We start from the raw sequence: 72,089 nt of genomic DNA, 5'->3' as shown, positions 1-72,089 counted from the left end.
TTAGGTGGCACATCTACTTTATTACAGCGAATCTTCTGGAAAAGACAATGCCGAATGCTGGAAGCTATGCATTGACGTATATTTACGTAACACCTCCACATTGATTGGACCTGCTAAGCAATGCGTGGAAAAGTATGAGGCCGACTATAGAAAAGATATCAGTCAGTTAGAGCTTTTTATGAAACCTGTTTCGTCGGTTAAAATACATTACTCCTACAGCTGAGTATAAGCGTGTCGTTAAAACCTTTGACCCGCCAACTCCAGCACCGACAGACACTTACACGGAATGTGTGCAAGCCCAGTATAACGAAGCGGATCCATATTTGGTGGCGCAAAGTTTCGGATTCTCGACGGCACCAATAGATTCCTCGCTGGATATTACGAACGTCGTGGATTTCGTACGACAGCATGTACTTTGCGTGTGAGAGACATTGCGAAAGCCTGCAACTTTCTCCCATGTATTGGGATTATAATTGCCATTCATTTTGCTAATTTAGGATATGTGATTATTCGCCGCTTCCGCTCGGAGAAAATCGACCAGAGTCCAAAAACAATATACTGATCGGCGAGACCGAGTTGACTGACGGATCTGTTGTGTATAACACGACCTGGCCATTCGGGCTGGAAGCGTTGATACGAAAAGACGCAAGACTGAGATATGCAATCAATTTCTGTAACAAAGAGTTCGAAGGCACTTTCAGAAAAGGCAAGACAATTCAACAAAACCATCCTATTTTTGAATTTCACGAGCACTCTTCCATCGATACTTATAACACTAACACAAAAGCTTATGCGGATTAATTAATGAAACGTTGGCAATAATTCAAAGTACCTGGGCATATCGTGCGTGCTTGCGTGCATTGTGACCTAAACCGTTAATTAGCAAATCTTGAGATATGTCACTATGCAATTATATTGTCTGGAAAGAGCGTGCAGACGGACGCCAGAAATTTTAATAATCCAACTTTTGTTCTCATCAGATTGCGGTTCAGATAAGCCAAAATGCATTGCCTCAGCGATTCCCGGTTGCGTTTTCATCTGATGTATGTTATACGCTTGAGTGGGTGTTCTATGCATAAAATAGCTAATAGAATGGCGTGATATCTATATCGGAATCTACCGATTCGTTGCAACGCAAGCCTCATCAAGTTTCATACGCAATCGTCATAATATATATAAACCGGAATACGTTCACGTATAAGAAACACTTTTGCGAAATACTTTCAACTATTTTTGCAATTATTGAAAATCACGGTATCGCATTACCAAAAATTGCCTCGAACTATTATAGATATTCACAAGTTTCCATTGCGGGTCGCCCTACAATGACAAAACATTGTTTCTACTTGAATTATGCTTTGTATATTGTAAGGGCGCCAGTTTGTATAATTTATATTCTATACTTATGAAAACATTTGTACTGGCACTTTGTGCATACTGACTGATACTCCCGAAGATGTCTTATCTCATTACTGACTATAACGCAACACTTTTAGACCCACCGCCAAATCTTGGGTGGACAGCGTGGTATGAATGGGGAGTTTGCAACGCCGTGTGTGGTTTGCCCGGATCTCAAATTCGTCAAAGAGAGTGCCTCGACAACACGCGGCGGAATTGTCTGGGGTCGAAAACTGAATCCAGAGTAAGAGCTCCCGGTAGCCTACGGAACCCGCGTTGATCAATAATTTCACTTGTTATCGGATAATTTCTTAGGCTTGTTTCAATCGCGATTGCGCATATTGGTCGCAATGGGGCGAATACACTCCTTGCATATCAACTTGCGATTTGTCTGAGCAATATTCATTTCGGTTTTGCGTCAACGGCAAGTACGGAGATGTCGGGTGCCAAGGAGAGCGAAGACGTCGAATGAGTTGCGCTGTGTCGTCATGTCCAGGTTAGTCCATAGCGAAGAGGTGGTCAAAGTAGTCATACTTTTGTACTCAAGTAGAAGTAGAAGTAACGAAGAGATTCTCTGCTCAAGTACCAGTGAATAATAACAATAGATAATTTAGAACAGTGGTTTTTAACCGTGCCTCCAGCGCTCCCCAAGGGGCGCTGGCGATTTTGAAGACGGGCGGAAACGCCCAGGGGGCGATATGGGGGCGCTGGGATCAAGGGGGCGATATGGGGGGCGCTGGCGAAAAATGGCTTCGCAGTAGATGATTTAGTAGATCGGACATATCCTTAATGAGTATTCAGAGCAAATTACCATTCCGAAAAACATGCCAAATCTCGAAATTTCTGGTCGCGCTACGCGACTATGTTTACTGCATATGTTTTCATAAATGTAGTGGGTTATTATAATTCATGTAAAATGAATTGCGCGTACTTTTAGATCGTCAATTTCCCGTTAAAACACTGCCGTCACGCTTGCTAGGGTTATTTTCAACAAAATGTTTCGAACTAGATATTATATCCTGCAGCGCAAAGCGTGTGTAAATCGAAGTAGGTCGAGGCACTGTATATCACTTTTGACGGCGATAGCCGCTTGTACATGGATATATGTGGATGTATGCATATCATTCTCAGTTGACTTACTTCGTCATACAAACCACCAAAACAAAATCCAATACCATTAATTTCCCCGTATTGCCAATCACAGAGATGTGAATTCGAGATGGTTCGAACCACAGGGTATGGGACCGTACCCGATTGTTGGTATAACAACCTTGATTTGACCCTGAATATACCACATACAATTATTATATGGTTTATTATAGTCGAGTGGTCCTCGAGCGCGAAAAGCGCGAAATATTTCCCGAAAAGACCGACTGGGCTTTGACCTACTACCTGGACCGAAACTGCTTCAACCCAAACCCCCAATCGGATGGGGGGTCAGCTCGAAGGGTGCCCTAAATTATTTCGGTGAATGAACATAACTTACACATCATGTATTGACGACTCCCCCACGAAAAAATATGCATAATTATAGAAAAAAAGAAATAGGTATTTAGGGGTCGGCCATTACCACGCCACGATGCACGAAGACATACGCTCGAATATGTTTAATTAGTAATTACGTGGCCTTCATTTTCCAAGGAAACAGCTTACTCAGCGCTACTGATAATCTGATTACGTGGGCTGATAGGATAAAAAGTTTATTGCGACATATATAAGCCATTAACAACAATTCATTCATGCATTATAGAAAATTTTGGCGCCTAGGGCGAAGCCCTCAGAAATTTAGTTTATCACGCTATGGTTGAGCAAGATAATTGTGTTTTAGGGGGGGCTGACGAAGTGCTGTTACGGCCCTCCCTCTTACCCATTGTCTTTATTACAGTCCTTACAATATGGGGGGCGCTAGAGACCGATAATTTTTGAAAGGGGTGCTGGAGGAAAGAAGGTTAAGCACCGCTGATTTAGAACATTGCATTGATTGCTGACAATTACAACAGGTGTCAACCGAAAGTATTCGAGTATATTTCAATATGAACAAATTATTCAATGGTATACTAATGTTCTGTACCTCCACTATCCCCCTGAAGTACGAGTAAAAGTATATACTTCTAGGCCACTGTAAACTGCGAACAGTTAAGTAGAAGAAGTCTAACATCACAACCACTTTAGCAGAGTTTGGAAGTAGTCAAAATCTACTGGAGTACTTCGAATAAGTATAGATACCGCGTTACTGATCTCCTTGTCTAACGTGACTTTTAACCACCGACAACCAGTATACCGTAATTGATATTTACAATTTCATGGTCCATAGTGCCGTGGAGCGTTTGGTCATCATGCTCGGCGTCGTGCGGCGAGGGAGCTCAATATCGTTCCGGAGGAGCGTCCGTGATGAAAGTTAAAACAGAATCGAGAAGATGTAAAATAAAAGACTGCCCGCAGCAATGGTCCCAGTGGTCGCCGTGGGGCCCTTGCTCTAAAACGTGCGGAGTAAAAGGTTATCGCAGTCGTCTAAGGGTGTGCGAAAGCAAAGTCCCGTGTACTGGAAACGCGCGCGAGAGAGCACATTGCGGTGCTCATTTACCGCCGTGCCAAGACACGTGGGGTTCGTGGACCTCCTGGTCAACCTGCAATTACCAGATGCGAACCAGGATATGTTACGGAGGAGATAGGTGCGTGGGTGAGAATGATGAGTACCAACCGTGTTCAAGGAATATAACAACGGTACCGCACACTGCACGTCGACAATATTATCAATGGTCAAATTGGTCTCAGTGGTCACAGTGCGATAGGTCCTGCGGGAAAGGAAGGAGATCGCGTTCAAGGTAAATAACACTTGACAAATTTCGCAGTTTGAACGTATCCGACATTGATCCAGATCTGCAACGCCAATAGGTTGCGGGTTAGAGTCCGACCGAGGTATAGTCCAGAATACCATTTAAATTGTTGGAGGTTTGTGTAGGCTCCTCCTCGCCAAATGATCCGCGTAAGCGGTGTCTTAAAAAAGACTGTTGACCTTGGGTCATAATAAAGAATATCGGCCTGGTGTAAATGACCATTGTAGTCGAAAAACACCATGAATACCACAGACAACAACAACGACAACATTGACTTTGATTCAGGTTATGCGGAGGATCTCCATCGATTTCCACAAATCTCTGCGTTGGCAACAATCTTCAATACCTGCAGTGCATCGCGAAGCCGTGTCATTCTTCAGGTGCGCGTAGGGGCCGACGACAGCGAAAGTATAGTTAAATATGAGCCCAGACTGGGAAATAGGTATGACAGCTTCCAGCGGCCTAAATATCCGCCTGATGTCCCTGAAGTAATCGCTTGAGTTTGCATTCAGCTTGCAGAAACACGATCTACTCTACAAGCTGAGCTGTCGGATGATTGGTGTTTCGTTAATTAATGGTGTTACAGAAGATCGGTAAAACGATTTCCTATCAAAAACAGCTTATGTTCTATTTATAGTACATACTCCTTCGAAATCGGGTGTCTATGTACTATTGTAGCATCAAAGCTCATTGTAGTATCAAATCTGATTATAAACCGCAAACTCTACTGGCAGGTTCAACAGCGTGCGCAAATCATTATATCGTCGACAAGACATGTCACAGGAATCGTATCAACTGTTTGGGAGAGATCGGAAAGCGATTTTGCAAGAAATCGTGCGGGCTCTGTTAAGAGTCACGTGGCGACCGTGTGACCTGCCGTGCCAAGGCGATCACGCCGGAAAAGATCAATCACCATGACGCCCTGTCATTATCACATCATCCATGAGTCGGGTTCTCGGAAATCATGGACCGCACCGAAAATAGACGTTGAGTCATGCCCGATTTCACCGATCAAAGATGCAACGGCATGAATGCCTGTGAAATGATATCCCAAGTATTAGAAACTAATTGAACGTCTCTCGTCCGACGATATTTCTCACATTGTTTCCTATTTTCTCGCGCTCTATTACTATATTAGTTCATTTTCGAAGACAATGCTTACTATTGTGGAGTGAAACCTCTTCATGGTGACGACAACATTACTTAGACCCTGTGGAATGCGCACCTCCAATAGGATTCTTCGTTCCTAACACCTATTACTGTTAATTCCCGCCTATTTATTTCCCCGAATCAAAGTGAGACGGTGTTTTCAGGTGCGCTAGATTCGACATGAATTCCAGCTATTTCAACATCTGCTATAATTGTGTTGAAGCGATAATATCCTGAAATTAACGTTATAATATAGCATTATATGATGGGGTCTCATCGCCACATCAATGTCGAAAATATACATATTTGAGCAACGTGCTGTCATATATGTTTGACAATACCAATGAGAAAAATTGAGAATATATATTCATGTATAAAAATCAATGTAGTGATCTAGGATACAATGATTTCCGGAGACTATTACTGTCACACACCTGTCAAATAGCTATTGACCGGTGAAATACGAGTCTGAACTCTGACTTATAAAGTGCAGGTCAGTACTCTGCGTAGTAACAACCTGGCGACCGGTCAATGTGTCATAGAAGGTACACAACACGTTATCTTTCTCATTTAGTGTGCACTCGTCATGGTTAGTTCATAAACGACACTATAGCTATCGTATCAGAGTTGTTTGTTGTACTGATAGGAGGAAGAGCATTGTTAGCCTTCTGCTGGATGCGCCACCCGATTGTCATTCCCCTGGCTACGACTACGTTCTAGCAGATCTAACCTGTGCAATGTGCATTATATAAAAGGAATTTGGGCTGACTTACCAACCATTTAACTCAAATAACTCACTGATTACCACCACATAGAAATCGCCTTCGCTTACATTAATTTTGAAAAATATTGAAAATAACACGTCATAGAAATAGGCCTATAGACATCGAAGCAAATTAGAATTACAACATGGTGCAAATAGAAAAGAAAATGCATTGAAATGAATGAAATGAGGAGGTGACTTCACGAACACGCCCCGCAGGTTTTGGGACAAGCGAATGCCATATACCCGCTATTGCAATTGCCTTTCAACAACTGGCAATAATCCCGCATGCTCGGACCATCTTCACACACGGTGTATGATTCTGCGTACACAAAATAATTGGTCAGGACTTACACAATATGGACGGCGATTCGCGCTAACTCACCGACAGTCGGACAGTCTGAACCAACGCACAGCTCTTCTTGCTTGCTTTCACCTTCGCATGTTCCTTTCACGCAAGTTCTAGATCACAAAGAATACCCAAACGTCACGGCAAATCAATGCTATTAAAAGATCTATACTTTACCTTGTTTTAGTTATAGAGCCCAGCCCGCAGGTTACTGAACACTGACCGGAATATTTCCATTCTGACCACAATCCGCAGTCTCCAACGTTGCACCCTGCGCTTTCCTGCGTTACTTCGTCGCCGCAGAATTCTCCCGTGCAGTTTCTGGTCCTACTTTTCGTTCCGTTTCCGCAAGACACCGCGCATTCACTCCATTCCGACCACTCGGACATAACGTTCGGGCATGGTTCCGTGTTGCATTCTTCGGTAACGAACGGTTGATCGGCACTGCATTCGTTCTCGATGCACGCGCGCTGTCGCAGACCGCCGCCACACGACGCCGAACACAGCGGTTCCGATCCTCTCGCAAAACAGCTCCTACGGCCACATTCTCTAGCCTCTCGCAGGGGCTCTCCGAAGAATTGACACCATCGGCGCACTAAGCAATTACGTTGTCGTTCGTGCCATCCGCCACCGCATGAAGCAGAACAGCGACCCCAAGAAGACCATTCGCTGTACACTAAAAACGTGCTGTGTAAATGTCATGCTATATTGACCGAAAACATTAATATTTTACGAACCTTGCTTACGAATCTCACCGCAACACGTGGCGGCGCAAACATTGGCGAACTCTTGTCTCAGGCAATTTCTGACGTTGGTGCGGCAGTATACAGAAGGCCAATTATCGTTATACGACGAGCACTTATCTGTTGCGCAAGTCAAAGTCATATAAAAGGGAAGTGATCGTAGAAGCGTTGGCGTGTGAGTCCTTACCGTTTACGCGACAATTGCCGCCGCTGCACAGTCTCCGCTCTCGGTCCGATCCTTGGCATCGTCTTTGACTGCATTGCCTGTTACATTATTTTAACATAACGGTATTTATGGTTGCATTTAAAACAAAAATCAATTTAAAACAAACAAGTTTAAAACAAGGTCCTAATTTTAAACATGTTTTTTATTGTTTTTTTGAGCCATGACGTCACGAATATTCAATTGTGACGTCATAGTGGATTGACATTGACAATTGAAAATATAGGGTAAATATAGCTCCTTTGACGAAATATCTTTACTATTAATGTTGAACCGACTATTTTGAAGGTTCCAACCCTCGCGTATCGATATACGTCGGCTATATCGGGTGGTAATTGTCCGTAGGCTCATACAACATGTTTTTGGAAAGTATTTACACAATTATGACATAGTTTTACAACTTGAAAAAATAAAAAATAAATTTTAAATGCCTTTGTTTAAAACACTGTTCAAAATAGGTTTTAAACAAAGTGTTTTAAAACACCGTTTGTTTTGAATGCAACCCTAACGGTATTGCATGTAGTTGCTATCTCATAATCTCCTTTAAATTTTATGCATTGAGGTTTTGTCTTCTCACATGAATTCAGAAGTAAACGTCTTTATTGTGAGCTAATAATGTATCCCATCAGAGGCAGAAAATATTTAGATCCCACATATTTGTTTAGAATGGGGTGAATATGTCATGCTGAAAGTGAGTGTATCTTTTCTGGGAGATGCGTACAAATGGAATCACCAAAGATATAAAAATTATGTATAGTGCTTGGGATATATAGGACTCCATATGCATTCGTCCAGTGTTTACACGCGAGGATTTCAGGGGCAAATCGTATTACGATGATTAATTGCAAAAGTCTAGCAAACCTTTCTCTTGTCTGCAATCCATTGCCACAATTTGTATCGCACTGACTCCAAGGGCCCCAGTCACTCCATTCTTGTGTTCGGCATTTGATCTTATCGCACGGTTCTCTTTCGACCGAAGAACCTTCGCATCTCGAGTCATCGCCACCGTCACATTGCCGTCTTCTCGATCGTTCGCCTCGGCCGCAGGTTACGCTGCATGCGGACCAATCCGACCATTCGGACCAGAATAAGGGGCAAACACCAGAATGACAGGTCCTTTCTTTCGTTTTTTCTTGAAGTGAAAATCGCGAGCACTTTCTGGATCTCTGCTGCGTTCCGTCGCCGCATGATGCGCTGCAGTCTGACCAAGGCGACCATTCGCTACAATCTGAACCGAAATATGCAAAGGATTAAGGTTTAAGGGCAAGTTTTCTCAAGGAAAGTGTTTGGTATGGAGTGCCACAAGTCTCTGGAGAGTGATGATTTATTTATGATGAGATCACGCGGCTATGATAGTGAAAGTCTTTCGCGACGATAGACCGCTTTCTGTTTTCATCATTTCATTAAAACAAAGAATGATGAAATTGTCTTTGAACTGCACGTGATATTGTTGGATTTACAATATATGCTAGATAAGCAACTATTGCGAAATTTATATATATATTTACTTATTTATGCTTATGCTGTTCTCATCTTGCAATATCACCTTCGCAATCCTTTTCATTGCATATTTTGGTCCTGGTAGAATTCCCACGGCACCCACTCGCTTTGGAATTTCTAAATATACATCTCCTTTCGCTCGACCTAACTCCCGCACCGCAGGAAACAGAGCAACTCGACCACGAACTCCAGTTACTCCAATCAGGACAGTTTCCTTCCAAAACAAACAATCTCTTCCTCAATCCAGGTAGAGGTACTGGCTTTATAACATTCGGGACTTACGTTTTCGACAGTTTTGCGCTCTCTGCACTCTGCCTCGGCATCCAGCCTGACCCGATTCCCCATTCGCACACGCCCTAGTCGATACCCTTTTTCCTCGGCCGCAAGTTACGCTGCACGGCCCCCACTGCGACCACCTACTCCATTTCGGACAAGGACGGGTATTACACTTCTGAAAGCAAAAGGAAAGCCTCTAACTGATATTCAAAATTTGACATAAAGTTGAATATTCCTGCTATACCTCTTCATCCTTGTCCTTTCCTCGGCAAGGTTTTCCTGAATCTCTGACTTTACATGACCGAAAACGTCGCCTGGTTCCGTTCCCGCAAGTGGAGCTGCACTGGCTCCATTCTCCCCATTCTGAATTCTTAGTTTCTTCTGCAACATTAAGGACTGAACGTTAACCGCAGGATACATGCAGATACTTGCATTCTATACTCGCGATTGACATTATCGCGTTGTACCATACCTGCTCTACTCATCACCCTTACATGAGGTTAACTACACTGAATATGGCTATTAACACTGTCACCAAGCGAATTGATACTTTGTCAAATCAGTTCCTGTCAATTAAGAACACCCGTGCACGTGCATAATATGAACATATCGGATAGGCATGTCGTAAGAAATATGGTATGTTGCGCTGAACAATCACAAAATGATACACAAGAATGCTACGTACAAGTTCTAGTAGGCGGGTTCGGAGCCACACACCTGAATATTGAACAAGCTGCAGGCCGTCTGGCGCTACGCATATATTGCCGAGGAATAACATCATAAGTAATATAATCGATTTAGCATGTGTATGGACCAGTGGAAAGATTCAATTCAATTTTACGATCTCTAAACGGAGGGCAAAGATTGCACCAGACATTCAACACATACCCGAATTATTGCCGGATTACGCCTCAAGAATCACATTTCATTGCTTAGTAACAACTAAACTCATTTCAATAGCTTGTCGTAAATAGATGGGAAGGTAAATCCGACCCGTTGGTTGAGATGTTATATCATTTCGTGATATTTAGCGAATGAATAATATCACTTTGCCGTGATTCATTTGACCAATTACGACGTAGTTGGAATTTGACAATCTCTATCGCAGAATTTTTCCAGGGTTCCGAATTCAATAATTGCATTTGATACGTGATATCGGAATACCAATCGCATAAAACTGGCATAAAAACCACTCGATGTTATGCGCTCAATCCAATTAAACGAGCTCACCATTAATTGCAGTAATACTCGATATTGCGAGCAAATGCACGGGATTACAGCTCAATCGCCAATAACACACACATGTAGTTATACACTCACCGGTCTTGCAAGAACGCCGTCGACATATTCTGGTAGACTTGCTGTCTCCCAAACAACCAATTGTACCCCGCTTAGCACCTCTGCAGGTACGTGTGCGATGCGATGTACCATTTCCGCAAGAAACGGAACAAGCACTCCATGATCCCCAAGAATTCCAAACGCCAACTGAAGAACGGCGGGACATATAAATATAATTAAAAGAGAAGACGATGTGTAATCGGCGGGAATTAAACATGCGACGTATTGATATAGGTGTTATACTTGGTGGGATTTTTGATAGTGTTAGGTGTTATACATCCCCTCCCCCCCCTTCGCATAACACTTTGTTGACCACACGACTTAGGTACGGTTGTGACGCAGAGTAACTGTGAGCTCTGATGCCCGGATATAGCTGCATAACTTACATCGTCTTTGAGGTTTACATGACGGCTCAATCGCAGATCGAAGGCCGGCCAATCCCATTGTCTCCCTCATCCATACTTCATAATCGGACGATTTTGTAAAATTAGACTTTAATTCGTTTCGAAACGCGCAGCTCTGCCCTTCTGTTGTTCGCAATCCCGCCACGTACCACTCGCACGATGAACATCTTTGACATACCAAGGGTCCACCTGTTGATCCTAAAAATCAACATTTCGCAGTCGATAAATATATAGTTGATATATATTGTATAAGGGACGAAGATTTTTGGCTTAGCATAGGCTACTTTCAGTGGACAATTGCGTGTGTGTTCTTTTCGAAATTGCAAAATATATCTTTGCGGCTGATTCAAAATGACAAATGTCACTAAAATTAGCAGATTTTTGGAAAATATATCCAGTTGACGAGGTAAAGGGTCTACTTACTCATGTTGTTACGTTAATTTCTCTAATAGTTGTGATGCAAACCCACTCGAAAACTATATAAGTTGTAAAAAGTTTATTAGTTTTGCTTCAAAAACCTTTAAGTAGTGCAAGTGGAAGTAGTATAAAAACAAATATGCTTGAGCAAGTACTGTACTAGAGTTCTCCGAAAATGGAGTTACTGACCACATCTGAACTTGGCAGTCCAAACCGGAATACTGTTTCTAAAACACTTTTTGGATTCAAATTCACATAAAATGACTCTTTCGCTATATCTCTGATACATTGGCGGCTTTGTCTGACCTTGGCAATCTCCCACTGATCCAGGCGTTTTGTGGGAAATGCATATTCCGTTATCCATATCTCCACAATCTTTCGGTGCGGAAATGTACACTGTCTCCTCATGAAGAGTTCGTCGCGAGTCACGGAACTTGCTGACTGTGGTAATTTTCGCATTGATTATGGTAATAATTTTATATTGTATTGGAAATACGGGTAGGGGCATCCGTCCATGATTGCAGAGTAGCCCTATTAAGACGCCGAGGAGCAGGTTGGATAATTGTCCCGTGGCTTAGGTCGTGGATAGGCCTACAGTTTGACCAAACCTATATTCGACGTTGATCGAAATGAATGTCGAAGTACGTCAGGTGTATATAATTTTGGTTGCTCCACATCGAAAATAGGTGAAGCCAGTGGCTCCCCAGCAGTTCTCGAGTTTTTGCTTCAGGAGTTTGTCACAAGGGCCCTACTACAAAGGCTGCAAGCCGAACGACAGTGGATAGTGTAGAATAGTTAGGATTTCCCAAACCCTAAATAGTTATTTTCTTACAACACCACGATACACTTTATCTGTGATAGGATAATAAAGTATGCAATACAAAATGAGTTGGCCATTGCTTGTATACCGTGTCAAATTTTAATGAACGTGTACCTGGTGATTTGGCATAACCTAACGCCCAACATCTTTTATCGATATTTGGCTCCTCTCCGTGTGGCAAGCAATTAGGTCGCACGAAGTTGGTGAGCTCCACGTCTCTATTGAGCTTGATTAGAGCAACGTTGTGACGATAACCTTCACGTTGATAATTTGGGTGGATGTGTATCTGAAACGCAAGAAACACCACATCGTTCCAACGAAGCGTGATTACAGTGGTATATATCATAATCATTAATGTACTCTCGTTACCAGTCGAGTTTTGTTGCATTTGGAGTTTGGACACAGTAAACGTAATTATGGCGTAATAATTGTGGTTGGCGGGATCACGGCTGTACGTCATCTCATGTCACCGAAGTGCAACTCTGCTATAATCTGCATCTGCTACTGGTGACTAAGGCGAGTGGTGATCAAGCTGGATAATAGGGTAAGCTTGCACAATCAATCATCGTTTGGGAAAGTGGTGTAGCTTACTTAGATATAAGGTATCGAATATGAGGATAGGCATATGAGTCTCATGGAAACTTCGACACAGCGAGAATTACAAGATTACAATTCAACAGCATTTCCAATTTCCATTATAATTGACTCTGAAGCGATTGAAGAAACTTGAATTTCATGACTGACTCAAGTTCATAGGGTGTGATCTCATGACGTTTAATTTTGCGCTATATGAACTTAGCTATAATGTGATTATACCCTTTTTGGTCGTGACCGCGTAGCCGTCAGTGTATTGCATGCACGCGTAACCGTTTTTAGGCTCGTCCAGTCAAGCCTACCTCTCCAACTTCCCGATAATTCCTGTCTGACTATCTCCGACATTCAATCAATATACAGTACGCTGGTAACCTGTTCAGTGTTCACAGTACGAGCTATTGTCATTGACGAAGTGGGCTAACGCATAGGCTAAAATGTCATGACAGTAAACCCTAGTGAGTCTACAGATTTTATTATAGTGATTAATACATTACCGCTTCAGCATTCCGCTCTTGAAAGTTCTCGTTGAGTGAATGGTGCAGATCGTCTGCTGCGATCCCGAACAAAAGCGTCACATCATCTGTTCTCGCCCCTCTGTTGACAAATGCGTAGGTTAGTACCAATCATGCATTGCTTTATGTCGTGTCGCGGTTTCTTACCTAACACAATGAGCAGCTACTAAAACCCAGGAACTATCGACCAATACCCCTGCGCAGTCTTTATGTGACGATTCAACTACAATTAGAGTCTGAAAGTGTTTTTAGGTATATGTGTTATGGTGTACAAATGAATGCGTCGTTGTCTTGGTCTCACCATCCACGGCCATCTGGTGATTATAGCCTTTTTTCCTCTGGCTTCTGGGCCACCGTTTTCAGAATTAATGCCGCAGGAACCGCCTGGAAATTATTAATTTGCGGTAAATCATTCTGTTCGTATCCAGAACTGTTAAGGACCGCGATGGAAACTTTCTAAATAGATCGGTATCATCGTTACGGGTGGGAATTTAGTTCATTTTACACATGAACACTGAACAGTCATTACAACTTTTCTTATCACGGTGTAATAATCACATGATTACGCTACGCCCAACAACCCAAACTCCATACTTGGGAAGAATGCACCCAAAGCAGCAGTAAATCCACGTTTATTATACGCTGGTAGATGAAAACAGTTGGACAGAAGTTTATTTCAAAAATATGAGAAATAATCCGATGGAATGGTGTCCAGCAATACGACCATTATAGGTCACGAAGTCAGCTTGTACCCTTATATTCTCATATATAGGCCTGTATGCAATGATATGGGCTGTGCAGTAGAGAATTGATGGGTTCGGTCCATACTAGAAGGTACAACTGGTTGTGCATAGTAAATATAGGCCTCGCAAAATAAGGATTGTAATGCACCTTTAGATACTTCACAGCATTCTGTGTCTTTGTAGTATTCTAGTTGATTCGATCCACATTTTCCCTCGCAACGATACGATCCCTCCGTATTGATGCAATTTTCTCCGGGACAAGGCGATTCAGTTTCGCACTCATCTTTATCTACAATGCAATAATGATTGAAAGCGTTTTAACAAACGCGGCTGTAAGCAGGGTGGTAGGATTCAATCTTTTTGTTGGCCGGTTCTGTTCCGAATTTATGCGCAAGAGCGTGAATGCCACGCCTTTCGTAATGGTTTGAGAAATAATTTACCGAAACGGTAAGCCATGTTGCGGGGGCAAATTTGATTCATAAATTGTGTAATTATAATATACGGTCCGTGGACATATGAGCATGCGACATTACAGCATGCGACGCTTCGGCATGCGACAATTTGACATGCGACACATGAGCATGTGGGTTAAATTACGGGTTAGGGCTAGGTTAGGTTAGGTTTATGGTTGGGTTAGGGTTAGGGCTTAGGTTAGGTTAGGCTAGGTTAGGTTAGGTTAGGCTATGTTTCGGGTTAGGGTAAGTTTTTGGGTTATACAGTCACATGCTGAAGTGACGCATGCTGATGTGTTACATGCTGAACTGTCGTTTTCCATTGTGTCGCATGCTCATATGTCGGGCAACCATAATATACCAAAGGACATCGTAAAATGTCATTAGTAGATTACCATTACACGACTCAGATTATTTCAATCATTTATGGAGTGGAAAGGAATATATATTTATAGGTACTGGATTAATTTTCCAAAGGCCACCATTTTGAGACAGCACTTTGACTTTAAAAATCTGGCAAATTTGCTCATAATCCATATTGTTTTTATGAAAATAGGCTAAATTAAGATGGTGACGAATATTATTCTAAATCAATATCAACAGTGTACTGTAGTATACTAAAAATAACCCACTACACTCTTGGTATGCCCATACCCACTATAATTACATGGCATAGCTTACGCCGTACATGGCATACGCTGCTGGCGCACGCCCACAATATTTACCGGGCATCCCTGACATTTCGTTGGGCATGTATCAGCACAACCTTGCCGGCAGTTGTGCGGATTGAATAAATTATCACTATATTCGCATAATGCACTGATACTTATTTGAACCATTTAACGGCTCGTTAGATGGATAATTGCACAATAGGGGTCATCAAAAATGAGTTTTTTCTCAAACGGTACTGGCTACTTGATAAAATTGTTAGGTTACCTAATTTAAGCCTACACACCAAATTTGGTTCAATTCCAACCAGTAGCCGCATTGCTACAGGAAAAGATGGTTTCTATTATATAAAAATAAATAACAAAAAGTTTGAAAATTTTCTGTTCGCCCTATGAAAGTGTTAGGTTGTCCATAGAAACGATGTTCACCAAATTTGGTTCAATTCCAACCAGTGGAAACGGAGATTTTGCCGTCGAAAAATTTGGATTATGAATAAAATAGTGTTTACGGTGACCAATTCTTTAGTTATTTATTATAATGGTGCCCACCGTAAATACTATTTTATTTAAATCCAAATTTTTCGACGGCAATAACTCCGCTTCCACTGGTTGGAATTGAATCGAATTTGGTGAACATCGTTTCTATAGACAACCCAACACTTTCATGGGGTGAACAGAAAATTTTCAAATTTTTGGTTATTTGCTCTTATATAATAAATAGAAACTTTCTTCTCCTGTAGCAATGCGGCTACTGGTTGGAATTGAACCCAATTTGGCGTGCAGGCTTAAATTAGGTAACCTAACAATTTTATCAAATAGCCAGTACGATTTTTAAAAAAAGTCAATTTTGAAGACCCCTATGCACAACCACACATCATTAATCACTCAGGCGAAGCGACACGAGAGTATTAAACAGGACACTTACAAATTGACTGCTCTGCGCCTATGACGCTCAGCTATGGTTAGACATCTCAGATGGTTTGCCTGCTCTTTCCAAACGCGTTTATCTCATATTTATATAATTACATTTCATTCGTATTAAATGTAATTCATACCTCGACACGTCCTCCCGTCTTCCAGCAGCTCATACCCAACTCTACAGATACACCTGTGGGCATCGCCCTCCGAGGAGAAGCAAATGTGGTCACAATTCAAAGATCTACAATCTGTGCAAGATAAGGAAACGGATTGGAAAAATGTCATTTGCGCCTGCGTGAAAGTCATCGGATCGGGAGTAACGATAATGGAACTGATTTAAAACTGCCGAATCCGACTCTAAATTATCATCATAGCCAAAATGAGTAAGATCTGCGATAGGTCCTACCCGATACAGTCGAACTTTAAAACGAGTTTGCCTCGAAAGTGAATTATTTTCGTAAGGCAGTAAAGCTTGAGAGCAGTTGTATCAAGTAGGTGAGATGTAAATACCAGTTGAATTCTCAGTAGAACAAATCTCGCACGTCTTGCGACAGTTCTTCATCATGAATGGCAGACTGCAATGCATTTTCTGAGTGCCACACCATGTCATTTCGGGGTTATCCATGCATGGCTCATCGTCTTGGCCAAAAGAACAACCAACGAGTAGAAAAGTAACGATGCTGTAAATGTAATCGAAGGTAGATAGGTGTTATTCTGCAGAAGGTGCGTAATTAGGAACTTACGTTTGAAGTGAGGATTTATTGAGTATCCTCATCGTCAATCCTTATGTGGTAATAATGATTTATTGTAGTTTATTGACCTATTAGTCGGTAAAATACCTGATATCGTGAAATAATTCATAAATCTCGGTAATTCAACAAGAACACACATCATTAAAACTGCACACCGACATTAACTATCTGCCTACGACACCCGTCTCTGCGAACATCCATATTACCACGCTTGCGGTCTAAGTCTTCATAAAATATACTCTCTTCCTGTCCTTTAAGCATGATCAGATTAATCTTTCAATTACTTCAATTACTACAATTATTCCAAACCTACGTCAGTTTGTTAAAACTGAGCGTCGAAACCTCATAAACTTTATTGGATCATATAGTCATCATTTTGTAGTATTCGGTTTCGGTTTCTCCATTGCTGTATCAGAAAGCCGCGTCTCTACTCCTTACCGAAGTATGTGAAAGCGTCTACCTATCGTGTCTGTCAACGGAGTCTTATGTCAATACATCCGGTTATTTAACAATTTACCGTCCGATAGGATTAGGTCGACGGTAGTCTCACAATTCTGATTCCTGCTATGAACTACTTGTCCTCTATCCACTGAATATGGGTTGAGTTTCATCATGTTCTATGATCGTGATTACGCGATAAATATAGCGATACGGGACTTTTGGTTCGTGTTAAGGGACTCGCATCCTTTATACAGACTCATCGCCGTAAATTTCTATAACCTGCGTGAGATGCCTCGGGCACATGAATTTACGAAGAGTCATTGATCACATTTATTTCCTCTATTACGTAATTTACCCCTCAATAGGCTTTGGTGTTGAATTGTAAACATTGTGTGCAGTGCGCTTTGGTGTACTTTTATATTATCGCAGTCGATATTCTTTGATTATCTGTTGGTGATACCCGCCGCTTGTTACATGGCCGACGATATAAGTATTTTGTAAACTATTGTAAACTTTAAAGGTGCAATAAGCATAATATGGACAATGATTTCGTTAGCTACCCAATCGCAGAACGAATCGTAAAACGTACAGTTGCTATCTGCTTTTACATTCGGGTTGGTACAACATATCCTGTTGTCAAGAGAGTAACACACATGCTATACCGCTTACCTACCAACCTTCTTCTGATAATTATAGTTATCTTACGAGCGTTTCTTATGGATTTGCATAGTTTGCAAACATCCTGTTGTACTTACGAGATTTAATCTGGGAATGAAAAGACCAACACGTTGGATCAGCGCATTCGTTATTTCAAAATCAATAGGTCTAGTTGGAAAGACTTGGTCCTCTTACGTCGACGGATGTGGCTCATGTCATACTTTAGAAATCGTTTGCACGAGTCGTGGGGAGTTCTTCATGTTGGAATGTCTTGCTGGAAATATTCACGATAAACATGCGTTACGTCAAGTTGTGATGTTTCAACATTTGTCGCATCATCGTTTGTCATGAGATTCCACGCGATCGCTAGGTGCTGTAGCTATAGCTGGTAGAGTGGCGGAAATCGAACTGTTTTCGTATCATGGGATGAATGTTTCAAGTTTCTACTCATACCGATTTGAAACTCTAGTGATGTTCGTCATTTGCTGGTGGTTTCAAATTCTCCATTCATGCCTCATTTGGACGCGCGCGCAAATCCCATTCATATCAGAGCACCTTTCGCGCCGTTCTAGTTCATCTATCCGCATTCCACGCAAAGGCGATTTATAGCACTTCAATCAATCAATCAACTTGAATCTTCACAGTCCACACACTATCACGCGTTTATTGAAGATGTGATAAGTTTCATTTGAAACACAATTAAAGATGGTTTGTGATTTCCTTTCGACGGATATGATGTGGAAGTTAAAACAAATATCACGCTGGCACGCAACTAAAGTTCATTTGTAATTATAGCTAATTAGACTACGAGATGTTTCCATCGACATAAGTAATCGAAAGAGATTATCTCTCATTTGCCGGATTGCGCAAATAAATGGATATACGGACTATGTTTCTCGAAATAGTTTATGTGTCTTTATAAGATGACTCCTGACGCGTCTCTTAGGTTTACTGTACTGGTACTGTGAAGCATAACGAAGTTGCGTTCTCAGTTGTAAAGCCATCCTTACTTTTTACGCACAATTAAAATTACAGTGACTATCGCCATCGATACGTTCGTATACCCTCATACGTTCGGACTACCCGTGTGCGATTAGCTCAGAAGACGCTCAATTCTCAACAATGCCCTATGTTAAGGATTCGCCAATGTGGTATTAACTAGGGCTGGGCAAAATCGAGTACCTGAGTGATTTGATTCTGAATCATGTAATATGCTTCGAGTCGAGTCGAGTAATCGAGTATCACCCATTATAACGTCATATCAGAATGTGAAACGTCAAAGTTCAAATATGTACCTTTTATGCCACCAAAAAGCATGTAAGGCCTGTTATCCATCTCATAAATATTACTTTGGTATTTTTCCGACCATACCGATTTAATTCCACTTGGTGACAATGTTGTGGGACAATCATGACTTCGGAAATGTGTTATGTGCAGTAATCTTCGTAGCTTTGTACAATATGTTACGATACCGCCGATCAAGGTTTCAAGGCTTCAACAGTGAAAATTAGTATTGGAACTATAATTCTCGTTGATAAATTAGCTTTCAGTGGCGAGAAGCGTATAATTTCAGTACTCGAAAAAATCGTATTTTACTACTCGACTCGAATCATTAAAAGTAATACTCGATTCAGAATCGAGTACTCGAATCATTATGCCCAGCCCTAGTATTAACATGGTTGTTAGGATTGTTTTTAGTAGTACTAGGATATTAACATGAATACAGTAACGGTAGCAGTCTATGGTATAGTAAATATTCTCAGGGCATTGGATATGCGGGTTGACGGAATTATCCATGTGTCATCCGTCTGATTATCGTGCGGTGCGTTATACGTATAGCGTCATCCTAGTCAGTCAGTGGTGGGCAACCTTTAGCATACATGGAGCGGTCCGCGGACATATGAATAGGGTTGCATTTAAGACAAATGGTGTTTTATAACATTCAGTTTAAAAAAATGACGTAAAAATTGTTTAACGGTATAAACGTGTCTTTGAGAGGTAAAGACAATGCCGTCTTCAGGTTTAGGGGCTCTTACCCCTTTTTTCAAAATCCTCAAATTTGAGTTGCTGTCGCGCCGGAGACCAATATCAATCGCGAATTGGATGTACCCAACTCGAAATCTTGGATTGTACGATACGTTGATTGATCAAAGAGAACGGAAGACATGGCGACGTCCATATAACGACGCAGTTTTCAAATACACATTGCCTTCCTGATCTACGGCGCGAAATGAACTGCCGTGGACGTTGCATTCACAATTTCAAACTCGAATTACAAACAGCGTCATAGCTATCCACGTTCTTGATTGGTAGCATCGGCGATAAACATTATCTGTTACTACCGAATACTTTGAGGATTGAGAAGACGACCAGTATTTAGATTTTCGGAATCGTTACAGCTGCATTCGATTAACATCAGTTAAACTAAATTCTAAGCTATTTACGATGACTAGCGTTACCAATGGCGAAGCTTGACCCGCCTGTGCCTTACCTTTCGTTTCGCGCTTTATTTTCGGACAATAAATATGCAAATTGTGTGATTTTGGGAGAAAAATGTTCAAAATCTTGTCCTTCATGAACTAAACATCGATAGGAAATACCAATAGTAATTGAACGTTTCACAATTTTCGTTCACTCATCTTGACGACAGGTGAGGTGACTGCCTCACTTGTCTCTCCTGAACCGACGTCACCGATGTAGCACAGCTTAAAGTGGGTATGAATATATACTGCTGTAGTGACCATGTTTGGCTCCACCTACGCATGTGATCATGGATTCTCGCATTTAAAGGAGCATAACGACGAACCTACGTTCTCGTAACTCAGATTTCAAGCTCCAGCTTGAATAAGGCAACCAGCATGATTAGTACGAGTTTTTACAGAGAAAATGTGGCGCACACGACGAATCCCATGTAGATAGTTCGAAATTTCAATTGTGACGTAACAATTGATTGACATGTATGCTCTTAGGGAGTTAAAATGGAAAAAATAGGGCCAATATGGCTCTTTAGATAAAAAAGGTTCCCGACCCCTTTAGTTATTGCTAGCCTTTACAATGCAAATGGAAGAGCCGTATTCACCATTGCTAACCCGGAAGTGATTGTGACCTGCGCTGGCGTATTTAATTATTAAGGTAATTGTTGAACACAATGATTTATCATATAGTGATGACCAGGCATCCAATGATGCGGGTGAAACGTTTGTAAACTCGATTCAAGAGTTCGACTGCAAAGTTCTAACCTTGTAGTGCCACCTCCGCCTAAATTTACAAGACTTGCGTAAACTAGGATTGCCATACGTCCGGAATTTCCCGGACATGTCCGGAATTTCACTGGAAAAACTGCGTCCGCGAGGAAATACGAAAATATGCTTAAATGTCCGGAATTTTGAAGACTTGAAGTAGTTTCAAATTTTTTTCGTAAATTAACATAAACATTATTAATTTTAAGCAGATTTATATAATTTGAAATTGTTCTTCGCGCTTCGCGCGATTCAGTCCGACGGATAATGATAATAATGGGGGCCACGCACCGTCCTCGCAAAAAATTCAATCAAATATAAATATAAATAACCATTATTTACTGAAATAAGTCTAATCGTAATAACAAATATCTGATAATGGTTTATTCCTGGAGTTGGTTAAGGCTGTTTGGATGCTTTAGGTCAGTGGTCGGGAGCCTTTTTCGACCAAGAGCCATATTAGCCAAATATTTTCAATTTCAACTCCCAAAGAGCCATATATGTCAATCAACTGTTACGGCACAATTAAACATCCGTGACGTATTGGTAGCACTAATATATGGGATTCGTAGTGTTTGCCATATTTTTCTGCCCACATGCGTAGGTGGAGCCAAACATGGTCATGGTCACTACAGCAGTGACGTAGGGTTATGGGAGGCAAGTGAGGCAGTGCCTCAGATGTCGTCAGGGATGAGTGAAGGAAATTTGTGAACCCTTCAATGGTTATTACTATTAGTATCTTCTATCGATGTTCATGAATGACTAGATTCTGAACATTTTTATTTCCAAAATCACGGAATTTTTACATATTAATATAAATAAAATAAAGCACGAAAGGAGAGGTAAGACTCAGATTAGGCACAGGCGGGTCAGGCCTCACCTGTGACAGCGCAACTAATCGTAAATAGCCTAAAATTTATAATCACTGATATCAATCAAATGTAATTGTCGCGCTGATACTGAAAATCTAAGTATTAATGGACTTACAAAATATTCGACGTAACGTAACGTAACGTTGCGTCACACACTTACATTTTACGGCGGTGCTAAAAAGCTAATAACCAACCAAGAAAAAGTATAGGTAAAGCGCTGTTTTTAATTTGAATTTGAATTTGTAATTGTGAATGTCACTTCAGAGGCATTTTATTTATCGGTGTAGATCAGGAACTAAGGAAGACAATTTTGTATTTGAAAACTGCATTGTCCTACAAGTGTCGCCATGTCTGCTATTCTCTTTCCTCAATCAAGGTATCGTTCAATCCAAGATTGCTAGGCGAGCGATGGTTGGTAGATCGAATTAGCGAGTGGTGTTAGTTAGGGCGGTGAGTGCCTCCAAACCCGCATACAACCCCCACTGTCTTGACCTCTCAAAGACATGTTTGTGCTGCCATAAGAATAATTATTCTCGCCGCCATGAAAATATACTAACAAGTTGCTGCAATATTGATCAATTAAGTACATAATTAAAAATTTCTCAAAGAGCCATATCTTATACCCAAAAGAGCCATAGGTTCCCGACCACTGCTTTAGGTTGTTCTAAACCTGGCGGTCGTTTGCCTTTATTCTGGGGATCGCGACGATGTTGGATGTTATCAGCTTCCAAAATAGGCCGTGAGTAAGTCTGGGCAAACTGAACTTTTACTGTAATCATCAAGCTATCCATTTGAGCTGATCCACCGAACATTTTCAAATTAGAAATGAGGTCGCGACCAAAAACGGTTTGAAACCACCGCATGTGCAACCTGCCAGTGCATTTTGTAGTAGTATATGGAAGAACCGATATTATTGACAGAATTCATTCACAAAATGTGATAACCAGATGCATATAGTAAGCCCCCAAGAAGTTGCATCGATTACCCTATGGTGAGCCCAAGATCAGTGCTTTTCTGAGGCGGAAGGGGACTGAAAATGCTGTTTCGGACCTGGTTACAACACACAATCAGATAATTGAATAGTATATTCATATTAAAATGAACCCGAATATTTTCGGCTGACACTCGTCAGGGGTAATCGTCAGCAACTAGTAGAGAATTCGAAAGAACAGCGTATATCAACAATCGTAACACAAAATATGACGTCACCAGCACGAAATGTCGAATACGAGAGCGTTCAATGTACTATTTTTAGATGATACACGAACTCTTTTTGTTGACACAGCCTTGGCTGGTGTATTTTGATAAAAGTCGACTCCAAGGCGCACAAATGAAAGTGTGAGCGACCCTTTCCGAGTAGGCGAAATCTGTCGTCTGGATAATTTTTCGCACAGGCGGGATTATCCAACAAGTGTTTGCCAGATAACCGTGCCGATCTAACAGTATAGCAGGGCTGTCAAGTACACGACCGGCGGACCGGATAAGGTCCACCAGACGACCGCGTCCGACCCGCGAAGAAATTTGTTGCCCAATTCAGAACCTATGTTCCACTCCATTCCTGTATAGTGTATACGAATAATAGGCGAAGCTAGTGTGACGTCATATTGACTGACAATGTATTCACACCCATTGTAAAACCCGCTAGTGGGCGCTAAAGAGTATCCGGAATTTAAGCCACAAAAATATAGTAACCCTGCCGTAAACCATAAGGAAAGATACACATATTATTAGTACGTGAAAGAATGAATCAATTTATAATCAGGTTAAATTTCTCTAGCAAAATATCGAAGCGCATGTGCAATTATTAAAGAGCCGCAATCAAAGGCGCAAAGAGCCGCATGCGACTCGCGAGCCCCAGTTTGCCCAGCCCTGCTATATAGCGCAAAGCTTGCCAATCTTTTTCGGAACGGTTCACACTTATAGTATTCACTCAAAACTCAAACACCGCACTCCACGCAATGCACTGAACCTGTAGTAATACTAATCGTAATAAAGATGAGCAAGTTTAGAGTAGGCTATGTTAAACTGTTTAAGCTCTGCTTGTTGAATAAAATCTGATCGAATAACTGCATAGGTATCCCAAGTTGGACTCTTCATTGGTAAGCGGCTGCGTAATCTACTTATAAAATAAAATAACTTCCAAGCTGGGTAGACTTGAGATCAACGTTGCACCGTATATTTGTACATTCGGTCAACCAGGGACTGAACGATAAACCTATCTATTTATGGTGATAGCTCTTTATAGGCCTTTCGTAATGCGGTCTCTGGCACTACCCATTAACGTGGTATATCTTGCGATGTACGATACACCCACTTAAAATGCCCCTGTGCGTTGATGACGTCCACTCACACCGTGATACCTCTTATCACTTTGGTGTTTTAACTCAAGAAATCACTCAATCGTTTCTACGCATCTATTTGCATCATATCCTAAACATTGGAAAGTCTGCTGTTAAATCACATCTTGACTGAATTTCATGAGGCCTTCGTCGACAGTATGTATTCGGAAAAAAGAGAGATTCAATGAAAATGTACGAAAAAATATTATTTGTACAGAGTTAGCTCTAGATGTAAGGTAGCACAAACAGATACTAACATAGACCGCATGACACCAGGCAGCTCTGTAAAACGCTGGGATCGCCGCAATATCCTGCTGCTGCAGCCTCTTGGCATCGAGGTGATTCATCCCGGCAATGTGCTGGACCTGTACACCGTAAATATGTTATTTAATCGTATTACCTGGCTTAAGTTTACTAAAGATATGTCGAACCCAGATGCTCAACCGATTGAATTTGGCTAATATTAATAATTCATTGAAGATGATTAGGAACAGTCTATGGCAGGGGTGTCAAACATACGGCCCGCGGGCCGCATCCGGCCCGCCAGACGATTTCATCCGGCCCGCGAAGCAATTCTGAGTAGATTGAATTTTCTTATATAGATTTTCAAGCAAATTTGTGACAAATGTTGAGATATTTTGCAGGAAATACTTCCATATTTATAATGCCCATTACCCGACTACAGCGCTGTGGTTTCACTCTAGTTACCACTATAGTAACAAGTCGGTGAAATCAACATCCAATGTCAAGAAGGCAAAATGTGCACACTAAGTTCGTAGTTTTATTCAAATATGGACCAAAAAGATAGTTCTTCAACAGAAGCGAAAACGCCAATGCGGAACCGTTATAGACAGGCAAAATATAATAGTGGCACAAAATATAATTGAAAGATTTATGGTCGCACTGCTGTGTCAATTTCGACCCAATATATCCCCAGACATCAGAGAAACCGGACTCGTGGTTTAATAATAATAAACCAAACTCTAACGTCCGCGTTTCCTATTAAATATCTTGTATTCCTCGCAAGCCATATGCAGGGCCAACGCCAGACTACGACTAAATCAAAGGGAGCACAGAATGTGGCTACTAATCTTCGTTAACGCCACTGTTTCAGCAGTTCTTAACTGTATTCAACTGGCAATCATCGTATTTTAGCCAATCACATTGTTCGCGAATAGAGGTTATGCGACTTGCTACTCCTAATTTAAAAACCGATCCGCATATTATCTATATATGCTTTTAACGTATTCAAGTGAAAAGCAAGAGCACAAGGTAACATTTTGGAATCAGTTAACTGATCCGACCCGCGAGCGATTTGAAAGCTTGAATCCGGCCCGCGACGCAATTTGAGTTTGACACCCCTGGTCTATGGTAACGGATATAACCAATATCTGAATCGGTATTCATTTGGTAGGGGACGTAATGATGTCTGATAGTGGCTGACTGCATCGTGAATTTAAATTGACGTGTTGATATCTGATCCGGAAACGGTTTCGGGACGAGCGCGGCACTGGCCCCCTTTAATGAACCGAAGTGGGTCCTCGTCTATCGAGCAAGTTGTGGGCAACAGGACACTGGTAACTTAAAACAAATTTCTCCTTCGCGACAGGCGTCACCGGATCAGCAGGCATAAGGTTAAGACAGGGGTGGCCAACCTTTTCGGCCCACAGGCCACATGCGATTTACGAACCGTTGCGCGGGCCACTTGAATATTGATGACCGGTTTAAGTCGTCAGATAGAAGCGAACCGGATTAGGTAACGGTGAAACAAGACTTATATTACTACGCATCCAAATAGATTACCGTCATGTCATGAAAACCCAGGGTGCAGGGATGCCGTGGCCGCGTAGAGCGCGAAATTTTTCATAGTTATTGAATGAATTCGGTCAATAATAATGTTACTTGGATATATTGCGAGTCTCTTCCTCTATATACCTCTGGGCTCATTTGACAAGGGCGGGATTATTCGACGCTTGGATATCAATATCGAAGATATCGGTGTACATGCGTCTATCAGTTCTGACGCGAAGTCGCGATTATAGTTCGACTCTATACTGTAAATTGGGGGTATTTTAAATTTTGAATTTTATGGAGGGGGCTCCAATACTAAAAGCAAGACTTCGAGTGGCAATACATCGCGCGAAGTGCTAAGAAAAATATCAAGTCAAATAAGTCTACCATGAAATATTCTACTCTATGGCCAAATGGTCATATACAAAAATCTACGAAAAATGCGGCTGGCCCCTGGCTAGGCAAATGCGCCGGAACTGATATTTTAGTCATCAACATCCCAACTTTTGCGGTCAGACTAATTAAACTTTGGTTGGCGTTGTTAGTTCACAATAAATTACCTGGGTAATATATATTTTTTGATATTATAGCTAATTTCGAGAATAACCCCGCATACCACTCAAAATCTTATCGTGGGCGACATGTGTGCCGCAGCTTCCCGCGTGCCACTTGTTGGCCACCCCTTGGTTAAGGGGTCAACGTTATAGTTGTTGTAACGCGGTGGTTATCAACCTTTTTGTCTTGGCGGACCCCTTTTGGACGGTTAAGGACTCCCGCGGACCCAAGGGCGTAGCCAGAAAAAATATTTGAGGGGGGCGAAAAATTCGATAACGTAAAAGACCCCCTCCTTAAAGATAAGGAAAAAATAGGTAAAAAACGATGGTTTTGGGCATTTATTGGATGATTAACACAATATCTGAGGCGATCGTTTTACATATATTTTACTCACAGACATGAAGTAATGTGATAATATGATGATTGCGGAAAACTTGGGCGTCAACACTTTCGCGCGAGGCGCGAAAATTTTTCATTGTTCATGAATTATATTGGTTCATTATATTGTTACTTGCATACTGCAAATACGTTTTCATTATCAGATTTACTGGTAGGGCTGATAGAAGTGGTGTCATCGAACATTCAGGGCACTTAATTATACATCCTGAACTATATGTTCATACCACAAGGCAAGACTATTTCGAGTTTCTAGAAGGTGAGCGCCGGACGGGACAGTTGGTATTTATTGCTGTTACTTCATGACTTGCGAAAAAATCTGTCACCACTCAAGCGATCGCGCACACGCAAAGCCAGAATTATTTTTTTTTCGGGGGGGGGGGGGCAAATTTTTTATGAGTTTAGGGTCCTTCTTTTTCAGGTTTTTGAAAATGTCCTCCGGGGACGCCTAAATGTCCTCCTTTCTGGCAATAAGTCCTCCTTTACAGCTTTTACAGCTAAGATAATGTATAGATTCGAGTGAAAATGGCCATAAATAACGCTAAATACGAAATTCGTGGTTCGATCGAAAACGACTACCTTTTTTTTAGTCATCTTACCAAATTTCTCAGCAGAAATAGCGAAATTGACTGATTTCAATTTTGATCAACTAACTTTTCTGAGTTGATAAAAGAGTCCATTTTTCCAGATTCCAAAATATAATAACCCTAGTTTAAGGGAGCAACCCTGTGGGAACACCTCGCAGAACCGTACATCCTGTCGTGGGCAATTTCATCACTACCCTTTATACATACGAACGAGTCTTAGACGCACAGGCGCACACACACACACCCTATGGAAAGTTCCAGTTGCCAACTATGGCTTGTATTAGGCGATCGTTTCACGGACGAGCCCAAATCGCTGACATTAAGTGATGAACAATCAGTGTGAATTTCGGGCCTAGTCGCACGGAGCGTGAAATTTTTTTTATAAATGAAAGAATTTGATCAATGATATTGTTGCGTTTATATGAGCAAGTGGTGTCCATTCTTATTAATTACTTCGTTGAAGCGCGGTTATTTAGTAACCTCTGGTAAAGATTGACGCTACTTTAAAGATAGAAATCGCTGAGACATACCAGACCAAATTAAAAAAAACTCCTATGATCAGACTCGTGCGACTTCAAATTAGCACTTTTTAACGGGAGGTGGCGATATTTTCCTGTGCCAGTCGCATTTATGTCGGAAGGGGCTGAGTACATTAGGCGCCAGCCATTTAAGTACCTGAAAATCTATATCGAAGGCTTCGGAAAACATGCGTCGGTTTTATGGCCGTCAATCATTCTGGGAGCGCACTTTGCGGATGACTCGCATGTTGTCTACTTTATATGTCTTCCTGTGTCGCGGAACGGAAATTGCCGGAACTAACAGTCCCCAACCCCCAAACTGAACTGACACCCCTAGACTCAATCCACCCAACGACTTCGGGCTACTCTAGTGTATCTACTGGTACTGTTGTATTCTCATAATTGAGAATGCAGCTAAATTCAATAACGGGTATTTCCGGAAGAAATTTTTTTCAGGATACCGATAATAAAACACAAGACTTGTATGGACACTAGATCGCGCGAAGCGCGAAGAAAAATTTTAGGTTGCATTCATCTGCCCCAAAATTCTGTAATATCTATTGATTTTACGAAAATTTTCCAAACATTTTTTTTGGGGTGACCGCTCCTTTCGCCCCCCTGGCTCCGCCAATGCGCGGACCCCCGAAGTTTTAGTTCAAATTTACTTCAATTACACTGCGCTGCGTTAATTTTAAGGTCGCTAAAGTATTGACGGTTCTTAGTGTACTTTTTGATGCTGAATCCAAAACTGTTATCCGTTTTCTTCAATCAGGTCAAGATTTTTGGCAAATTGCCTCTGAATGTCCGAAAACTGCGGCTTTCAGGGTTATGCGATTGAGATTTGTGACGTCATAAAAAGGATTTAGCAATGATGCTATGATGAAAAGTTTAGAAAATATTTCAATTATGACGAAGACCATTCCCTGTAGCAGTGGTTCTCAAAGTGGAGGGCGCAAAATCGCTGTTCACTGAATTTTTTTCGCGCTTCGCGCGATTTACCTCCAGCCCATGGTATATCTATTGTATATCGTCTATTGTCCGAATTTAATATTTGAGAATTCTCTCCTCAATAGCAATAGCCTTCAATGCCATCAAACTATCCGTTGAGATTGCCAGCGATCTGATTTCTCTCTTTAATATTTCGTAATATCACGAGAAAGGGGTGCGAGATTGTATTGATCGTAGGAATATCAGTATCAGTTTCAGTATCAGTTTAATTTATCATAGGTTCCGCACAACGCTTACTTTGTTAAGCTATTTTGAATACTTCGTTTCCATTTCACACTTCACACATTGACGTTGGCAAGGATTTCGCATTCAGAACACATTTGTGATGTTAAAAGTGTTTACGTGTCTACAGTGTAACATATCAATATATACCTTCTTCTGTTAGGTTGAGCGCCATTGAACAAAATTATGCTTGGTTGGTTGTAAGTGCCTTTATTTAAACTGTGTTATTATATTTTAGTAGTATCTAAAACGGCTGTCATGGCAAATACCTTAAATTCAAATAAAAATACCATCTTGCAAAAATTTACAACATGCATAACCAATTAAGCTACCGCAGAACCTAATTTATTTTTGTACATGTACAATAATGACCAAAGCTAGCATAATTGAATATGTGATGAAGAAAAAACTTGACCTGATTGAAAAAAACTGTTTGCATTTTTGAGTTCAGCGCAAAAAATTGATTCGAAAACAGTTAAAACGTATTTGACCTTTGAGAAATACTTTTCAAACGGAGCACAGTGTTATCGTTCAATCGTCACCCGTCTTGTGCAACTGTAGGCTATAGTGATAAAGAGAAACAAACTGACTTTTCTCGAAAATAACATCATACTATTTATGTGGAAATTGGGTTGACTTTTATCATTTCAAAGCGAATTCTGCAACTGCATTTCTTGAAATACGTGGTCGTGTCTTGAAAATCCGCGCCTTCGATTTGATATGAACGAGTGCCGAAAATCCATTTCCACAAAGATAAGTGGTGGCGAATGTAATAATAACGTGTTACGCTTCCGACGACACAATCGGGTATAATCGCAAAAAATACGACAAACAACACATAACTAGTCGAGTCATTGAGTGTAACAGAAATTTGACACTTTGTTAAATACGCATTCATAAATTCATGTCATTTTTCGTTAGTTCCGTGTCGCAGCCTGCAACAATGTAACATACGATCAATATGATTCGATCGACTTGACTGATACGCGTCATCTGTCGCTATTTTCGTTGTTACAATTACCATCCATATCTCCAATCGAACTCAAGTCTATTTATAACTCATGCTATTGGCTGGCGCGATATACAAGTGTGGTGACGGCATGAAAATCTATTTCAATGTAATAACTTGGAGCAATTCTCACCACAACAATCAGGATGGCAAATTCGAGAAATCCAGTCTCTGTATATTCTGCATGCTCCAACCTTAACTCGCTCTACGCAGAGCTCGTCGCATTGACCTATGTATTTAACATGTCGTAGTTGACGTGCGAATGACGAATTTGATAACGTAAATGCGCTTACTTGGGCAAATTTCAGTGGAGCATTCTTGCGTTTCTTGGTTGTCTCCAACGCATTTAGCATCCTCATTAAGAAATACGTTGCACGTTCTGTATAATGACATATGGATAGATAAAACGCAAATTGTCTGTATTTCATTTATCCAGGCATAGCCTACATTTCGTAATCAAATTATCCGGGATTCACCATAATACTTTAATTCCCCATTGTAAAAATCCCGCGATATGGTTTCATAATATCCTTTCGGTGTTATTAGTTATGTTCTGTCACAGATATTTTGAGCACTTAACTTTTCGATTCTACACAGTTTCGGTACCTACATAGATTATTTTTCGATGACTGTTCAAATCGTGATTTTCGAACCAGTTAAAGCCAACTAAAATCTCATGACCAGGCCGTGTTATTTTTGGCATTTCGGGAACCAGATTCCAAAACTGCCAAAAAAATTCAAAAGCCAAAAAAATAAGGCTTTTTGAAAATATAGATTTTTACAAACGTTTTAGATAGAAATTTCATCAAGTATTGAAATGAGTCTACATGAAGTGACAAAACGAGTGTGTATTACTAAATTCCTAAATTGAGGTCCGCTAACGGCGTGATTCCTTCTGAAGGCCACGGTCTACCGTCCAAGGGATCTGTGTTGTAGGAATGAAAATATCGGGTGTATAGCTCAACGACGAGGTATTTTCTGTTGTCACAGCTTTGTGACCTCATGTAGCCGACACGCGCGACCCATGCTGCATTTAGCCGAATACGTATATATAATTCCATTTACTTTCAACTTGTTAATGAAAATGTCAGCATACGGTGCACTGATAAACTGTGTCCCGTTGGACAATAGGGATATATATAGTTTCATCAATGAACAGTTGAACATACCCACTTATACAGTGCAAAGTGCCTCCGGCGTCAAAAAGCGTACCATACACAGGCTTGCAAATATTCGGCCCTTTAGTGTTTTTTTTTGTTAGCCCATTGGATATTTTTTCATATTATATTGAATATTGAAGCCACTCGTGATTTCGGAACATCAGTTGGCGAGTGATGGTCTGAGATTAAAATGTGTCAGCAGTGATTTTGAATTGTTATCATAAGTGGTATTGTGATCTGTGTGAATGCAGGAAATTATGCACGCAAATCGAATCGACTATTCGGATTCGATATTGCGCAGAAGCAGTCGGTCGTTTTTTGAATTTGGTGAATTGAATCTCCAACACCGTTGTCAATCCGGTTTTTATTGTCGCTGTTTGATGACACAAAGTGTATACTGCACGTTTTGTGACTTTCGTTTGGTATGAAGTATTAAACTATACAGTGCTTCACTTCGTTAATTCGAGTATACAAATACAAATTCCTGGCGATGCCTAAACTGCCAAAAATAAAATCTGACAAATGCCAAAAATTGGCTATTTTCGGCACATGGCAAAAATAACACGGCCTGGCCATGACTGATATATCTCACGGTTTATGGTCTACAGCAGTAAGCATAGCCGGACTGTACTCTCCAAGAGAAAACGTAGCACCAGTGGTGACCCTACGATTGGGGGGGGGGCTGGGCGAGACATCCGGGGGGCCCTATAAGTATGTAATCGAAGTTTCTGGGGGCCTCCGCCCCCCCAGACCCCCCTAAAAAGCCTACCAATTTAACAGGCATGCAGAGACTTCATGATTGTCGTGATATGAGACTTTAATAACAATATTCTTGATTTCCACGTCTATTCGCTACAACCCGTGAAATAAACGCTACAACCAAAGAGGGGGGCCCTTCGACCAGGGGGCCCCGGGCTTCCGCCCACCTCGGCCACCCCAAAAGCCACCACTGCGTAGCACATACCTGTTTCTAGATCTTTCCCCTTTACCGCATGTCTTCGAACATGCGGACCAGTCAGACCAATCGGACCATGTTGGGCAGCGTGTGATTTGACATGCCTCTGTCTGTTTCGGAACTCCAGCACAACTCTCTCCATTCTGGCATGATCTCGTCCTTACACGATTTCCGTTTCCACAGGTAGCGTCACATTGTGACCATTCAGTCCAAACAGACCACGTTTCGCATGACTTTTCGTTGCATATTTCGAAACCCTCTTTGTCTCCGACGCACCCGGGACCATTCAGGCAAGTTCTTTCCCGTTTAGTCAGTCCACCGCCGCACGTAACCAAGCACGGTGACCATTCGGTCCACATTGACCATGTAGGACACTCTTTATACAGACATTCTTTTGTCTGTTCCTTTTCCCCTCTGCATTCATCTCCATGCTCGCAGTATCTTTGCCGCTTTTTGTTAGCGTCGCCGCACGAGCGGTCGCACTCGGACCATTGCGTCCACGGCGACCACTTCGAACAGGGTTTCAACATGCATTCCTTACTCTGTTGTGATTTTCCGGGACAATCTATCCCGTCGTCGCAATTTCTACTTCTGACAGCTCTCCCCGAATCGCACGTTGCGTCACACGGTGACCATTGTGACCAGCTCGACCATTCTCCAATGCATGCGTTCATGCTGCATTCCCGCTCTTGGTTTCCTACGCCTTCTGAACATCTTAGTCCACGTTCGCACGATCTTGATCTCGTTTGTACTCCACCGCCGCAGGACTTTGTACATTGACTCCATGAATCCCATTCAGACCATCTCCCAGTGCACTCCACGAGATTGCAACTCTTAGTTTCCCTTCTTAACGATCCAAAGTCGTCCGGTCTACATGTTCCTTTCCGGCACGATCGTTGCCTTTCTTGCATTCCAGGTCCACATGACGTTGAGCACTCTGTCCAGTCACTCCAGTCGGTAAACGTACCTAAAAGCAATGGTTACGATTTCGAGGTGTTTCTCGTAAATCTTCTCGTTGTAACTTACATGGCTGTGTGTTACATTTCCGTGATCGTTCAGCCTTTCCTTTACAGTCCACAGCAGATACACCCCCATCGCACTCTCTCTTAGATATCTGTATGCCTCCACCACACACTTCATTACACTCGGTCCACCTGGACCAGTTATCCCACTTTGAACACGGATCTGAAATATATACAGCCTAATTTTAATCTCTGATTGATAGATGAAACCTCTTTGGTATACCTTCATTGCAGTTCTCAGTGACGCTCCGCGGCCCGCCACACACGCCATTGATTTCGTTTTCACAAGACCGACTTCGACTTCTTGTGCCCCCTCCACAGCTTCGAGAACACGCTGTCCAACGTGACCACCGACCCCATTGTGGGCACGTCTGCTCATTACAGACCTGTACATTTTAGACAGAGCTGAATACCGAGAACTGTGATTAATGCAATGTATTTTATGTATTCACACGACTATCCGTTGTAATTTGTCTGCATCTGATGGCGTCACATTTCCTTGCCCTCGTTTGCTGTCCCCCGCCGCACGTTTCCGAGCAATCCGACCATTCAGACCACGGGCCTACTCCACATGGCTGCGTGTTGCAGGATTGGCTGTCGAACCAATTTCCAAGACAGCCTGGAAGTCCTACCGCGCTTCTATCGGAGCACACTCTAATTCGAGTTTTGGTGCCTCCACCGCAAGATGTATCGCAATTTGTCCAGTCACCCCATGGGGACCACTCTGAATGAATCACTCATCCTTAGATATATAGCCATATATTTATAAGTCTCGCGGCTACTCACGAACTGGCCTGCAAGAACCTTTTTTCGCCTTTACTTCTTTTGTCCTTAACGCAATCCAGTTTTCGTAATATGCGACCTCTGTATACACTCCAGGCCTACTATTTGATGAACCGCATTTCGACCCAAATGAAGTGATACCAGCCAGATACCAATCACAGCTATCACATCGCTGACACACCAATGGCCCTCCACTGTCACCTTGAACATTAGAAAGCGAATTTGAATGTCTTAGTACAGGGGAAGGCAACCTTTTTGCTATTCAAGGCCGCATTTCGATTATTTATTTATAGAGTACGGCCGCATTCCAGGGCATAGTCGTACTAAACTAGACGGACGCCAAATGTTAAACCAGCGGTTCTCAACCGGTGGTCCGCGGACCCCTGGGGGTCCGCGAAGCATTTTCAGGGGGTCCGCGAAGCCTCGAAATATTTATTAACCTAATTTGTATTTTTTTTAAATTCGGCAAATCACGAGGCAGTTTCGGTTCATTACTAGTAAAACTCCAGTGCCCAGATCAACGGAATAGTCATTTGAGATCAAATATCCTACAGTGCAGAATCATTTTAATTGCTAAATTGCCAATAACCTACTGATACAAACATTTTGCTGTTTAGAGATGTTTTGGTGGGGATTGGGAAAGAATATTGGATGAGTAAGGTCAATCACGGTGACTTTCAAATGTTTACAAAAATCCATTTTCTCCTGTGATATACACAGCCACTACTTCCATAATAACTTCATGATAAGCTGCTAGATGGCCAGGCGTGACGTTATATCCTCATTAAATGAATTTGTTTGTCAATTTTGGTGCCATGTTTGTTGCGATCATGCCCCGAATGTGTCGTCGGAAGCGTTAAGCGTTATAATTGCATTCTACACCACTACCACAACTCGTCCATATCAAAGCTAAGGGGCGGATTTTCAAGACACGACCACTTATTTCAAAAAATGCAGTTGCAGAATAAGCTTTGAAATAATAGTCAACCCAATTTCTACGTGAATAGTATGATCATATGATCTTATTCTCAAGAAGACTCATTTTGTTGCTGTTCATCACCAAGCCTACAGTTATCATTTGCACGAGACAGTTGACGATTGCACGATATTTGAGCTAGATTTGATCTAAAACGTCGTGGGGGTCCGCGGGGGTCCGTCACGGTCCGAAAGGGGTCCGCGAAGACAAAAAGGTTGAGAACCACTGTGTTAAACTGTCCATGCTCATTTTCTGTGAACCCCGGACTAACCTACTTTTCATATCTGATAACTATACGCACCGAAATTGCGAGTGTTCAATGTTCATGTTATGAATAGTGACCGTGATCCGCTATATGATCTCGCGAAGCGCGAAAAATTTTTCAGCTTCACGAATGCATTTCGTCATTAATATCTGTAGTTTCACATATTACTGTCACATATTTATCCTTTCTCTGCCCATTCAATCAGATTCACCGGTATAGAGTTGATTGATGGAGTGTTTTCGGAAATTTTCGGCAACTTATAAATGATGGTGCATCTTCGGGTGGGCCAATCGTTGTCACTTTGTTGCATGCTGTTATTTCTTGACCTCCAATCAGGATTGTCGGTATTGTGAAAAAGATATTGGAATCTACCAAACGTGCCAGAAACAAATTTAATTTTATGAGGAGCACACGATTCCAAGTTGGTATTTCTACATGGGAGAAAATTCTAAGATAATTATAAATCTATCAAAAATTCAGGAGTCAATTCGTAAATTCAATTTGCATGTCGACGGCCGTCAACACATACTAATTGAATCACGTATCTACCGCCGCACAAATATCCTTCTACGGCCGCCGGTTGCCCACCCCGCCTTAGTATCTCAGTCTGCAGATGCCGACCTCTTGGCGCGGTGGAAAATGCTATATGGGTTCGTAAGTGACACAACGATGTAAAGTTCTTCTTGCGGTCTTGACTATAATTTAGCTTTTCTTAGAAAATATAACGTTACGGTAAAGATCCCATCACTCTTCTACAAAAAAAGGAATGATAAAAAATCAGTATGAATTTGAATGTCAAGAATTAGGGATATGGACATAATTTGATCATTTGTTTGGACACTTATGACGGGTGTAGATCGATCGCTATCGATTGTCACAATAATACAATAGGCAGAGGCAATTTGTAATTTTTGACACGGTGACACTCATTTACCCAAGCATGTATCTTTTCCTATTTTATCGCCTCCTGCGCACATCATAGATCTCGTGTTAACTTTGTTCGGCGAGCCTTTGTACGCTTCTCTGCATGCCGTGATGTCAGTTATTGGCAGGTCAACATGCTGGAGCTCTTCAGACGGATTAAACACACCCGGTCCTGCGAAGCGTTTTGAAATTTATAAAGTCAAATTAAAATAATAAGAAGGAGGAGCTGACCTGTTACTCCGAAGCCCGTTGCGAAACAGCGAGTACCGACTTTGGGCATTTCTCCATTTGGAAGACATACTGGTCTAACGAACTCACTTTCTTTTATCGGGCGATCAAGCTTTGCGACAGCGATGTCGTGCAGAGGAAATTTAAACTTGCTATGCTTAAAGACCTTAATAAAATTATTTTGATTTAAATTGCAATAAAATTATATTGATTTAAATTGCGCTAACACTGTGGACTGGACATGTTATGCTCGACTGCGTACCTGGAGATGGCTCTTGGTGACATGGATTCCCGCAACTAAACGCTAATCTTGCATCTCGACATAATGACACACGCTTCTCACCTGAATAATTTGCCGCTCCTGACTTGTATGGCTATCCAGTCGGTTCCGATCAACTACGCCAAATAGCACTTCGATGCCGTTTACGCGCCTTCCATTTCTAATTGACCTATGCGATACAGGGAAATGATTTTTAAACACAAGTTTTCCCTAAATCAAAATAACCAACCTGAAACATTGTGCTGCGGTGACAATCCAATTATCGCTTATTAGAGCTGCACCACACAATTGATCTTTCATGATGATCATTGCCTGTATAGGAATAAGAAAACGCATGGTATGACTAACCGGCCCCTGTTATGAATGGAGTACATTGAGTATGTCGCATTCTAAGAAAGATATTTGTGACATGTGGTATAATGTCATATCCTCGCGCATTCAATCCTCCTTCGTAATTTTACATCGTAGGTAGTGATTGCTGTTTCACTTTTTAAAAAATATTTTTACCAGGTTGGTGACATATAGAAGGAAACATTTTTCATCCACAGCATCTCGATTTGTGTTAGTAATATAATCCATGCACTTTAATGCAGATCGTGCACTTGAGTCTTAACCGTAAGATTACTGCCAACACCACGAAACGAACAAGAACCTACATGCCAAGGCCACATCCCAGCTGAAGCACTCTCTCCGTGGGAAATTCGCAGTGCCCGTGAGTTTCTGTTTTGATTATTTTGTCCGCACTTTCCTAGTAGATGCAGAAACACGCAGTTATTCGATTGGAACGATACCATTCTTCGAGAAAATCATTATTATTTACCTTTCGACATTTTGCAGCATTCGGCGGGATAGGAATAAGATCTTACATAATTTTTGTGGTGATATACTTTGCATTTGTCGGCTTTACATTCAAAACTGCCTACATGATTCTGACAAACGTCCTCTTGCCCACAGATATGCGGGCTTTCCGCGCATTCATTGATATCTAAATCAACATCTGTTAATTAGGGAAATATTCCGTTACAAACCATGGTATTAGTAGAACCTGAACAGCTTACGCCGTCTTCGTCAAGTTTGTATCCTTTGTTGCACGTACATGCGTACTCTTTCCCGTCGTCATACAAAGTACAATTCTGCTGGCAGTCTTGGCATACTGGGATTTTTCAAACAAATTGCCATTAAAAATACCATCGACTTGTAGGAAATCTTTCGTTGAACCTTACTCGAAGGCAAACATGCGTCGCAAGTTAGCGGACATAATTTCTTTGTTTCTTCGCTATCGCACACTCCCACGACTGTTGCACAAAAAGCTTGTTCTTCGGGACATGGTCCTGCTGGTGTGGCTGTATTCATATCGTAATAACTGTCAAGCCTTATTTCTTAGACCAGTATATTTACCTGCAGTTATCCTGTGGGCCCCTAATAGGAAAATCCCTAATACTGCTCCTGTGATCGCAAGACGTATGTTCATCTCTTCTCTTTACTAATACGAAAAATTACAATCCCTTTGTCATTTGCGTTAGACAATTTCTGATGTCTTTCTTGTTTAATGAAATAGAATACGTGCAATTGGTATGGAGCTGCGTTTAATTTCTACTAGAACCTCTCCGATTCTTCAGGTGAACTCGAACCCTGTATCATATAGTGCCCCGGGTGATCGGTGGTCGAAACTAACGTTAGACTAGCCTGCTGATTGCATGTTATCAACCAAAATTCGCGTCATATCGCTTCAAAAATAAATCGCATTAGCTTCGGCTTCTATTTCATGATCGTCATCTCATATCAAGTGTATATATTTATATTGCTTTAAATGAACACACTTGTTGGTATGTCGATGGTCTGTCGCGCGGTTTACCTGTGGTTTCGCGTAATTTCGACTGGGTAATTTCGGTGTTGGGTTGAATGCGGAAAGTATCGGTTTCATAGTCAACTGTGTGACTCACAGAGGATATGAGATTGGTCAAACCTAATGAACAATTACCACCAACACGACATTTTGCCTAATTCGTCAGAAAATGACTTACTGCTATTACATCGAGTATTATATTACATAATGTGCGTCGTGCAATGTCATGATGATTTGGCCTACCTGAGAATAATAACAAAGCGTCAACTCAAATCAAATCACATGAATTACTCAAACTAGTATACATCAGCTTGATGCACTAGCAGATATCACTGGGTGCAAAAGACCTATTGCGGGGGCAGGCGTAAGAAAGAATGTCATTGTGGAACTCGATAAAGAGGTTGCCCTTCACTTATTGTTAACGTCATCGGAACTAAATAAGTGGTGGTTTCTTCCTATTCTCGAAAAATAAACAATACCTATATTCGGAGATTATATGCAATAATATAATTTTGATGATATTTTACATCGGCAGGAGATTTCCGTCAAGTAATGCCACGCATTAGAGAACAGATTACTTCGGTATGAACCATTTCACCTTCGGTCAACACCTTGGTCGACACTTTATTTCAACGATATGATATAGGTTTGGGGGATTAAAAACGGCATATGATGTTTGTTAATAATAATAACTTTGCTGCGATAAGCCTCGGTAAATTTATATTCATTACTGATAAGTAGGGCAAGTTTTTGTTGCAGTAAAATCGCGAGAAAAGTTGCACTTAAATTTGACAGAAGTTGCAGTAAAAAGTTGCATTTATAATTTTTGTTGAATAAACTGGGTAGGAGATACTCAAAAGGTTCCGTTGTATAACCTAGTTCCTGCAGAGCCGTCAAAATTTGTTACTTTGCCATTTCACGGACATTCTGGTGAGACAGCCCATGGCCTACTAGTTTTTAGTAGGCCATGGAAAGCCCAAAATAATATTTTTCCCGGTACACACCAAGAAAATTACGCGATGCGGGAATAATTTTCTCCAACAAAGCCAAGCAGCATAGCGATAACCACCTCCCCCTAAAAAGTCGAATAACCCACCCCAAACCCCCTAGGTAAGCAAACTTGACCTAAGGCGTTGCAGAAAAGCTCACTCTTGGCTACTTCAACAAAATCCATAACAGCCTGATTAAGGTGACCCAGTGAAAATGTAATTTTCGGCGGTCTCGCCTGGGCGTTCGTAAAATGGGAAACTATCTCAAATTTAAATGGCAGAATTAATAAAGCGATCTATTTACATACTGTTCGGACACGGTCGTGCTTAGCAGCGGTAGTTGAACTCCTTGCTTGCAAGCCATTGTGTCATGGACAACGCAGTGAGATGCAGCTAACCCATCATATAGCTCTTTGTTATGCAAATCAAAGAGAATAGAACCATACTAAAAATAATTTATAGCATGTTTTTAAATCACTCCTTTACGTTTTGACGCAACATTTGGTAAAAGTTGCAGTAAAAATTGGTATGAAAAATAGAAAAAAGTTGCACTATATAATCCCTCCAAGCTGTGTAAAAGAACATCAAAGTACATAGATTCTGAGTATCTAGGAAACTGTCGGAAGCTGTAAAAAAAAATTGCAAAAGTTGCAAAAACTTGCCCTACTGATAAGCTATTTGAGTCATCTGATTCACCCCGTGTATAAACCTGAACTATACAACAAAATCGGTTATTGGACTTGTTATCCAACTAAATCAGTGGTTCTTAACCTTTTTCCTCCAGCGCCCCCTTTCAAAACTTTCCGTCCTCTAGCCCCCCCCCCCATATTTTAAGGACTGAGGGTAAGAGGTAGGGCCGTAACAGCACTTCGTCAGCCCCCTAAAAACGTTGGTCTTGGGCCCCGATAGGGTGATAAACCAAACTTCTGTGGGTATCGCCCCCAAGACCCTTGCGTCGCGTGATTTCGATGTTGAGCAAAGTTTATGTGGCTTGGTCGCCTAGGCGCGAAAGTTTTCTATAATTGATGAATGAATCGCTTAAGAATACTGGTAATTGCATATGTATATATCGCTATAATTATTTATCATCTCAGCCTGCGTAATAAAATTTACCGGCAGCGCTGATTGAGATGTTGTCTTGGAAAATGTAGGGCACGTAATTAATAATTAAACATATTCGCGCGGGCCAGTTGGAACAATTACTTCGTTGCATGTTGTTATTTCGTGACCACCTATCCGCTATATGGTCAAAAGATATTGAAATCGCATAAACGTACTAAATTAAAATAAGCACACGATTCAAAATTGGTATTTCTTCACTGGCAAATATTTTTTCTCTGATGGATGTTATTTGTCCTGTGGGGTTCAGATTGTCTCGACATGATAACTCGGCACGCGCCATTTAGGCCCCAAAGCACAATTAGACATATTTATATGGAAATGAGGGAAATCCTTTTCAGCTAAGGTTTTCTCACTGACGATGTTTTGGCACTCTTCTCAGAGTCCCATATGGGCCGAAACTTCATATGTCTTCGTGCATCGTGGCGTGGTAATGGCCGACGCCGAAATGCCTATTTCTATTTTCGATAAATAATGCGTATTTTGTCGTGGGGAAAGGGTACCAATAACCAAAAATTTGGCAACGGTAATTCGCGCGCAGCGCGAAAAAAAGTAAAAACTTGTATAAATCGCCAAAAAATGATGTGTAATTCTTGAGAAAACATATGTAGCATACATCGTCGAAAAAATTCGAGATTTGACATGTTTTGTCGAATGTTAATTTGCTTTGAAATTTTTTTTACTATACTACACCATCTACTGCGAAGACATTTTGTTTCAGCGCCCCCCACACCTCCCCCCTGAACCCAGCGTCCCCCATATCGCCCCCTGAGCATTTCCGCCCCTCAAAATCCAAATCGCCCCTTGGGGGGCGCTGGAGGCAAGGTTAAGAACCACTGAACTAAATTGAAGCATTTGACTCAAAAATGTTCACTTTAAAACGACATTGTCCAAATTTATGTGTTACCATGTTCACTCTGTCTCGATATTTTCGTCGGAGCAAATCTAGACCGAAATCTTGTGTGATAGTTCGTTATCGATTATGAGGTGCGAATGTCAGACATCTCTCCAAAACATAAAAAAATGTAACTGTGCAGTGTGCAGTCTCAGATATTTGTTATACACAGCTTGTCCTCATTCGACGACGCCTGGCACGTACTGTCATTAAGAAACCATCACTGCACATCGCGAAGTTGAAATCCCATGACACCATGACTCGCAGATTCCGAAATCATATTATTATCGTAATCTTGTTCTTATACCGCATCTGCATGTTTGCGAAAAGGCAGGCCAATGCATTATGCACGTTTGCGAATTGCTATCACTTCGGTATTGGCTCGTCTGAACACTGAACAGGCATCATATCCAAGTCAGACGTAATTTCAACCGTTCACCGCCTCCGTCGATATGTCCTATTCGTTCCACTACGACGTTTTGTGAGAATTCACCTCAAGGTGGCGTGGAGTAGGCTTATGTCTTCCCGCTACAAAATAACCGGAACGCCACGCGGTTGCACTCTTTCACCCTCCCTCCCTCCCTCTCTCTCTGTCTATCAAACCGACGCCAAAATATACTTCATTGTTTGTAGGAATTGAACCATAATGATTCGTTCACTAGTTCATTTAACCGAATTCGGCAGAAATCTGCACCGCATTTCTAGAATTCATGTTCATCTCGTTACATCAATTGATAATATATTTGGACTATAACTGCTGCGTGCTCTCTCCCTGCATGATGAACATGAAATAAGAGTATTTTAGGACAGATATATCCAACTTTTTCCAACAATTTTTCTTCGCACTCCGCGCGATTTTGGGATGGTATTTTTTTACTAAGTTTTGATGTGCGTAACCCCTCCCGAAAACTACAGCATACGTTACTGAATTGAATCTGTCTGTATTCGAAATTACGAGAAAACGATGGAATTATAGGAACGCTTTCGGATTATTGGATGCATTAGTCTGTGGTCGTGCAACCGGCGAAGTATCACTATTAGGCACCTGCCCTTCGGCGCCAACCACCTCCGCGCCAGAACACAACGGGGCGTAGATTACAATCTTACCCCTGTGATACAAATGCAATTCACAGAGGAAAATATTGCACCTCGTGAAAGGAGACATGCGTCTCACCGAAGGAGTTTTACGTTTAGTTGGGTCTGTTTGATTTGGGCTACGCTCTAGAACTATATTTGTTGACAGCGTCATTTGAAAACTCACCCAAGACTCGTGGTTCAGTACTTAATTCAAAGTTTAAGATCTTAAAGATAGGACTACCTTAAAATGTTGTCACAAATTCCTGTTTTCACTAAATTGCGAAATTCCGGAATCATTAGACGGGAATAATGTGCTTTTTGATTTTTCACAATTTTTTAAATTAAATAAAAGATATAACCGCTCCCTAAAATGTCCACTGTACTTTCAAAATATTAGTTCTGGCTACGAATATGGTCAAATGTGAATCCTGTTATTGGCCTCTCTGCGTGGGTTTTGTAATACCGTCCCTTACGAAAAAATGACCATTTTACAGGTAATTCAAAATTCTGTTAGTACGCTTACAGGTAATTCAAAATTCTGCTAGTACGCTATGTGTTAAGCTTCTACTATTCCTGAACAGCATATAAACACTGACGTTGTCGTGTGAGTGGGAAAAATTTACCCCTCGCTTAACGAAGATTTACCTATATACGCTACTTTGTGACCGTCATACATGCTAGTTTTTGAAAATCAAGATTTTCCTGTCGTAATGCCTGACCAATCATATATATATAGCATAGGCGTGTATAGATAAATGTTTGTAATGACTGCGTGCTCTTATAAAATAGTTACAAAAGACTGAAACAGTGCATATCACATGGTGAAAATCTAGTAGGTAAGACACACAATATGACGAGTAAACAAATAATATTGTCGATTAGGAAATGTATATCCCCCTGGTCACTATATCTATTACAATCACGATAAACTCATAAACTATATCAGACTAAATTGCGAGCATACGAATTGCAGTAAGTTAGAAGTACATCTTTTTATGCACAGTATCCGCACTTTCGTAGACAATTCCTTGCGAAATTCTGCTCCACGCAGCTGCTGATATCATATAAATCGCACTGAGCAAATTTGTTCTGACAGTATCTGGGTGCTGAAAGAATTGAATTGAGTGAATTGATGCAATGAGAGATGCAATTGAAAACATTTGTGTATATATTCTATAATATTGCTTACTGCAACATCCAGTCCCGCAAAATCCGGCTAGCCAGTCTTTGTATTGTGGGGAGCAGTATCCGGACTCTACGTAAGTAATGCAAACATCCGAGCATGATGACGCTTCTGCACATGAAAAGTCTTTGAATGAATTGATGATAATGCATTCATGAAGTTTGGTATGCTTATAGCTGCGTTATCAATTGAGAAATGCGAATGGCAGGCCTGTACATCTATTATGTTAACAACAGCGGAACAGTATACCTTCACAGACGTTCGTGTTACAAAGCTGCGCCCCATTTGCCGATCCCTGACACATACCAGCATTAAGGAAACCGTCTCCGCATATCCTGAAATTAGGATATGATAACGTTGACCCCCTAGCGAAATATTCCGAAGTTCTGTTCGTACCGTGATCTTGTTCTCGAACCGCCTCCACATGTTTGCGAACAATCGGACCATTCAGACCACTCGGACCACATTATGCATGTTTGCGAATTGCAAACTTCGGTCTCCGTCAAATCGCCTGAGCAGTCATCACCTCCAACACACGAACGAAATCTCGATCGTTCACCGCCACCGCACGATTTGTCGCATTCACTCCACGGCGACCATTGTGTGACTTGCCCGCATGCTTGTGTTGAGCAGGTTTGTATCTTTATGGCTTCGCCGATGCACGATAGACCGAACGCCGCGCCGTTGCACTCCCTCGTTGCTGTGCTGGTCCCTCCGCCACATGTTTTGGAACAGGGTGACCACTCACTCCACGGGCCGAATTCCGTGCACGTAGGATCTATCAAATCGACATCGAAATATATTAATCTGTTTGGGGCACTTAGGTCCGTTTGCTAACAGACATACCTAGAACGCATTTTTCTTCTTGTCTTGCAGAACCCTCGCATCCCAAATCTCCGACGTTCCCACCAACGCATGATCGTGTTCTCATTCTGTCGTCTTGGCCGCACAAGCTTGGGCAAGGCGTCCAGCTGGTCCATGTCGACCAATTCACACATGTTTTCGTGTTACATTCCTGTGTAAAGTTATACATGTCAAGTGGGACGGATCACACTCGCAATAACTGATCGTTAAACTTACTCGTCGCTGAGTGCGAGTCTTTAAAGCTGGACCCATACAGCTTCTGGTGCGCGTCTGCTGACCTCCCCCGCACGTCAAGGAGCAGTCAGACCATTCAGTCCATTTTCGTTGATTTTGTAAAGTGCAAACTCTATTTTCAGTATCTTCTCCCTCGCATCCGGGAATCCCCGGTATCCCATTTAGACACTGTCGGCTTCTCGTTTGAGTACCGCTGCATGCTCCGGAGCAATCACTCCACTGACCCCATTCTCCCCATGCTAAAATTACAAGATTCCAATATAATTTGAGAAACGAATATAAGTGTGATGAAACTTACTAGTAGCCTCGCAAGCCTGTTTTGTAACATCGACTGACGCGATTTTTGATGCTATCCAATTTTCAAAGTATTCCACCCTCGTGTAAACTCCGTAAGCCCCTGGCAGGGCGCACCCTCTTCCATAAGACGTGACACCGGCCAGAAACCAGTCACAGCTGTTGCATCTCTGGCACACGAGTGGTCCACCGCTGTCACCTGTAACGAAATCGAGATCCATGTTGATTATAGCAAACATAAAACAATCGTCATGAATATCACCGTTAAAGCCGGTATATTAAATTACCTTGACATGCATCTATTCCTCCCTCTTCATATCCTGCACAGATCATGGTTGTGGGATCCATTTTATGCTGGAAATCCTTATAGGCTAATCGGCATATCTCGTCATCAACGATAGATACATTAGCTTGTTGCACCACCTTCGGTAAACGCGTCACTGTTGCATCTGTATTTAGAATTGTGTTCATGAGCTGGAAATTTGGTCATGAAAGTATAGGCTATATACACTCAATGCACAAGTTTGAGAATCACTGATCACAGCATTTGAGCAATATAAAATATCGATTAGGATGTCACTTCACATAATAACTTTTATAGTAGGCTAGGCTACCGATGATGTCATTGAACAAGTCAAATATTTGATTAGCCTTCAAATACTCGACCAGATAAAAATAGATATAAGCATTATTGAAATATTGATTTTTGTGTCTTAGTAGCGGAAATGTAACACCGTGAAGGTAAACGTAGCTCACTTTACGTCTAGGTTATCCGATTACAAGAATCACATCGCATAATGGTATACCATTGGTTGATTCGATTTTAATTTTTATATACACGAGCAGCTACATAGGCCTACCCAATGTTCACACATGGGCTACATTACTTTTCACTGGAAACGCGAAGCCGGGAAAAACGGGATCAAGCTAATGACTCCTAAAACATTAATTACACTACAATTCTTTATATTCCATTTCACGCAATTACATTTTCGATATATATGTTATTGATTTGCACGATTGATAACTAAAGGCCTTTCTCCCTCTCTCTCTCTCTCTCTCCCTTTCTCTTTCTCTCCCAATATATCACCAATTGGTAAGAAATTAACAGGGACTTTTGAACTGCTTCGCAAAATCCATAGTCACGATCGCACGCGGCCGCCGGATTGCATGGCATATTTCGAGTAGCCTTCAAGACATAGCCCGCACTGGAGTTGAATTGAACGCGATGCAAGGGTTGGTTAACGTTAACGACAGCGATGTCAGTACCAATTGTGATTTAAAGAGCTTCTTGGGGGTACAGAACTTCAATACACAAATTGAATAGTATATTCGTATTGAAATGAATACTATATACTATTCAATTGTGATTTCCTTCTAACTCACAGACGGCTTGATTATGGCGATCATACCTGTAGTACCAAATCCTGTTATATAGCAATTGAGTCCCGTTGGGGGAGTTTCACCATTAGGTAAGCAGACAGGGCTCACAAAATCACTCCTGGCAATCGGACGATCAAGACGAACTAGAGCGATATCATTATTTGGAAATTTGTACCCATCCGGTACGATGATCTGATAAAATATCAATAGTTATATATGTTATTATACCAATCATGACTGGTTTTGCAGTGAACCTACTTCAGCAACACGCCGAGGCTGCGTAGACAGGGAGGTTACGTCTTCGGTATCTTTTAATCCAAATAGCACAGTGATATTGTAGGCGGCGATGTCGTCGAGGTTGTAATTTCTGTGGCGATAACAGTCGCAATGTTTCACAGCGAAATGTATCATCACAGGTTGCGAACTTACTCGAAACAATGTGCAGCGGAAATTACCCAGGAATCGTCAATAAGAGAACCACCGCATTTTTGATTTGACTGCAGGTAGAAAAACGCCTGGAAATATGGCATGGTTGTTGGTTTTTTTGTCGTAAACGAATTGATCTAGCTATTTCCACGTGATACCTGCCATGGCCAAAATTCTATCATGGAGTCTTCGCCTCCGATTACCCTCTTGCCGCCGCTGGGGACATTGTTTCTTCCGCACTGGCCTGTTGCATAGTATATTACGTTCAAGAGAGTCTTGCATACGAGCATGATACAGTATATCAACTTTGAGTTCTGTAATTACCAATATTATTATTGTCACAGCACTTGTCTTCGTAGGAGATTGATGAGATGAAATTTTGGGGTATAAATCGGGCGCAGATGTCAGACTCGCAAGCTGCATTTCCGACGTAGTTGCGACAGACTTCGCCTTCAAGGCAATTTAATAAGTTTTCCGCACATTCGTCAATATCTGCAGAGAAAAAAAATCGAATCCTAAATTCTTGTCTACGCATAATGTTCATCAGCTGATTATACCGTCGCACGTTGTGCCATCCTCATTCAATCGATATCCGTCATCGCAAGTACATTCGACGAACCGCCCACTATCCAACGTACAGTTATGACTGCATGTTGTCCGGCATTCTAGATTTTGGGTACATTGTTAGAGTGCAACGAGGAGACTTTTGTGTCGATAGCGAAACACTCCATCTTTTGCCAACGAGTAAATTACATATGCTTACTAACGTATCTGCAGCGCCTCTATAGGAGATTCCGTCGGACCATATACTATTCGCTGATATAAAATTTTGATCTCCGTGAGAATCATCATTTCAAGGAGTAATGAAAATTACAGTTCACTGCATAAAAAGAAAGGGTGGAAAGTTGCCGCTTCCTAGTGATGTGGTGGGTAGTTCCAGAGCTGCAACGGCAATGGCATACTGGCCAGAATGCATAATTCTGTGAATCTCTGCGGGTTAGCTATAGGTGCTGCAATCTGCATCCTCGCCCAAGTTGCGCCGGCGTTGTCGTATGTGTGAATATACGAGAGCGAGCGAAGACCATTCCCTGAGTCTTGATATTAAAGGGTCAGCTACAGAAGTAATGGTCAGCTGTAAAACGACCATGCCGGGACACTATAAAATTCGAATGTACCATTGCATAGTGACGTGCGGCGGATTAGCCTAGCATGATTTGCAGCTGGAACCTTTTTACACCAGTAAAACCACTCACGAGCGAGAACGGCCAAGCATTCAACAAACTCATACAATTGATTGTTGAAGCCCTTGTGATACGTATCTAGCAGTATCAATATAAGCCACTAGTGGTAAATTTATGCAAAGCTCTCTCCAACTCTATAATAGCAAATAAACTGAAGTTTTCGCATCACTTAGGAACATTGATCAATCCTTGCAATTATTATAAATTCAAATTTAAATACCTTCTGGTAAACACGTGTTGCATGTCAAGGGACAACTGCGTTTCATGGTATCGACATGGCAAAAATTCCTGTTTGCATGGCACCATGATTGTAAATCTGCACACCCGTCCCCTCCTATAACCGAAGCATTTAAATGACGGATGTAGTTGACGTTTGTTTATTCGTGTACTTACCGCAAGTTAACGAATATAAAATAAACAGCGTGCCTAGAAACCTGAAACAGAAATTGTTGGTATTGATAAAGTATTATGAAACTCTACACTCCGAGACTGACCTCGAACTGCTTGATTGCAATTGGTAGCGGCGCATTGTAAGCCAATCCGTCGTTTGAAGTAATTAACTAAATGCTAGAACAGACGTAAACAGGATTAAAAATATAACTCACTACCTTGATTTGACAAGCTGATTAAACGACCAACATCACAATATGAAGATGTGTGTCTTTATCTTGCAACACTCATCACAAGCTCACGAATAAATGATGCCAAAGCCTCAAATGCTTGTTGTTATAACCGCGATGCAACTTGAAGCGATGGAAATATTTCTCTTGTGGGTCAATTCCTTCACTACAGAACCAGTGTCTCGAAACATGCCGGCTACGTTATTCGCTATGTGATGTCATGTCATGCCGTCGCCAGGTATAGTCTTGAACAAATTGCTGCTTCGGGCACTTCGCCAACAAAAGAAAGTGAAAATATCGATAAAGTACAGATGATGTTAACTCACTTCGGTAAAATTACCTGACGTGATAACTGAAAAGTCCGGGTTTCACTTGTCCTCACGAACTGTTGTCCAAGAGTGAAATAATCAAGTACAGAATATAGTCAATCGCTGACGCTTGCAAATCATCATCGAAAATAACAAACATTAAACATTATAATGGCGCTGTGATGAATAAATGTACGGCGAATATCGCGTGCGGTCTTTTTGGGAAAACTATATATATATGACCATGGCATAGATACTAGCTGGGCCGTTCCAAACCTGAATTTCGCAACATTGTTTATCAATCAGCAAAAAGATGTATACAGTCCTTATTCGTTGCTAAGTTATATAATAATATAATAACTTTCGTCTCTTTATAGCATCGAAAACTGATAGTGAAGTTAAAAATTTCATATTATTTAATACCTTGTTTCGTGCGGTCAACTATGACCAATATCTGACCACTTGTCCGACTTCCGGCTTGGTAACTGGTATTGGTTATAATTAATGAGGGGATTTATCACCCTCTAATGTACTCGGTAGGAATCTGATAAATCCCGTCATCATCATGGTAAGAGAAAATACATATGAAACCATTGTTTTCCGAAATTAAATGCCGCTCATGTTGCATCACCTCTCGCTGTCATATCAACACGCGCTACTTCACGACTGTAATATTCGTATATTACGCGCCATCGCTTTAAGACCGGCGTACCATGTTGATTTTAATAACCCTTTGATTGACTACTGCTGAATTCGTGTACTATTGGGATTTTCATGCGGTGATATACGTTTTGACGTCACCATTACAAGTGTGGCGTATTGATATTATAGTCAATTTAAGTAGGGATAACATATGTCCATTTTAAGAGCATTTGTCCTCTTTTTTCACGAAATGGAAAATGTCCTCCGAGGACTATCAAATGTCCACTTTTTCATTGGTTTGAGAGCTAGGCGACGGTACAACGACAACTAAAAACGTCATAAGAGACGGGAAAACTGGACTACGACGAAATTTAAGAAAATTTCGAAGTAATTTAAGAAAATTACGCAGTAAACAACGATCGCAGATAGGTTGACTACAAAAAGGTCAACACGAACCGATTGTACGTGGAAGAGGGTCTTATCGGGAGTCAAGTTGGAAAAATTACCTTATTCGTCAACCATATAACATTGGTCGCAAAAATTACCCGTTTTCTGGTCCGCTAATGTAACTTTTGTTGTTAAAAGTGTTCTCCTTTTCGGATCTTAAAATATGACAACCCTAATTCAAACGACTCTTAACAATTAACCATGTGGTTCTGAACAAGGGCTCCACGAAATTTATAAATATGCAAAGTGATTGATAACTAGGGCAATTTTTTCGAACTGATAAAACGGAAGATTTTGCACTGAAACTTAATTTTGATATATGTAAATTAGGCAGTTTCGCACATATTGTTATAATTGTAATACTTTTTCTCCATTTCTGGTTGACACTGTTTGTCCTTGCCTGAAAAAACTTTTGGACCGATGAAGAATTCCTGTAGTCACATTACGCATTATGGTAGAAATAGTTAAAATTTGTAGTAATACAACGAAAGATATACTTTTCTATATTTGCGGGTTGAAATTTTTTGTCCTTACTAAGTAGCTTACCAAGAATGGAGAAAGAACGTTCAAAAGCAGCAGTTGTTAGATGCGTATACACTGCTGTTGACACTTCATTCTGACAATGTTGTCTACATCACAATTTTTCATCATGCGCTTCTTGATATAAGAACCAGTGTCCACGCAGTCTTGCTTCAGTTAGGATATTGTGGTACGTTGAGCATAACACTATGTCAACTATTTGTTTCATTTGACCGTTTATGATTGACGATGAGCAGACAATGGGCCGTCAGGCTATAAGCTGTAAATGCCAAATTAAATTTTGACTTTGTAAACAATTTTTTGACCTAACGCTACAATTTTGACAAAATTTCAACTTTTTTTTGCAATATCAAACAAATCGCCCTATTGATTACCTAGTTTATGATTTCTGAACTAATAACGTCTAAAACTTCAGGGATCACATGCGCAGAAGGGCCGCTTGAGATAAAATATCCTATTGTGCATTACAAACTAATTGCAATTGATTGTAAGTTCAGACACGGTGGCTTTCTGAGGAATATGGCTATTTACAAAATATTTTTCACACTATCAACTTCAATCTGAGACCACATCATAATTAGAGCACAGGAGCGCAACGTTTCTTTTAGAAAAGCATCGTTTTGTGGTTTACATTAGCCTACCGCTGATTTTTGAACAAGTTGAATGACGTTTGCAGGATAATTGAGATAAATCAACATTTAAACTTTTTGGGGAGGAGCAGGTAGTCTGGAACCCGAATACTTCTGTCATTGCAATCCCCGCGATACATAATGTGACCCGCAATATATGCAAGTACCGATATTATTGACCGAATTCATTCGTTAGCTTTGACGCACTGATTCATCATGACATTAATGTCAACGATGTTGTTGCGTAGCAAGAATAGTCTTCCGTTCACCGTTACCTATTTTATCTCGAATAAAAAAGTAATTAGTGGCCCGGGCAATGGTTTGCAAAACCAAAAGTAGCCCGCTGGTCAACAATGATGGCCACCCTTGCCTTAAACGATGGGACGTGGTTCCTGTTTCTACTCCAACATTTGAATTATAAATTTTAAATATCCATCTCGATCTAATAGTCTCCGTAGTTAGTAATCCTATTTTCATTCATACATAGGGAACATGTTCGACTGTTCGTGTCATGCAAGTGAATATCAGATTTTTATTTCTTGAATATGTATGCTGCGGCAATCCTTATTTTTGAACCAAAACTTCCATCTGGAACATACATGCATGACGACAGGCTTTTGTTAATCAAATAAAAATACTCGCATCACATGATGCATACGGGTTGGTGATCATAAACGCGCCAGCGACCAGCATACTCATTGTTGACAAAATATCAGCGATGATGCATCCATGACGCAGACGTGTTGCTACATATGTTTTTGCAACGAGACACGATCGACGATGACATTTAATCTTCTTCATTCTTAGCCCATGTGCTGCATAACGTCAACTAGGAATTGCTTCAAGAAACAACATTTTAGTATTGATCTGTATTTCACTGTCGGGTAGTGTCAACGGATTTCGAATGCTCAGAAATATAGACTATAGGCCCGAGTCTCTGATACTATCCGTTGTTTTGTATATCTTTTGGGATCTAAGTGATAAACTGTTGTCATTTCCTCACTTGTAAAAGTAATCGTATTACAGATTTTTGTAACTATCCAAGCTCGTGAATTGACTGCGTTCGATAGATTTCGACCGGACACGCACAATGCATGCACATTACTTTCCGTGATACTTCACAATTATCAAATCATATTTGTTCCATGCAAACTGCCTAACTTGCTGTACAAAAATGATGCTGCACAGAAAGGTTAAATCCGTGGTTCTTAGCCGGTGTAACCTCGCATTTCTGATCTAGAAGAGGTAGAGTATAGAACTGGTATCGGAAAGGGAACACTGATTTCCAATAAATTTTCATTATAATGTTTTTGTTTTGTGTGAAAATCATATTATAATATGTATGTTTTTTTTCACACTCAGTTGGTCAACAGTTCATTTTGTGTACTAGTGATCTATAGTAATACATTAGATCAGGGGTGTCGAACATACGGCACGCCAGGTGATTTCATTCGGCCCGCGAAGCAATTCTGAGCAGATTGAAAAATTCTTACATTATCCAGCACATTTGCAACAAATTTTGAAATTTTTGCAGGAATTACTTCCCTATATTCCATCAAGACAGCAAATGTTCATAGACCACATTATAACCACGAGACGTTGTGGTCTCACTCTACTTACGATTTAATAATATTAAACCGAATTCCACCAACGTCCGCGTTTACAGTTAAATATCTTGTATTCTTCACAGCGCATAGCTAACGGCATATTACGACTTAAGCAAATTGGAGCATAGAAATATGGCAATTTATATCGTCGTTAGCGTCACTGTTTAACCGGTTCTTAACTATTCAACCATACAGTCATCGTAGTTTTGCCAATTCCATTGTTTGCGAATAAAAGTGTTGCGACTTGCTAGAATAAAACCCTATGATCCTTGTATTATTTATATATGCCAGATAATAAAGTATTCAAGTGAAAAGTGAGGGCAGGAGGTAACATTTTGGAATCAGTTTACTTGTCCGGCCCGCGAGCGATTGAAGGCTCGAATCCGACCCGCTACCCAATTTGAGTTTGACACCCCTGCATTAGATGCATAGTTAGATATAGAATGTGGTACATTTCAACTTTTATGGCTCAGCGAAAATGTGAGGCTCCCCTAAGGTAAGGTTGGAAAATGGTGAGAACCAGTCGGTTAAATACTGTTTAACGTAAGTATTCGAGCCTTTTTCACAGGTTTCATTCAGCCTTCTTATACACAATATCCAGACCTGAAATATATGGTGACGGCGTATTTTAGCAAATGTAGTGTAGAACGTTATACGTCTCTTACAGCATATGCGCTAGCTATTTAGCAGTCATCGTGCTATGCAATGGCTCGAATGATAACATGACACTCCGAGATCACGATGACTCTAAAGCTCATATAATCTACTCTGCAGGATTGCCTGTCTGGAAATATCTGCTCAGAAACCACAGTTAATAATCACACGGATTGACAGTGCAATTTAAACGTTTAATGATTACAATCTTATCATCGCTGCTAAATTCAACTGCTAACAAAGTCCGCAAAATTTCCGGCAATTACTTCGGAATGACTCTCCGGTGGGTGACCTGCTGGAACAGAACTCTCGGTACGACTCGATGCAATACGAATAAGCTGGATTGTCCTGACAACCTGTGAAATTGACATATTGATATTAATTCCGGTTGGGATTGATTCTGGATTCGACGCAACAATAGCGCTTGCAGGATTCTTCATTATGGACCGAGTAGCAATACACCGGGCCTGGAGGTTTGGCAAGAATATTCATCATGAAATTACATAGGGTTTCAACATCTTGTGGGGCTGCATATCTTGGAGTTTTATTGTTTTGATAGTCATTATCATTCTCGAGGTTTCTTTGCTATTTCTGAACAGACCTGGTTCCGATCATTTCCCATCGTCATATGTCTGGTGCAGTGGTGTAGATCTGTGCAACCTTGTTTTACAAGCGGGCTAGGTAAATGTCACCCTAAAATGAAGAGACGCACGTAGTATTTTTAGTAGTTGTAAGGCTCATCACTTAATTAGAAATCATAACGATGATGTCCAGAGATGGGGTGGTCGTGATTTATAGACGTAATCCATTTCGAGCATTATAGCGTTTCCGAGTAATCGTAACCGACTGCTTTGCATCTATAATGGTTTGCTTTCTGGTAGACGGTACTAATCATTGTAATTCGAACACTTTCCAACTAGTTTATTGAAATATATTAGTTCGAACCCTAAAATACGATCCAAATGTAGATAGGAGCATAGAACCAAATGAACGTAAGATGCAATGTAAGATTTCTATTATCTATGTGACATCCTAAAATCACCAACAACTGATGTTTCGTCAACGAGCTGAGTCTATTCAAGAAGGCTTAATTGCAAATGATAGGTAAATATAAACGCGAGAAAGGTGAACAAAGAATATGCGTAATCGCCACCAGCGCTATGGCTCGTAGAGAGAGAACGACATCACGCTGCTTGAATTGAATCTTTTTTAAATGTCGAGACTACCACTGATAGTGAAACTGGTGAATGTTTTTGTTCACAAGCTAAAAAGTCCGATCGAAACTTTCTGCGAGATTGCAAGCATGCAACCGCAGAAATGCTGTGCTTTGTCCCTTCCATATTTGTCAATGCAATGGTAATCGATTACATCGATACATTAATCCTGATCGTCCAATGTCTGGTGATGTCGAGACTTGTCAATAGAAGTCGAAATCGAACTATATACGTAGCAATCGTGAATAGCTCAAGGCAAATCGCCCAAATAAATTTTGTCAAAATATTCATGTGCGAAGTCGGCATATACATCGTAGTGGTATTTGCTCCCTCTTAGCCACTTGAGCTACCAGACCATGCTAAATTACGCATCGCACACTCTTCAAAATTGGCGCCCCTTCGCGGGCCGCATAAATTTTCTCGGTGGGTCGCGGGTTGCGCACCCTAGTTTAGCGGTTAGCAGAGTTCTACCTATCCGTACATGGTGTCTCACATGCACGTACGTCCGTACCTCTACCATGCCATGATCGGGACCGACATATGCAAGTCACTTTTATAACCGCGATTGCATGATGTTTTTCATGAACTTCACTGCCCCTAATCCAAAAACTATTTTAATAGACCTGCACAGAACAGGTCAGGAAATGCGTGAAATGCTAACCAGTGCATCGGTTGCAGGTTTTTCTACAGTATCTGGCGGCAAAATCTGGATACTGATTGCAGGTTGCCTCGTTGAATTGATTGCCACAATAATCTTCGTAGAAGTCCACGCATTCTGTGTATCGAGGAATCCGTTTAGATACCAATTCGCAGCATGTGAAATTAATTATACACATCAGACCTTCGCATTCCTGCTCATTGCACGATTCATTTTCCACGTGATTGGAAAATGGGACACATCCCGCTTGACCAACCTCGGCACCTGTGCATGACCTTACACGACGCCTCACACCTTTACCACATGCTGTAATTGAATCACACATGTAGATTTGAAACGGGGTTTAATTCTAAATGAATGACTTTGCGTGCACTCCTGCCATTGCTCCCAGGCCGACCATTGCGAAGTACATGGTGTCGTCGTGCAGTTCTCGTAATTTTTTTCTCGTCCATTATTACAGGTCGCCTGAACTGTCCTCCCGCCCTGGTATATTTAAAATGGTAAAATACAAATTCTGTCTGCAATAGCATCATTATCGCATTAACCTGGCAACTGCGACTTCTCTCCCTGACCCCATCTCCGCATGTCATACTACATGACGACCAGGCCGTCCAACTGCTCCTTTTGGCAGGGCATACTTTCTCGATGCAAAATCGTGTCTGAGATGCATCTCCTACACAGTCAAGTGGATTCTGTGTGTGAAAACATGTTCTGGAGCGCGACTGTTCACCGCTCCCACACGTCTTGGTACATGGTCCCCATGTCGTCCAATCACTGAAAGCTGAAGTATGTTGAATATGGCTGAAGACAAAGACCGGAATCGTTGTTTTCTATTACTAGTAATAACGCCTACACCTACAGTCTACGAGTGCATTCTCTATGATTGCAGGTTTTACTGCTTAGTGCAATCAGCGACAGATTAGGCATTGGCGGCGTAATGACATTTTTGTTGAATGGCTCGCAAATTGAGAACATCATATCGTAACTCTCGCTTTCAAGTATTCGACAAAATATTCAAGTGTCATATATCTTTTTTTAGATATAAGAACGTAAAAGTTCGCCCTAAAACTACTATAAAACCACTGAAATCTCAACAAACTACACAACACATCACTTTTAAAAGCTATCATGCGGTATAGAAAATCAGCTATTACGTCACTCTCTAGTTCATGATGATAAAACAGGACCCGTTGATGATTCTTGACTGAAAATTGTGATTTGGTTTGGTGCGACCGTTCGTAAAATTACTCGATTTCGGATTGACTTGATGATTAAATAAAAATAATTCGAGTTGAGTCGGGTGAAACGTTAAAATCAGAGAAGGAGTTGCGAATCGGAACGGTGACTTGGTAATCCTACAGACGCCCGTAATGTATAATTGGTTACATGCTGGGTGTTGTTTGTTCTCTTTAGTTATGTTATTATCGGTGTCGAGTAAGGTAGTAGTACGCTGCTCCATAGCTGCAACACCAATGAATTCATCGGCGATTGGACATTTCTATTCTAGGGGTTCTTAACCAGGACCCGTAGACCCATTCGGGCATCACACTAGTGGGTGCGAGATGTATTGTGGAATTAGGCCTACAGCGTGCGGAGTATTTTTTTTGGCAAATTTATTCAACGAGAAAATGGTCTTCGCGCTACGCGCGAATTTATGGAAATAGGTTTTTCTGATTTTAATGTAGGTACCATCAAAAATTGTGTTGAAAATGAACAGGGGCTACGAGAAATCTGATTGGAAGCACGAGGGGTACGATCGCTAAGGTTAAGAATTAACTTGTTATTGATATGTTCCAATTATAATCGTAGGCAAAATCTTACGCTGATTTCATTTGACTTTGACAGTGACCATAGCCCACTTATTAAGACTATATCAAAACCCGGATTAGGCTCCACCGCTCAAATGCTCTGATATCAGATCAATCTTCAGTAGATTTTAAAATATTCTACATAAAATTGTGCCACGTCAAAGGTCCACTAACTGCAATTTTAGAGCCCGACAGCCTGATGATGCATCGTCCTGCATGATGTCTATAACTCAATATTTTAACAAATTATGCCCTGCGCAAAACAATTTTATTCAAATATTTGAAAATGTAATTTTTTTCTTGTCAATACAATAGTAAATTACATTCTCGCGATGCTTGTGGAATGCCTGTCTGCAAGCTTCCGTCAAATAAGACCTCCTTGGAAATTATACACTGAATATCCCTATTATTGATGCCGCGGCCCGCGGCGTCATCAAAAACTAGGAAATTGGCCTAGCCCAGGGGTTCTCAGCCCTTTCTTGGCCGTGACCCAATGTCCGGTTTGAAAGTATGCTGTGGCCCACATCTTATCCTAGAGCAATAATCCCGTTTAATGCGTGTTAACCGATGGTGCCGATATACCCATTTCCCTAAAATATGCGCATTTTACTCTTAATATACGGATGATTTTTAAATGTAGATCTCTCGGGACATGAAATCGCAGGAAGCGCGAAGAAAATTTTCAAGTTGAATGAATATCCTCCAACAAACGACCAACGAAATAACCTTGGACCCCCTCAATCTCCCCCAATTTTGGGTTTAGGTGCGGCAGTTACGGCCCATCACAGGCTAAATCTGCACTGTATATTATGATCGTCCTCTTCTCCCTTCGCGTCGCGAAATACAATGTGTGATTGGGGTTTTAGTTCCACAATTGTGGGAATAATATAATCATTCTGGGCCAGCATCGAATAATCCATTAATGAATGGGGTACTACAGAGAAGTGGAGAAGTAGTTTTTTATCATGCATGCTGTACAATGTACATTGTATGTCTTGTACCAAACCAACTAAAGTTGCGATCCAATCCAGTGATACCATTATTTCATGTGACTCTTACATTATGTACAATGATTTCCAGGCCGGACATTTTAAACCGACTTCAAAGATTAATGCGCTCCGCCAAATCCTCAATCCATTACGATTCGTTGCGGTGGTGCAGTATACCTTCTTCAGAAGTTGCTAATAATTTGCAATTATTGGTATTTTTATCTTACAATAATACGACCTGCCGAAGTACAGTAAATCTATACATCAATGGCACTTCATTCGAGTTTATTGCACACCCCTTTCAACGGCATATGACATATGATCCTACCGGAGTGCTTGGTTACTTCAGCATTACCGTCCAGTTATTATATACTCCAAATTATTTTTGATGGGGTTAGCCGTAGGTTTTCATAACCAGTGGAAAAAGACGCCGTTTGCCCATCCCGTTTTCTAGTTGTACATTCTGACTCCATATGTGCCACTGCGTCTTATCAGAGTCGGGTGAAAAGCTTTATGAATATATTTTTAGCGTTTAAGATAACAAATATCGCTGAACTTACAATAATTCAAAAAATTTCTAAATAGCTTTGTGGCCCACCTCAAATGCTCCTGTGGCCCACCCTTTGAGAACCCCTGATTAGCCGAATTGGATTTGTGAGTCTGGCTGCACCATGTACCACCGACTACATGGCTTTATAAATGCAGGTGTTACAATATCACGTCAGTAGTATATAGTAGATTGGCATTGATATGTGTGGAATGTTACGAAAGCCTTACTGGGGCACGCTGCAGTATTGCAAGACTCTTCCTCCACGGGCTTGCCAAGGCAATTCTGGCCTGGTAATGTATTCATGCAACTACGTGACCGCTTCCTTTTTCCACTGTCACAAGTTTGCGAGCACTGGCCCCAGGTGTCCCAATTTCCCCATTTTGCACATGGCATTGTGTTACATTTCTGAATGAGAACATTGCTATGATTGTTCTGCGATCGTTGTCGCATAGCATTACAGGGATCATCCAATTGACTCTCATCGCATATCAACTTACTGTAATCTGAAAAGATCCTGACACTGGGCACTCCTCGAGACCAAGCTCTCCGTGAAAGCATTCTCTTACTCTACTTTGAATGCCTGAGCCACACTCTTTTGAGCAGGGCGTCCAAACACTCCACGAGCTGAGTCCTGAATATCACGTGGTGACAATAGTGATAATGACGCTATTCCTCGCCATTATACATAATACCATACTTGGACATGGCTTTCTGGGGCATTGCTTTTGATCCTTTAACACTCCAACGCAACCAGAGCTATTTTGACCCTTATGGAGGCATCGCCTTGTTCTCTTCTTAATGGCTTTGTATCCGCACGTTGTCGGACACTGGGACCACTCACTCCAATTCGTGAGCTCTGTGAATGCATCCCATGGATTCATTACCACGAAAGAGTATGTATATGATAGGTATGTACTACGTAGTTGACAACCATTAAACTTACGTGGTCCTGTACAAGTGTTGGTCTTCGATAAGTGAATTCCGGTTTCTCTCGCTATCCAATCTTCATAGTACATTACATCAGTGTACACTCGGTATTTCCCCGTTTGTGCGCATCTACCTCCGAACGAAATGACTCCCGCGACAAACCAACCGCAACTGTCGCAGCGTTGGCAAACTAAGGGACCGCCGGAGTCTCCTGCAATTAGTGAACGATTCTTTTTGATGAGTGACTATTTGATGCGCATGTGCAATTGTGCATACCACACCTTTATAACAGGCGTCTTTGTGACCTTCGTCGTATCCCGCACAGACCATGATTGTCTCATTAACTCTTAACCTGTTGTTTTTATAACTCTCTTCACATTTTTCCCGATCAACAATTTGCAGACTCTCATGCTGAAGAAATGTGGATGGCTGCATTGTGGAGGGCAGCACTTCGTCTTGACCTAAAATGATATGGTTATGTGGTACAATTATTTGATCGCATTTGGAACAATGTTGTCATACCGGTAATCCCCCAACCAGCAGCGAAACACGTTGTTCCAGTTTTAACTGTTTCTCCGTTAGGTAAACACACTGGCGATATATAATCATTGAAAGTGACTGGGCTATCTAGTTCTATCAGAGCTATATCGTTGATTTGAAACATACTCTTGTCCCATCCAGGGTATGTGATAAACTAAAAAGAAATGAGCATTTCGCGCACCTTACTATACTGAATGGTTGTTGTATTCATGGTGTTTTGAGACTACTGTGGCCATGGCTACAATGGCCAGGATGTGCCTAGATCAGTGGTTCTTAACTTTTATTTCTCCCAGCGCCCCTTTTGGAAATTTGCATGGTCTGCACTCCCCCACCCCAAATTTCAAGGACTGTACTAAAGACGGCGGGGTAGAGCCGTAGAGGTCCAAGTCCAGTCGATTTTTTCTGGTTTGGAATTGACTATTGGAAATATTTCACGCATCGCGCCCGTTGACCACTCGACTAATTTAATTGTATGCACTATATTTTCGGGATCAAATCAAGGTTCTTATTGCACCTGTTAGGAAAGGGCTCATATTCCAAGCCCAATGCACACAGCCCGATTCGGTGACGTTGTATTTTGTAGTTCTCGAAAACAAAGGTATAATCATTCTAATAGAAAGCTTTATATCAGGCCTGGGCAAAGTGCGGCCCGCGAAGCTATTCTGTGCGGCCCGCGAAAGGTTGCTTGGAATTCAAAAATAAAACTTGCTTTTTGAATGACTAAAACTGACTATATCAAATGAACAGGAAATTCGTTTACTTTGAAGCATGTTCAATAATGTGCCACGATAACGCTTCCCTACGCATGCGTAGTCCAGATTCAATATAAAGGCAAGGTGGCAAAGTATGAGTAGCAATTGAAGACACAAGAAATCGCTTTTTTGATATAGTTTAGTTCAAACCTTCCTAGTTGCCATTGTCAACTAACGCATTATACGGTATATGAGTTTCAATTTGCTACGTGATATGTTCCAAATCACTGATTCGTAAAACAAGTCAATCAGTGCTTGCGAATACTATATCACTCATCATATCTATCAGCACACAAACGATTAACGGTCATGCCCAAAAAAGAAAGCCGAAACTGAAATTCAAACAAGGTTTAAGTTTAGAATTTAGAACACTGGAGTCAGAGGTAAACCCGTCCTTTCAGTTTTTTCCGAGCATGACGCCGAGATTAAGAATTTCACCAAAGTCGGTCTTATGACAAAAACACGAAAAAACACTCAGTCAAGGGAGGGCGAAGTTCAGAAAAACTGCAAGCTTCGTTCAACATAAAGTTCATTTTAGCTGCGCACTGCTCGGAAGGCAGCGACCAAGAAAATAAGCTTTGTACTATTGCATATACATTTCAGTACAATGGTTCTCAAACTGAGAGACGTGAAAGCATCAGAGGGGTGGCGCGAAGCCGAAGTTTATTGAAAAATTTTTTCGCGGTCCGCGCGATATAAACCCAGCTTATAGTTGTTGCTTTGTGTATTATCCGATTATTATGTCACAATTTTCTTATTAACAGCCATAATCTTCCATGCTATCAAACTATCTATTGGGATTACCAGCATTCCGGTTGCACTTTTTAGTGTTTTGTAATATCATGATGAGGGGCTCGAAAATTGTCCACTATCATAAAAGAGGCGTGCCTGAAAAAGTTTGAGAACCACTGTTTTAAATTCATAATAGAAGAACGTGGATAGGGGTTTTAAGAGAGCAAAAATGTATCATGTTTAACAATGTTACGAATCATGACCGCACATAGATATTTTTTAATCAACCGTCACTTTCTCATTACCTAATATCAACAGATTCACTGAGTAGCATTTATTAGGAATGTAATTTAGAAATAGAATTAAAATACGCTGGAGAATATAGCTAAAAAATTTCACTCGGCCCGCCAACGTATTTATTTTTTTCATTTGGCCCGCGGAGGAAAATAATTGCCCACCCCTGCTTTATATCATGTCTACTGTACAAATGGCTGTCACTCTAAAAAGCAGTATAGAACCACGCTTCCGGATTTCGAGACGCAGTGTGCTGCAATAATACCTAGCTCGAAATATTTTGTCGGGAAACCCTTATCTAGTGTGATCGAACTGTGTTAACGAAGATTTTTCTGTCTAAAAGTACGCACATGAAGCGTAATAAACACATTTTAGATGAATAGTAACCACTGCATTCATGCAAACCCTTAATATATCGTCGGTATATTTCACGCAAAGCGAGATGAAAATTTTGGTTAATTGATGAATTTTGTTTGGAATGAATGAATGCATGAAATTTGCAACGAGGTCTCAAGGATATATAGAACTATTATCCCTATGACAACTATAACACCATCTGCACTGTTACGCCACGCTTGTCGGCGCCCCAATAACTTCCCAGCGCTTGTTTTGTTGCTGATGTTTTTTAGCCATGAGGTCACGATTCACGAATCATTAACTGTGACATCACAGTGAAATGGCAATTGCAATATAGGGTGAATATGGCTCGATCCTTTGACGAAAAAGGCTTCCGACCCCTGTCTCAGAGGGACCAAAATATGTGATGATCTGAAAATAAATGGACTGGTCCTTACATGTCCTACACTTTGTTATGGAATATTTCAAGACATCATTCGTGCCTTGCTGCCGTTTGCAATATCCTGTCACAGATTTTACTATATCTGTGACGTAGTAATTTTAGATGCCAATTGAATAACCTGGACGTTGTATCAGAGGATGGCATCGCGCTATCATTTATGAAATACTGTGGAACCGATAGTTTTGCCTGAGACTTCGTGTTGATAATACAATTCAAAACAACACATCAGACGGAATTAACTTACCCTCTTCGGTTTTCTGGTCTGGACTCGTGCCAAATGCAACTCATCCACTTCGAGGACCCCGGCGTGCAATTCCACCACCGTATTCGACGAATGATCACTACAGCATCAACTCAATAAGACAATTATGTGCACAGGTCTCTCGAAATGAAATATGAACCAACCTGAAACAATGGGCTGCCGTTAGAACCCAATTGTTGCTGAGCAATGTTCCTCCGCAAATGACAGCTCTGTTGGTGTACATCAATATCTTTAGAGAAAATTGAGAAAATAGAATGGTGCAATTCATATCACTTTAAGATCAAATTTGCCCACCTGCCACGGCCACTGGCCGGCGTAAGAGTAGTTTCCTCCGACAATTCGTCGCACTGATTTTGCTCGAATTATTCCACAGGGTGCATTAACTGGCGGAATAAGCAGCGATGTGAAATTATGACTCCAAGTCGAAAGACATCGTTCGAAGTTTACGTCGAATTGGTAAATCAATTTTACTGGAAAATAACCTTACCGGGCTCTTTCCTACAGCATTCTGGTCGGCCCATGTATGGCACTGCGGTGGGGTCGTCTATACACTGCACGCTTTCACACGCGAAGCCTCCCGGCGAGTTGACACAAAAGTTCCCTATATTACATGCCGGTATAGGCAGTTTGCATTCGTCGACATCTAAAATAACCATTGCAAGTTTAAAGCATACTAAATGTATTGTGTGTTTTCGGAAATTAACCGCTATAAGTTTTGCATTTGATTTGTAATATTCGGATATATTTATATGCGTACGCATATAGTTAGGGTTGCATTTAAAACAAACGGTGTTTTAAACAAATTCAATAAAAATATTTTTCAAGCTGTAGAATTATGCCATAATTGTGTAAATACTTTCCAAAAACATGTTGTATGAGCCTACGGACGACGATTACCACCCGATAAGCTGTATATGGAATGGTTGGAACCCTCGAAATAGTCCGTTCGACAGCTATAGTGCGTAGATATATAGATGATTGGTACGAAATGAATGTTCTGATGATGATGACCGCTGACCGTAATCATGCTGCAAGACGATGTAGTCCTGGTTAAAGATATTTTTAGGCCACGTCGTCACGAATATCCAATAGTGACGCCATAGTGGATTGGCATTGACAATTAAAAATATATGGTAAATATAAGTCCTTTGATGAAATATCTGTACTATAGCTGTTGAACCGACTAGTTGGGGGGTTCCAACCATCCCATATCGATATACGTCGGCTATATCGGGTGGTCATTGTCCGTAGGCTAATACAACATGTTTTTTGGAAAGTATTTACACAATTACTGCTTGAACATGTTTTAAACAAAGAGTTTTAAACTACCATTTGTTTTAAATGCAACCCTAACGTTGATTAGCGTCCATTGTTGACTCATCTCAATTTAAAGGTACGGGGTTTTTCGATATAAACCGCTGCTTCATGTATGTGCTGTGTTTATATTAAATATACCTTAGCCCCTGTTGTTATCTACGTACTGAATATTATGCTGGCCAATATATACGAAGTATTAATCGGTACCTAAATGTCGACATTCATGTGATATGACGGCATTATTTAAGCCTATACTATAATGCATCTATATATCCATCCAAACATAAAACGGTAATTTTCGATTATATTTGAAGAATTTACCTCGACATTCGCCGGTTCCAACTAATTCGTATCCCAGATAGCATGAGCAATATTTTTTCGTTTCATCCGCGACGGCACATTCGTGATCACAAACTGTATCATTCCGACACAGTCCGATAGGGTCCAAGTCTAGGTAAGAATACAGACGTACCTCATTATAGTTTAGTTTAATGCATCAGGAACAACCAAGAGCACCTTCGGGGCACTGTTTACATGTAATGGGGCAGTTCCTTCTTGCGTACGATTTGTATGGTTCGCGATCACAAAACGACCCAATCGAGTGGCAAATACTTGGGCTTATGTCAGTGCATTCTGGAAAATTAATGGAAATTTCAATAGTACTGTCTACATGTCGATTTTGTACAGCGCACGTACCGCTTCCAGAAACTTCCATGTGGCCCATGAGTAATTGAAGTAAAATTAACATTACCCTAGACCAGTGCTTTTCAACCTGTGTGACGGTTCGCACTTGTGCGAATGAAAAAAATTGCAGTGCGAATGACGAAGGTGGTGCGAATGGGGCGAATGAAAATCGCGGATGGGTGCGAATGAAAATAGTGAACAATAATTGGTACTTTTTCTGACCTGGAATAATTCAAATAAACCTTATAGGAAATTCAAGGGCTATCTGCTAGTATGATAGCTATCTGCTAATATGCATGTAATGTTTGTTGACTTTATTGCAAAAAATTATGTTCATTTCGAGGCCAACCACTTCAGCGTCGGGTCACATGAAGACGTAAAGTTTTGACGTCGAACATAAACATTCGATATGGATATGCCCCGTTGTCGGCACGGAATAGTCCCGTTCTTGCGATCTGAGTAGACAGTAGTACAACTGCGACAGGCAGAAGAATTTAATTCACCCTAATTTGAAATCGCGTACGTCAGACATATTTTGTAGAGCTGTGTTGGATAGAATTGTGGTGTGCGAGTTCTTTATGTCATACACGTTCGTAAAATCGTAGCGTACTACTGTAGTATTACAAATGAATTCCTTTTCATGGGTGAGGCTCTGGTCGCGAGATGCCACAAAAACTCTGATTTTGGTGGTAGTCCAAAAAACTATTATTAGTATTAAACTGTTATGAATTCTCAAGATAGATTGAGCTAAAGAGCAGAACACACAGTATCGTGAATTTATTTGCTCTTCCCACATAGGCCTACCCGCAAGACAGAAAATGGGAAATCGAAAAAAAAGTTGGAGCAACGTATCATCAGGTAGCGAGCCTCAACACAAATAAGTGGGTTTTTCACCCTTTCCACATAGGCCTATACTGTAGTCTCCCAGACCTTTTTGTCAGCTCTCAAAATCGATTTCTTCCAGCAAGCATTTTTCACTCGTGAATAATACGTTGTATTTTGGATGGAGTTCAGAACAGATTTCAAGACCTGACTATATCCAAGCACTAGTAGACGTTCTTGTACAAAACCCAAAAACTTGTTGGGCCGAGAAGGGTTTTACAATCAGACTTATTTCAGTAAATGATGGTTATTTATATTTATTTCGATTGCATTTTTGGCGATGGTGGTGCCTGGTGCCCATACTAATATCAGTATACGTTGCATTAACTCGCGCGCGGCCCGAAGAACAATTTTGAATAGCGTAAATCTGCTTGAAAATAATATTGTTTATGTTGAGTTAAGAAAGACTTTTGAGCCTGCTTCAAGCCTTCAAAATTCCGGATATTTAGGCATATTTTAGAAATTCCTCTCGGTCCCGGACGCAGATTTTTCAGTGAAATTCGGACATGTCCGAGAAATTCCGGATGTATGGCAACTCTAGCTTAAGATACATATTAGCCAATTTCAAGGGCGTAGCCAGAAAAAATATTTGGGGGGGGGCGAAAAATTCGATGACGTAAATGAACCTTAAAGATAAAGAAAAATATGTAAAAAACGATGGACTTGGGCCCTTATTGGATGATTAACACAACATTTTGGGCGATCGTTATATACATATTCCATTCATAGACATGATGTGATAATTAGGGCGATTTTTTTTTTGACCTAAAAAACGGATGATTTTGACCTAAAAAATCTAAATTTTGACTTTTTTTGACCTAAAAAAAATGAAATTTGACCAAATTTTGACCTCACGTATGCAAATTAGGTGTTTTCGCACATAATGTTAAAATTGTACTACTTATCTTCATTTCTGGTTGGAACTGTCTGTCCTTACAAAGTAGATTGGCCTGAAAGAACGTTTTTGGCTAAAAAACTGACACATTTTTACATGAAAAAACTAGTATTTTAACGAAATCTGGCCCTATGAAGAATTGCAGTAGTTACATTACGTATTATGGTGGAATAATTAAAATTTGTTGTAGTACAACGAAAGACACTTTCCTACATTCTCGGGTAAAAAGTGTTTGTTTTGTTTGTTTGTTTTGTGGTATTCATGGTGTTTGTCAACTACTATGGTCATTTACACCAGGCCGATATTCTTCATTATTTTCCGTAACTGCCAACATATAGCACGGTCCACCTGTAGGCTTTTTTGTAAGACACCGCTTACGCGGATGAGGTGGCGAGGCGGAGCCTAGGTAAACACCCAACACTTAGCCATCGGAATTATGAAGTCGACCTCGGTCGGAATCGAACCCACACCCATTGGTGTTGCAGTCGCGGATTATACCACTGCGCTATCTCGGGTAGAAAGTGTCTGTTCTTACCAAGTAGCTTGCCAAGAATGGAGAAAGAACGTTCAACAGCAGCAGTTGTTAGCTCACAACACTGAAGTTGTGTGCACACTGCTTGCTGGTGATGCACCGTGTTGCTTCATTCTGACAATGTTGTCTATATCACTATTTTTCAGCTTGCGCTTCTTGATGTAAGAACCATGCAATGCCCAAGCAGTCTTGCTTCAGTTAGGATATTGCGGTACGTTGACCATAAAACCATGTCACTATTTGTTTCATTTGACCGTTTATGATTCACAATGAGCAGACGATGGGCCGTTTACAACGGTAGGCCTATAAAGTAGGCTACAGGCTGTAAATTATCAAATGATAAGTTCACACACAGCGCAAAATCTACGATACAAACGAAATGTAGAGGTCAAAAAATGTCTGATTTTGTAAACAATTTTGACAAATTTTGACCTAACGCTACAATTTTGACCTAATTTTGACTTTTTTTGACATGTCAAAAAAAATCGCCCTAGTGATAATATGATGATTGTGGAAAACCCCGACGACAACACCTTCGCGTGAAGCGCGAAAATTTTTCTTGGTTAATGAATGAAATTGGTTACTTTTATTGTTATTTGCATATTGCAAATACGTTTTCATTATCAGATTTACTGGCAGTGTTGATGGAAGTGGTGTCATCGAACATTCAGGGGCACTTAATTATACATCTTCAACTATATATGAATGTTGATGAGCCTTTTTTTACTCTTCCGATAGGAGAGTACCGGATAATAGGTAACGGTGAAAACAATACTCATATTAATACGTATCAAAATCCATAACAATTGTGTCATGAAGACTTTTGGTGGATCCCCGACCTAGCCGAGCGAAATATTGTACATTAGATAGGACGATCTACGAAAAATGTGGCTGGCCCCTGGCTACGCCAATGCGCCGAAACTGATAATTTAGTCGTCAAAATCCCAAATTTCGCGGTCAAGCTAAACAAAATTTGGTTATTTGGTTTTGGTAATTTATTTTTCGATAATATTATTAATTTCGAGAATTAACCCGCGGGCCACTCAAAACCTTCTAGCGGGACCCGGGTTGGCCGTCCCTGTTCTAGAGGGTGGACGGACGCCGGACAGGACAGTTGTCATTTATTGCTGTTACTTCATGACTTGCGGAGAAAGCTGTCACCACTCAAGAGATCACGCACACGTAAAGTCGTAGCCAGAAAAAAACAATTTTTTTTAGGGGAGGTCTTCCGTGGAAACATCGCACACACATATATACCCGATAGAAGTTTCCAGTTTCCAACTAAGCTTGTATTAGGTGGTCGTCTCGCGGACGAGCCCAAATCGCTGACATTAAGTGATGAACAATAGGGCTCTTCAAAAATGATTTTTTTCTCAAATCGTACTGGCTACTTGATAAAATTGTTAGGTTACCTAATTTAAGCCTACACACAAAATTTGGTTCAATTCCAACCAGTAACCGCTTTGCTACAGGAGAAGAAAGTTTCTATTTATTATATAAAAATAAATAATAAAAAATTTGAAAATTTTCTGTTCACCCCATGAAAGTGTTAGGCTGTCTATAGAAACGATGCTCACCAAATTTGGTTCAATTCCAACCAGTGGAAGCGGAGTTATTGCCGTCGAAAAATTTGGATTTGAAAATAATAGTATTTACGGTGACCGATTCTTTGTTTATTTATTATAGTTGTGCTCACCGTAAATACTATTTTATTCAAATCCAAATTTTTCGACGGCAATAACTCCGCTTCCACTGGTTGGAATTGAACCAAACTTGGTGAGCATCGTTTCTATAGGCAGCCTAACACTTTCACGGGGTGAACAGAAAATTTTCAAATTTTTTATTATTTATTTTTATATAATAAATAGAAACTTTCTTCTCCTGTAACAAAGCGGTTACTTGCTGGAATTGAACCAAATTTTGTACGTAGGCTTAAATTAGGTAACCTAACAATTTTATCAAGTAGCCAGTACGATTTGAGAAAAAAAGTCATTTTTGAAGAGCCCTAATGAACAATCAGTCTGAATTTCGGCCATAGTTGCGCAGAACGTAAATGTTTTTTTAATAAGTGAAGGATTAATTTGATCAATAATATTGGTTCGTCTATACGAGCAAGTGGTGTCCATTCTTATCACTTCGTTGAAGCACGCGGTTAGTTCGTAACCTCTGGTACAGATTGACGCTATACTTTAAAGATTGAAATCGCTGATACAAATCAGACCAAATAATAGAACTCCTTTGATCAGACTCGTTCAATTTCAAATCAGCACTTTTTAACGTGAGGTGGTGCTATTTTCCTGTGCAAGTCGCATTTATGTTGGAGGGGTCTGATTGCAGGAACAGGATCATTAGCCGCCATGCAGCCATTTAAGCACCCGAAAATGTTTCTCGAAGGCTTTCGGAATACATGGGTAGGTTTTATGGCCGTCAATCATTTTGGAAGCGCACTTGCGGAGTCGGATGTAGCCTACTTTATATATATTCGTTTGTCCCGAACGGAAGTTGCCGGAGCTATCAGTCCCCAACCCCCATACTGAACTGACACTCCTATAGACTCAATCAACCCAACGACCTCGGGCTACTGTAGTGTATCTACTGGTACTGTTGTATTTTCATAATAGAGAATGCAGCTAAATTCAATGGGTATTTGCGGAAGAGTTTTTTTCGTGATACCGATATTAAAATCAAGAAATAAACGGACAATAAATCGCGCGAAGCGCGAAGAAAAATTTGAGGTTACATACATCTACGCCAAAATACTGTAATATCTATTGATTTAAAAAAAAAATCAAAAATTGGGGGGGGGGGGCGACCGCCCCTTTCACCCCTCCCTGGTTACGCCAGTGGCCAATTTGTTGCACATCTGAACAAATAAATGTTATATTTTCATCTTTCTTTTTGTATAACAATATTCGGCTAGTTTGTGCGAATGAAATTTATTTTACAAAAATAGTGCGAATGAAGCTCAAAAAGGTTGAAAAGCACTGCCCTAGACAAAATGAGGGATTTTGATATTTCTCAAGTTTAAAGCCTGATAAAATGTTTGCTAACCTCCCTTTCATCTCCTTGGATGGCGAAACCTGTCTCCAGTGTGACATGGTGCAAATTGCGGCCAAGAGCACTTTTCAGGTAGAAAGCGACGTAAGTACTCGATGATGCGATTTTGTTTTGTAATGTACCACCAAAGTAATTTATACTTTCTGGTTGAATAATCAAGGTGAACGAATGTGTTCCCAATTCCGGTGAAACTCGATTTTGAAGAAGTGTGAATCCCTCTTAACTCGACCCCCAACCCCTTAAGTATTCTTCCGTATCATTACAACCAGCATGGACGTCTCTGAACCCATGGGATCAGTAAACACGTAGAACAACATGTTCTACAATACGTAAATGTTCAAGCCTCTTTAACGGGCAATTGATCTAATGATTCATTTTGTATGTACGACATAGCGAACAGTATAGTCGTAAAACTAAAATGTGAACTTGAATATAGATGCTATGACTACGCGAATTTCATTCAGCTTTAGAACTGATTCAATTTACCACATCGATCGAGATATCTGACGACTGTTGTTCACAAAATATATCAAGTTCAAGTTTATTCATAAAATTTCATCACTTCAAAAATCACAAGACTGCGATACAATGAAAGATAAGAAGGTGCCAAAGCGATTTGGAGTAGTCTTTGAGATCAGACACCCACCTGGGAACGTAAAGTTGCATTTGGTCAAATGGAATGAATGACGTTACCCAAATGCAGCGAGCCGCTCGATCTCGCTGTGTCCACACCAAATAGGACACTATGTTTCAATTTTTGTCACCATTCTATAATCACGCGTTGCAGAAGTAAATGTTATCGATTATATTGGTACTTTAATCGCTCCATGTCTCGCTGATATTCCATCTGATTGGAATCGACTTTTTTGCTGTTTTTTTTACTTTTTTCCGTGTTGGCCTGCGCTCAGGCCATCGCAGGCTGAATGCTTATTGCTCAATACTAGGGTTACCATACGTCCACTTCCAGGAGGATTTGTCCTCTTTTTTGACATTTTTGAAAATGTCCTCGGAGAACGCCTAAATGTCCTACTTTTTGAAAATTTCGGTTAAATGTATGTTAAACTATATTCAGTGCATGCTACGCCTTGTCAAGTATTACAATATTCTGGGGATATT

The 72,089-nt window shown here is 40.9% G+C and overlaps 4 protein-coding genes across 7 annotated transcripts in view; 1 reads left to right on the top strand and 3 right to left on the bottom strand.

The window, feature by feature from the left end:
* The window catches only part of LOC145433133 (uncharacterized), an 8,047-nt gene extending 2,349 nt beyond the window's left edge, over positions 1 to 5,698 (top strand). Inside the window, exons 4-11 of one of the 2 annotated variants that reach the window (XM_080310077.1) lie at positions 28 to 161; positions 220 to 421; positions 498 to 706; positions 1,497 to 1,642; positions 1,714 to 1,894; positions 3,713 to 4,223; positions 4,521 to 4,677; positions 4,970 to 5,698. In XM_080310077.1, coding sequence (XP_080166203.1) covers positions 28 to 161; positions 220 to 421; positions 498 to 706; positions 1,497 to 1,642; positions 1,714 to 1,894; positions 3,713 to 4,223; positions 4,521 to 4,653 — 1,516 coding nt within the window. In that variant the 3' untranslated portion in view covers positions 4,654 to 4,677; positions 4,970 to 5,698. The remainder of the gene's footprint in view (positions 1 to 27; positions 162 to 219; positions 422 to 497; positions 707 to 1,496; positions 1,643 to 1,713; positions 1,895 to 3,712; positions 4,224 to 4,520; positions 4,678 to 4,969) is intronic. The other variant, XM_080310076.1, reaches the window with a different exon arrangement.
* Positions 5,699 to 6,202: 504 nt separating this feature from the next.
* Positions 6,203 to 16,949, bottom strand: LOC145433131 (uncharacterized). 2 transcript variants are annotated; one of them, XM_080310072.1, is made up of 20 exons: positions 16,848 to 16,949; positions 16,615 to 16,784; positions 16,242 to 16,352; positions 14,215 to 14,355; positions 13,625 to 13,707; positions 13,471 to 13,559; positions 13,306 to 13,405; positions 12,332 to 12,503; positions 11,704 to 11,838; positions 10,963 to 11,178; positions 10,559 to 10,723; positions 9,483 to 9,619; positions 9,245 to 9,413; positions 9,009 to 9,176; positions 8,324 to 8,690; positions 7,427 to 7,503; positions 7,234 to 7,359; positions 6,674 to 7,172; positions 6,533 to 6,609; positions 6,203 to 6,469 (listed from the first exon to the last, which is right to left on the bottom strand). In XM_080310072.1, the coding sequence occupies exons 1-20, from the start codon at positions 16,877 to 16,879 to the stop codon at positions 6,348 to 6,350; spliced, it is 3,156 nt and encodes a 1,051-aa protein (XP_080166198.1). In that variant the 5' UTR covers positions 16,880 to 16,949; the 3' UTR covers positions 6,203 to 6,347. The 2 variants fall into 2 exon arrangements, with proteins under 2 accessions (XP_080166198.1, XP_080166199.1); XM_080310073.1 differs by lacking the exons at positions 9,009 to 9,176; positions 9,245 to 9,413; positions 9,483 to 9,619.
* A 7,589-nt stretch (positions 16,950 to 24,538) lies between these two features.
* LOC145460066 (uncharacterized) lies at positions 24,539 to 49,281 on the bottom strand. Its single transcript, XM_080338470.1, has 35 exons — positions 49,129 to 49,281; positions 49,028 to 49,068; positions 48,855 to 48,968; positions 47,951 to 48,058; positions 47,718 to 47,885; positions 47,552 to 47,637; positions 47,397 to 47,482; positions 47,226 to 47,334; positions 46,997 to 47,159; positions 45,872 to 46,033; positions 45,589 to 45,783; positions 45,273 to 45,529; positions 45,039 to 45,207; positions 44,589 to 44,970; positions 44,442 to 44,527; positions 44,199 to 44,303; positions 44,009 to 44,115; positions 42,426 to 42,460; positions 38,482 to 38,561; positions 38,307 to 38,426; positions 38,129 to 38,236; positions 37,904 to 38,068; positions 37,740 to 37,831; positions 37,313 to 37,395; positions 37,147 to 37,252; positions 36,807 to 36,969; positions 36,586 to 36,747; positions 34,414 to 34,611; positions 34,080 to 34,351; positions 33,851 to 34,013; positions 33,632 to 33,790; positions 32,615 to 33,572; positions 30,784 to 30,869; positions 30,624 to 30,719; positions 24,539 to 24,769 (listed from the first exon to the last, which is right to left on the bottom strand). The coding sequence occupies exons 1-35, from the start codon at positions 49,161 to 49,163 to the stop codon at positions 24,657 to 24,659; spliced, it is 5,532 nt and encodes a 1,843-aa protein (XP_080194596.1). The 5' UTR covers positions 49,164 to 49,281; the 3' UTR covers positions 24,539 to 24,656.
* A 4,973-nt stretch (positions 49,282 to 54,254) lies between these two features.
* Positions 54,255 to 71,834, bottom strand: LOC145433132 (uncharacterized). 2 transcript variants are annotated; one of them, XM_080310075.1, is made up of 19 exons: positions 70,968 to 71,834; positions 65,620 to 65,675; positions 65,440 to 65,556; positions 65,245 to 65,373; positions 64,094 to 64,249; positions 63,901 to 63,989; positions 63,750 to 63,835; positions 63,589 to 63,685; positions 60,750 to 60,921; positions 60,509 to 60,688; positions 60,244 to 60,438; positions 59,998 to 60,156; positions 59,798 to 59,931; positions 59,528 to 59,705; positions 56,499 to 56,734; positions 56,316 to 56,436; positions 56,137 to 56,259; positions 54,683 to 56,070; positions 54,255 to 54,437 (listed from the first exon to the last, which is right to left on the bottom strand). In XM_080310075.1, the coding sequence occupies exons 1-18, from the start codon at positions 71,012 to 71,014 to the stop codon at positions 55,952 to 55,954; spliced, it is 2,394 nt and encodes a 797-aa protein (XP_080166201.1). In that variant the 5' UTR covers positions 71,015 to 71,834; the 3' UTR covers positions 54,255 to 54,437; positions 54,683 to 55,951. The 2 variants fall into 2 exon arrangements, with proteins under 2 accessions (XP_080166201.1, XP_080166200.1); XM_080310074.1 differs by having other exon boundaries at positions 54,683 to 56,259.
* Positions 71,835 to 72,089: the final 255 nt, after the last annotated feature.

Source organism: Botryllus schlosseri, chromosome 2, assembly GCF_051294905.1.
Source record: "Botryllus schlosseri isolate E-star chromosome 2, Bs_hap1, whole genome shotgun sequence".
In the NCBI taxonomy this organism is placed as follows: domain Eukaryota; kingdom Metazoa; phylum Chordata; class Ascidiacea; order Stolidobranchia; family Styelidae; genus Botryllus; species Botryllus schlosseri.
Note: the sequence above shows the minus strand (reverse complement) of the source record. Positions and strands in the feature narration are given on the sequence as shown.

Bases quoted from the DNA above. Each gene is read 5' to 3' on its own strand.
- LOC145433131 (XM_080310072.1), bottom strand. From the start codon at position 16,879: ATGAGGATACTCAATAAATCCTCACTTCAAAC. The intron at 10,724-10,962 runs GTAAGTTATGCA...GCCGTTCTTCAG, and splicing joins ATGTAAACCTCAAAGACGAT to TTGGCGTTTGGAATTCTTGG. The intron at 7,360-7,426 runs GTAAGGACTCAC...CTTGCGCAACAG, and splicing joins CGGCAATTGTCGCGTAAACG to ATAAGTGCTCGTCGTATAAC.
- LOC145460066 (XM_080338470.1), bottom strand. From the start codon at position 49,163: ATGCGCCGCTACCAATTGCAATCAAGCAGTTCGAG. The intron at 49,069-49,128 runs GTCAGTCTCGGA...TTTCTGTTTCAG, and splicing joins TTGCAATCAAGCAGTTCGAG to GTTTCTAGGCACGCTGTTTA. The intron at 47,638-47,717 runs GTAATTACAGAA...ACTATGCAACAG, and splicing joins CTGTGACAATAATAATATTG to GCCAGTGCGGAAGAAACAAT.
- LOC145433132 (XM_080310074.1), bottom strand. From the start codon at position 71,014: ATGTCACACTGGAGACAGGTTTCGCCATCCAAGGAGATGAAAGGGAG. The intron at 56,735-59,527 runs GTAAGGCTTTCG...AACATACTTCAG, and splicing joins CAATACTGCAGCGTGCCCCA to CTTTCAGTGATTGGACGACA. The intron at 56,260-56,315 runs GTCATTCATTTA...ATTCAATTACAG, and splicing joins ATGGCAGGAGTGCACGCAAA to CATGTGGTAAAGGTGTGAGG.